Raw genomic sequence first — 70,315 nt, 5'->3', positions numbered from 1 at the left:
TACCCATTTAATGACCTTACAGAAATGTCTGCATCCCCTGGCAGCGAGGCACCTGGGCAGGTCCCTGGCAGAGCTGAGCACCACCTTTCTGCCAGCCATCGTTAGAGAAGAACCCCACCCTAGAGTCACCCCTGCCTCCTTCAGCGCCTCCACGGCTGTGGCTCTGAGTGGCAGTAGGATGATTAGGGGGCAAATCCGGGGCTGGAAGGGGGGTAAGGTCGGCCTGTAAGGAGGAACCAGGTGGGGCAGACCCAGGGGGAGGCTGTGGGCTGCTGGTTGGTTGTTGGGATCCGAGCTCTAGATCAAAGCTGCACAGTGACCTGACACCCAGGGTTACAGGGCTGACATAGTGACCCCCTTACTGGCCTCGGTGACCCCCAAACCCTTGTCACTGAGGGCATTGAGGAGTCTCTGTCCCTTAATAACTTCTGGGAGCTCCCCAGCAGGCTGCGGGCGTCAGCCGCCTCCTGCCTCACAGGTTAGACTCTTGGCGCTGTGCCAGCCGCCCCCTTGCTTGCAGGCCCAGTGTAAGAAGCAGGAGGCCCGGTGCTGGCATAGAGGGTTTTGATTAATCGACCTCTGTGTTATGGGCACAGGACGCTTCCACTCAGTAGCACAGCTGGGGGGAAGCAGGGGGAGCAGCTAAGGGCGCCGGGTTCCTCCGGTGGGGGTGTGGAGCAGCTGTTCGTTTTCCTGTTCGCACTCCTCTGCGGTGTGAAAATCGGGGAGGGGAGGCAGAAGCCCCACTTCCCTCCCGAAATGACGCCCAGTGGGGGAAGCCAGGACAACAGGGGGTGGTGGCAAGTGGTGGCAAGACTCTCCCCGTGCCACTGGCCCCCAGTGCCCTTCCACCACCAGGTCAACCCGGGCACTAGGGCAGGAACAGGGTGAGGCAGCAAGTCAAGCTGAGCAAGGCAGGCAAAAGCCAGTCTTGTCTTCATGGGCCGCTCACAATGACGTCCTTTTTGTGTGCAACTGCTGCAAAAACATCCCGGACAGAGAAGCAACAGGCCAAAACATTACCACACAGCTGCCAAAGTAGCTCAGTTGGGAGAGCGTTAGACTGAACATCTAAAGGTCCCTGGTTCAATCCCAGGCTTTGGCAGGCCCTTTCATCCCTCTTTGCACAGGGGTGGATTGTTTTCTGGGAGCACAGTGGTCCCTGCACCCAAGGTGAGTCCCTGAGCTTGGGCTCTGCAGTAGGAAAAGATGTTGTGGGCTTCTGCCCCTAATTGGCTGGCCTGACATTTAACAATGAGGGACAGGAGCTGTCTCTCCTCAGTGAGTTATTGGTGGACCCAATATGGCAGGAAGAGAGTGCTAGAGGGGGCACTGGGCAGTGACAGGCAGGTATAGGGGATGAAAACTCTTCTGTGCAGCTGAGGGAGGGCAGTACCAGGGAAGGGGCATGTGTGAAAGTGGCCATGTGGAAGGGATTTGCGGGCCCAGGAGGAGGCACTTGATGTTCAGTGTCTTGGAGCAGCTGGGCTTGGACATGGTGGGTGTTCAGGAAATGCACATTAACAACTCTAGGGTAGCTTGATGGGCAGAGGGTGATTGGAGGAAGGGCCCATCTCTCTGGTCCTCCAGGCCAGGGAAGAATGATGGGGTTGGAGTCTTGTTCTTCACATTCATGGTGCGAGTACAGAAGGTGGTGGAGCTCCGACCAGGGAGGGCATTACTGGTGGCTTTGTGCCCCATGGCACTGGTTATGGCTATATTAGTGTGTATGGTCCCCAGTTAAGGCATGAAAGGAAAGTTCTGTGAAGGAACTGGCTCCCTTCTTCTAGACCGCACGGTGTTTGGTGTCGGGGGGGATTTCAATTGTTGCACCAGCCTGAGGTCTGCTGGTCCTGTTTTCCCAACCGTCAGAGGAAACTCTTCTATGATGAGCACTACCTGGTGCAGGTCTGTAGTGAGGTTGGCTTAGAGGACGTGTTTCTGCACAGTGGAACCAGTGGAGGGTGGGTGGTAGCCTCCTATTCCTCTGACCCGAGCTCACACCAGCCGCAGAGGGGATACACCTTTCTGCGGGGACAGGCCAGGAGTCGCATTGACCGTATTTACGTGAAGGAGAGCACGTCGACAGCCCAGTGCAGGGTGGTGCCAATGGACAGTTCGGATCACACAGCTCTCACTGTGTGCTCAATGTGGGCAATTCCCTGACCCAGGGCAGAGGATATTGGAAGCTGAACATCCAGAGCTTGCAAGATAAACGAGCAGGGGGGGGGAGGCCTGGCGGTGTTGGCAGAACGGGAAAGCATCAGAGGGTTCTGTGGTTACCAGGGGGATTGGTGGGAGTCGTTGAGGGAGGAGTTGGTGGCTTTGTTCCGGCAGCTGGGGAAACATCACAACATTAAAGAAACCAACAGTGCAAAGTCCTGCAGCGTCGCCTGTGGGATTTCCACAAGAGCATCCAGGCAGGGGAGCCAGTCAGCATGTGACTGTACGATTGGATGAAGCGACAGCTGCCCAAGTTCCAGGAGATGAGGCTGCAGTTGGCTGATATGAGCGGGAGCATCGAGTGAAGGGAGGAGCAGACTCCCCTGACATTTTTGCAGCCTGCAGGGAACGGAGACAAAGCAGGGGGATGCAGGGACTCAGGGCAGGACCTGTGGATCCGGTAGTGCAGGACCACAGTCACTGGAGGAGGAGAGAGAGTCCTGCGAGAGGAAGCCGCTGGTGGGAAGCAATAAGTGCAGAGTGCAAACCAGCCAAGAGTCACACGGGTCTAGAAAATGAAATAGCAGCAGGTCCCATGGTGTAATGGGCAGCACTCAGGACTTTGAATCCTGGAATCTGAATTCAAATCTCAGTGGGACCTTGTGGTGATACGTTGCTTTGCTGCAAAGCCCTGGAGCTCAATGTGTTTGGCTACCTTCTCTCAGGGTCAACTAGAGTTTCCCTCCTGCTGGGTGACTGATGCCCACTGGAGATAGGTCTCTGGTCTGGCTGGTTCAATGGGCTGCTGGCTATAGGTTGGGGTCCCAGAACTTAACAGTCTGGCTAGAGATTCCTGTGGATTGACTGGATGGTTGTTTCTCGCTGCTTCACCTGATGTCCAAAACTTTGGTCCCTGCAGCTGTCACACTCTTCCTCTTGCCCACATGGCATTTAAAGGAAGGAGGGCCAGGGCCAGGCTTCACAGTCAGGACTAGGCAGGAGGGAGGCAGAGTCCCAGACTGGAGCCCAACACACCTCTCCTCCTCTGGGCACCTGGGGTGTTGTTCCCCCCTGTTCAGGCACCCCTGGGGCCCTGCACTTCCCACAGCTCTGCCTGATTTCAGCTGTTAGTGAGGGAGCCTCACTGCTAGCGCAGACTGGGCAGTTCCTTGCATGAGAGACACTGTCCCAAAGCAGGACTAATGCTTAGAGCTGGTTCTCAGTGATTTCAGACCTGTTGGTCTGCAGCAAGAGTCTCCATTGAGTCTTAACCAGCTCTGTTATTACACAGGGAAGAACAAAAGGGTCAAATGGTGCCTGGAACCCTTAAGAAGAATCCACCCCACCGAGTACAACACTTGTCGCTACCTGCTCTCAACCCCACTGAGAATGTTTTGGGGGTCACTCCTTGCCTGTATCAACCTAGGAGTCTCAGAGAAACCTAATTAACAGGTGCTCCAGTGGCGCAATTGGTTAGCGCACAGTACTTATAGGGCAGTGCTGAGAGGAGCTATGCTGAGGTTGTGAGTTCAAACCTCACCTAGAGCACTGGTTTTCGTTAGCCAAGTAGTGTCACCCCCTCATTTGTCCTGTGGAATGTAGAATTCAAGCCCTGGGGACCCTCAGGAGGAGGCTAATAAAAAATGCCCCCTTCACTTATTACCTCCTCTCCAGGTCAGAATCTACCATCCTTTCTCCCCCCCAGCCCCTGTGCCAGGATCCCTGAAGCAGAGCCTGGAGTCCTGCCCCTGGCGTCTGTACTATTGACACAGACTAAGTGACAGGGACAAAACACTCAAATCCTGCCTGGTGCGGGGAGCCAGGTTTGCTCTTCAAATTCTGTCATTGGTACATTTCCAGGCCTGGGAATGTCCCACAACAGCATTGAATGGGAAGCTGCCTGCAGAACAGTTACACTGCACAGAGCTCCTGTGGAGGAGGGGTAGGAATTAGTAACATTTTGAGGATCGTTTGGGAAATGAGCCTTTGCTGGCAAGGTTTGTCTCTGTTCATATTTCACCTTCAGGTGTTATGTTGAGGGATCTTTAGTGTATTTTTGTGAGGTTAATAACTATCTCCTCAACTTTATTTACTCAACTTAAAAATTGGTCACTTGATTTTTGCATCTCCCTGTGAAAATACAACTGACACGTGTGGCTTTCTACAGGGGGTCATGATGTTAAAGTTAAGGAATTCAGTCTCTGTACTTCTGGGGGGAGTGTTGCTTTTTTACAGCTGCCTCAGGGCCAGGCACACTGGGCTGTTAGCTGCACCCACTGTCCTTGCCAGGAGCCCCTGCTGCTGAACCCTGGGCGGCTGCACTGCAGTGCTGGGGTGACTCTGCAGGTAGAGAAGCTGCTGTGGAGCAATGTAGAGCAGGTGCAGGAAGGAGACGGGGTCACTATTCACATTCTGAACGGCACAATTTTCCAAATTTGGGACTAGATTCATAGATTCATAGACTTAAGGTCAGAAGGGACCATTATGATCATCTAGTCTGACCTCCTGCACAATACAGGCCACAGAATCTCACTCACCCACTCCTGTAACAAACCCCTAACCTATGTCTGAGTTATTGACGTCCTCAAATTGTGGCTTAAAGACCTCAAGGTGCAGGGAATCCTCCAGCAAGTGACCCGAGCCCCATGCCGCAGAGGAAGGCGAATGTCCAAGAACAATTCTAGGGGCAGGTGAATGCAGAGCAATGACACTGGAGATGCCCAGACCTCCAATAGGGGCAATGTGGAAATTAATAATGGGAAGATCATTTGTGAAATTAGTCGTCACTGACAAGATTTGTCTCTGTTCCTATTTCACGCTATGGTGTTAGTTAGAGGAATCAGTACAGATTTTTACTATATCAATTAAACACTTAATTTTATTTAATCAAGCCAAAAACTTAGTCTCACTTATTTTTTCTCTGTCCTAGCAAGAATGAATTGAATTTTGTGACTTTCTGGAAAGTGCAGCGAGATTAAATGTGGGAAATTCAGTCTCTGTGTTTGTGAGCTGATGTTTTCCTCTCACAGGTCAGTGCCTGCATTGAAATACCCAGAGGGATCTAAGGGCTGGTGTACGCTGGGCACTGAACTGGCAGAGCGATGTCTCCCAGGGTGTGACCCCCCCCCCAAACCCATATAGTTAAGGTGACCTAATTCCGGGTTAGATAGTGCTAAAGAAAAGGAAGAATTGTTCTGTCCATGCAGCTATTACAGGGATGGGAAAATCCCTCCAGTCACTGTCTACTCCAAAGTGCTATAGCAGTGCCACAGCAGTGTTTTAAGTGTAGACAGAGTGAAAGTAGATTTATCTCCAGTTTGCACTATGGATGCTCAGGCACTAAGACTACAATAATAACAACAACAGCACAGCACTTGCGTAGTTGGCAGGATTCGAACCTGCGCAGGGAGACCCCAATGACTTTCTAGTCCATCGCCTTAACCACTCAGCCACAACTACTTGATATATGTCCATTTTACTGCATGATGATTTTGTTCTCACTGAATTGTCACTTCAAATTGTTTGCCCAGACCAGCTTCCCCAGCACACTCACGGCTGCGCATCAGTGTAAGTGTGTCCTGGGCTGAACAGCGAGAATTCCTGCCCATTTCCCTTCCGGTTGGAGCATGATTAGAGTGTGTTTGTGTGAACGACATTGCTGTAGATTGTTGTTCATTCCCCACTCTGACAATTCAGACAGTCCCTTTCCTAGTCAAATCTCCAGCACATTGTTCCAATAGCAGGGGGCAGGATTTCTCTGGGGCACTGAAATTTTTCAGAGGGCTGGCGCGTGAACTCAGCCTTGCATTCCACCCTTGATGTTTCATGGACTAACAACAGCAGCAGAAAGAAAAAGCCGAGCCAATATCTCCCTGGCAGGGATGCAGGTGCCATGACCCCTCTGTCTGACCATTGCCATTGCAGGAGAAAAAGATTCACTGGCATCGAATGCCCTGGCTCAGACCAGAGACACAGGGAGGTTTTGCTGTTCATGGATCTTTGCAAAGGAAATTTTGTCTCTGTGTGAAATTGAGGTCAGAAATGAAACGTCCACATGGTGGCCCAATGCTCTAGGGAATATGGGTGAAGGACTCGGGCTGAGAAATGATTTAACAGGGGTTTGTTTCAATTTATTGCCCTGATTAAAATCTATGGCTAAAAGGCAGCCACTGTTGTTAGTACTTGTACCTGTGTAGGGACACCCCAGTGGGTGTCAAGTCCATTGTCTTCACCAGGGGCAGTCGATTATTTTAGCAAAGTACAAATTTCTTGGTCAAGGCCTAGGCTCCTGAGAAAACAATACACTGCTGATAAGAAGAAGTACATCAAAAGATTTTGCAGCCACCATGGGCATAACTATGATGTGTCGTGTTTCACTCTTTATACCTGGTGCCACCTCCTTTCCCTTTAGCCTTGTAGTTGACCAAGGGCAAAGCTGAACATCTCCTCAGATACCAGGGAGTGTTTGTGTCCATTCCTGCGAGCTACACAGGGGTTTGATGTTGCTGCTTTCAGTCCTCTGGCTCTGCCGGGATAAGGAACAATTCAGGCTGTCACTGAACTGAAGGAGGAAGATCAGTTTGTGACAGGGAGAGGGACGCCTCCTCTTAAAGGTGTTTGTCTGGCTGGCAGTCCTGGTCCCCAGGTCTCGCCCGTGGGGCTCCAGCAGTTTTGGGACCGGGTCACTCCCTTGGCCCCACCTGCCACCCCAGGCGCTTCCCCCCAGGGGCCCCGGCAGTGCAGCGGAGCTGAGCAGCGTCTGCCTGCTTGCTCCAGTGGCTGCTGGCCCCTCCCAGAGCCTGCACCCCCACCCCTCCTCCTGTTCCCCCCACCCTCTGCCCCAGCCCAGAGCCTGCACCCAGCACCCAAACTCCCAGAGCCAGAACAAGGAATTTCTGTGCCTGAGGCAAGGGCCGGCTCCAGGCTCTTTGGCGGCAGGTCCCTGAGTCCCTGTTGGAGGGAAGGACCTGCCGCCCAATTCCTGCCAAAGAAGCAGTTGCGGTAGAGCTGCCGCCGAAGCGCCGCTGATCGTGGTAGAGCTGCACCCCTCCACTTTGCGCGCCCGAGGCAAGTGCCTCACTCGCCTCACCCTTGTTACGGCACTGCAAACTCCATCCCAGAGCCTGCACCCCAGCACCCCTCCCCCACCCAAACTCCCTCCCAGAGACCAGCCTCTCACCCCTTCTGCACCCAAACTCCCCCCAGAGCCTGCACCCCAGAACCCCTCCCCCACCCAAACACCCTCCCAGAGACCACCCACTCACCCCATCTGCACCCAAACACCCCCCAGAGCCCGCACCCCGCCGGCACCCCCAACCCCCGCAGGGGGGCAGGGGTTTGAAATGAATTTAAACTCTCAGCATTTTCCTGTGCAAATGAATAAAGACCTAGCAGAGCTGTCCAGCAGCTGAAATCAGTTCCAGTCCTCGGCGTCTCTAAGAGGGACACTCTGAATCTGAGGCATATGGAACACCTCTGTGGTGAGGACAGGTGAAAAAATGCTGGATTCAATGAAAGCTGAGGCCATAGGAGGGGAAGGTGACCAGCAGCACCACACAGGGTCATAACACTCAGACACGGGGCTTCACTGTCACTGCCCCTGTGTTTTCCATTATTTATTTCCCCCTCCCCCACACACTGTCACACACAACCGTCTCCCCTTGAGCCCAATCCAACCCTCCCCCTCTCCCCCACACACGCCATGGGACACAGCCTCTTGGTGACTCTCCCAGATGGGGGCTTGTCTCTGCATCTCCCCAACAGGGGAGCAGAGAGCCGAAAGGGCCACAGGAGACCAATGGAGCTAGGCAGGGATAGAAAAGACTTCCCCTCCCTTCCCAAGAGTCCCGTTAATCTCACCCATGGGACGTTCCAGCACCGGGTGGGCTCAAAGCACCAACCTTCCCCTGAGCAACGGAAGGGGCAACCAGCTCTATCACATGGAAGGAGGCTCCCACCTCTGCTGCTGCCATCCTGCAGTCTTTAATATGGATTTGTTTTAACTAATGCAACCCCCCTCAACCCCTAATCCATCCATGAATCAAGGAGAAAAGACACTCACTCAGGCACCAGAGGTGCAATGGGTTAGTGCCCAGTACTTACAGCGCAGTACTGAGTGGAGTCATGCTGAGGTTGTGAGTTAAAACCTCACCTACAGCGCTAGTTTCCTTTAAGCAAATGGCTTCTGCCAATCATTTTGTCCTGCAGAAAATACAATTGCAGCTCAGAAGACACCGGGGTCCCCTTGCTTTACAGAGAGCAGGGCAGAGCAGAGTCCACAGATCTACCAGGCTCTGCTCTCCACCAGCCGCCTGTGTCAGGAGGGGTCGAGCACAACCCAGAGCACTGCCCCCGACTCCCCCTCAGTCTTTGCTCCCCAAACCACCTGTGTGCTCACCCTCTTCGCTGTGAGACTCAAACCCTGCCTGGCTTTCTCTATGTTGGGGGGGGTTTCATCTGCCGTGTTGATGTGCATGTGGGTCCTGTGCGATTTTGGTGGATGCCTGGCATAGTTTTGTGTGCGTGGGTGTGTGTATGATTTTTGCATGCAGATTGTTTTTTGCTTAGTATTCTTTTGGTATGTGGGGTTTGTGTTTCCTGTTGTGGGCTTTTGCTGTATTTTTGGTGTGGATTTGTTCTTTCTATGTTTTGTGTGGCTTTCCCTTATGGGTATATGCCTCTGTGTGCTGTGTGGGTTCGGTTTTTGTTTATGTCTGTGTGGGTCTGTGCAGTCTGTGATTTTCTCATTCTCTCTGTGTGTGTTTGTCTCTCTGTTTGTATCTTCATGTGTAAATTCACTGGAACTTTTCAAAATCTGCACAACTTTGCCAATTTTCACCAGGGATTTTTCTCCATTAACAAATTTTCACTTGTTCCCTACCAGTTGGTGACCATTGCCCCAGGGGCCTGTCAGTCTCTGGGTCCTGATTTCCCATTGACCCTTCCCCCTTCTATTGGGATTGGGAACTAGCCAACCAAAAAAACCCCACTCAGTTTTAGTAAAGGGCCAACAGTCCCTTACACAAGCCAGTCTTGTGAGCGTCACCAATGTCCAGAGATGGCAGCACAAGCTGCTCCCATGGTGTAATACACAGGACTCTGAATCCTGTAATCTGAGTTCAAATGTCAGTAGGACCTTGTGTTAGTGGGTGGTAAAGATCTGGTGCTCAAAGTGCTTTCCTAGCTCCACCTATATAAGAGTGAATCATTTCCCTCCTGCTGGGTGACTCCTTCCCCACTGGAGCCAGGTCTTTGGTTGGGGTCCAGAAGTGGCTGTGGCTGTCTGGTGGGTGGGATTCTCACTGCTTCACCTGATGCCCCCAAGTTTGGTGCTTGTGGCCACACCTTTCCTCTTGCCCACATGGCACTTGAAGAAAGCAGTGCCAGGGCCAGGCTTGATAGGGAGGCAGAGTCCCAGGCTGGAGCCCAGCACCTCTCCTCCTCTGGGCACCTGGAGCAGAGGCGGCTGGTGCTGACTGCTCCAAGGGAAGGCTTAAAAGCCACAGAGCAACTGAGGGCGGGGCTAGATGAGGGCAGGCCCATGCCTATGTGTGGCCAGCAGACAGGCAACAAGACTCCCGGCCAGCCTGCTCCCTGCCATGCCAAACCCCCACTGAAGGCCACCCGCAGACCACCATGCGGGGCGGCTGCTGATGCTCTGTGGCCAACAACAGAAGACAGTAGGAAAGCAGGGCCAGCCCCCATGGTGGAGCCTCTGACTGTTCCCACTCATGGTCCTCACTTTTGCAGTGGGGCAGGAGATTTTTACCCCAAGAGGCTTTTCCCCAGCTGGCGAGAAGCAGAGAAACACCCAGGCTCCCAAGGCGCTATGTAGCAAGTACCCTCCAGCACAGGGACAGGCGCACACTTGGAAGAGGGAAACTGCTCCACACGCTAGCCCGGGCAGCCGCCCAGTTTCTTTGGCAAGTCAGGAAGGGCAAAGGCGAGACTGGAAGCACCTGGGGCTCATGCCCCAGCCTTTGTGACACCCAACCCCCAACTCCTTCCCGGGGCTCTAGCTGAAGCCAGAGCATTGGCCTGAGCGGCCAAGAAGAGGTTCCAGCCCTGAAGGGAGCAGGACTTTCAGCACAATGGTAAAACTGCAGCAATACAACCGTAAAGTGACTTGAACTTTCAATCACTTGAGCCAAAGTCAGATATCTTAGTCATTAGACCACGTAGACACAGGAGCAAAGCTACTTCACACACTTCTTTGGAAAAGGTGGACACTGAGTTTCTTGGGTCATCTACTGAGGGGGGGGGGGAGACTCTCTGGGCACAAGAAGTCGAGTTCCCAGCAAGACGTGAGATGTAATTCTATGGAGCCAGGTGAAGGACTTTGGTAGGGAGGCTCAGGCATGGGGAATTGGGGTGCAGCAGACGGACTTGCTGTCTAGGTGCTTAGATTTAGTCTCCCTGAGGAGGAGGAGGAATCCTGCTGACAGGCAGTGGCTGAACAGAAAGAGGAGGGGTTCCTGGGACTTTTTTTGCCTCTCTTTTGCCTGCCTGCTCACTCTTGTGCTGAACGGTGAAAATGTTCCCCAGGTAGCTCAGTTGGTAGAGCATCAGGCTCTTAATCTGAGGGTCCAGGGTTCAAGCCCCTGTCTGGGCACTCAGCTTTTAAGTAGCCTTGTGTGCCATGACCCAAATTCTGTTCACAGCCACAGCTGGATTCCCAGAAGCTGTGGCCATTTCCTGGAAAGGTTCCTTTCCTTATCAATCAGGAGAGAGGCCACATCCACAGGAGCAGGCCTAGAACATGCAGTCTCTGGCTACCAGGAAGCACTGTGGGGCCAGGTGCTGAGAAAGCCCAGAGGTGGAGCAGCAGAGATGGGGGGAAGGGAGAGAGAGAAGCAATGAGGACAGACCGTAAGTGTAAGGAGAGTCTGTTCTGGCTATTGTTGGGAACTTCCCTGGCTTTTACAAGACCCCGGTGGAATTGGCTGGCGGAAGGATCTGAGTCCCCACCCCCTTACCCAGAGGCTGCCTGACCCCAAGGAGGCTCTTTCTACTCTGGTGTGTGGCAGAGACCTCGTAACCCCAACAAGGCTGGGCCCAGGAATCCTGGGGGGCTTGACCCCCCCAATCTTGTCATGATCACTTGAACAGGGCTACAGTGTCTCCACTCTGGGCACTTCCCTGACCCACTCCTCATTGCATGTGCTTCAAGCAAACACCATTTATTACCCAGCAATCAATGTAAAACATAAGGAAAGATGGGAAAGGAAAACACGTCACCCTGTTCTGTGGTGCAGGGAGATCACAACCAGCGTCTCTGGAGGGTCAGGGCAGGTCACAGTCGCTCCCTCACATGTCCCAGGCCTCCTCCCCAGGCCCTGGCTGTGCTGCAGGGACACCACGGGCTGGACACTTGCTCTGGCAGTGGCCACATGCTCTAGGGACAGGCCCCTTGCTTCCAATGTCTACCACACTGTAACAGGCGGGTCCCATGGCTACTTCAGAGCAGAGCTTGTGGGCAGAGCCAGGACCTCTCAATCTGGCCTTTCTGGGGGGTTCAGGGTGCTTGGATCCCAGCCTAGGATTCTCTGAACTCCCCTCCCCCAGCCCCAAATCGAAACTGACTCTCCCTCTCCAGTCGGCTCTCTCCTTTGTCTAGGTCCCCTGGCAGAGATGTTGACCTCCCCTCCCCCCTGCCTAGCTCATGTTACAGGCTGAATACCTGTCCCTCACCTAATGTCCTCCCCGGCTCCCCCAACCCCCACACAGACAGCCCCTACTCCAGCACATCTCTCCCCCTTTCGAGACTGAACTGAGCAGGGTCACTCTGCCCAGTGACCCGGGGAAGTTCAGGGCCCCCTCTCCGGGACAGCGCGTCTGCTATCAGGTTGGCACTTCCCTTCACGTGGACCACCTCCATGTCATAGTCCTGCAGGATCAGGCTCCACCTCAGGAGCTTGGCGTTGGCTCCTTTCATCTGGTGCAGCCAGGTCAGGGGAGAGTGGTCGGTGTACACGGTGAAGTGGTGCCCAAAGAGATATGGCTCCAGTTTCTTAAGGGCCCCACACCATGGCCAGGCATTCCTTCTCGATGGCCGCGTAGTTCTGCTCCCGGGGTAGCAACTTCTTGATCAGGTACACGATGGGGTGTCTCTCCCCTTTTTCATCCTCCTACATCAACACCACCCCCAGCCCCGTGTCTGAGGCGTCAGTGAACACCATAAAGGGCTTGTCAAAGTCTGAATTTGCCAGAACTGGGCCACTGAGCAGAGCCTCCTTCAGCGCCTGGAGAGCCTGCTGGCACTCCTCGGTCCAGACCACCTTGTCTGGCTTCCCTTCTTGCACAGCTCAGTGATGGGGCGGCTATGGCGCTAAAGTGGGGCACGAAACTCGATAGTACCCCGCCATCCCAATAAAGGCCTGGACCTGCTTCTTGGTTTGGGAGCAGGCTAGTCTCTGATCACCTCCACCTTGGCTGGTTCCGGCTTTAGGCAGCCGCTCCCACCCGATGGCCCAGGTAAGATACTTCAGCCATCCCCACCTTGCACTTCTCAGCCTTTGCGGTTAGCCCAGCCTCTCGGAGTTGGTTCAGCACTTGTTTAACCTGGGACACGTGGTCCTCCCAGGTCTGGCTGAAGATGCAGATGTCGTCAATATATGCCACGGCAAAACTCTCCATCCCCCTCAGTTGCTCATCCACCAGACTCTGGAAGGTGGCCGGCGCTCCCTTGAGGCCGAAGGGCAGGGTCAGAAACTCATAGAGCCCCAGAGAGGTGATAAAGGCCAATTTCAGCCTGGCATCTGCGTCCAGCGGCACTTGCCAGTAGCCCTTTGTAAGATCCATGGTGGTGAGGTACCGAGCGCCTCCCAGCTTGTCTAGGAGCTCGTCAGGCCTGGGCATGGGGTTGGCATCAGATACAGTGATGGCATTGAGCTTTCGATAGTCCACACAGAACCGGATCGACCTATCCCTTTTGGGGACCAGGACCAGCGGCGAGGCCCAAGGGCTGGAAGATGGCTGGATCACCCCCAAAGCCAGCATGTCCCTGACCTCTCTTTCTAGGTCCTGGGCAGTTTTCCTGTGACCCGAAAAGGGGAGCATCGTATGGGGGGGTGACCCTTTCTCCACCCAGTGGACAGTCAAATTAGTGCGCCCGGGCTGGTTGGAAAACAGCTGTCGGTACAGATGCAGCACCCCTCTGATCTCAGCCTGCTGGGCCAGGGTCAGCTGATCAGAGAGGGGAATCGCCTCCAGGGGGGAGCCAGCCTTTGTCCCCGGGAATAGATCCACTAAAGGGTCATCTCCCGGCTCCTCCCAATGTCCACACACGGCCAACACCACATTCCCCCTGTCATAGTATGGCTTCATCATGGTACACCCGGCGGTGATGAGCCCGGTTCGACAGCTCCACCACATAGTTTACCTCATTTAGTTGCTTGATAACCTTGAAGGGCCCTTCTCAGGCAGCCTGGAGTTTGTTCTTTCTCATGGGGATGAGAACCATCACTTGACCCCCAGTGGCGAAGGCGCGGGCCTGCGCCCGTCTTGGTCGTACCAGACCTTCTGCTTCCTCTGGGCTCGGGCCAGATTCTCCCTGGCCAGGCCCATGAGCTCGGCAAGTCTTTCCCGGAAAGTCAGGACATACTCCACCACTGACTTGCCATCGGGCAGCCTTCCCCTCCCATTCGTCTCTCATCAGGTCCAGGGGCCCCCTTACCCGCCTCCCATATAACAGTTCAAAAGGCGAGAACCCGGTAGATTCCTGGGGTACCTCCCTGTATGCGAACAGCAGGTGAGGTAAGAACTTGTCCCAGTCCTGTGGGTGCTGGTTCCTAAATGTTTTTAGCATCATCTTTAGCGTCCCGTTGAACCTTTCCACCAGCCCGTTGGTCTGGGGGTGATACGCTGAGGCCCAGTTGTGCCGGACCCCACATTTCTCCCACAGGGACTGGAGCAGGGTTGACATGAAGTTGGACCCCTGGTCCGTTAAGACTTCCTTGGGGAACCCTACCCAGCTGAAAATGGTCAGCAGCGCATCTGCCACGGTGTCTGCTTCGATAGAGGACAAGGCCACCGCCTCAGGGTAGCGAGTGGCGAAATCTACCACCACCAGGATGTATTTCTTCCCTGACCGGGTCGCCTTGCTGAGAGGTCCCACTATGTCCATGGCCACCTTCTGGAAAGGTTCTTCTGTGATGGGCAAAGGCCTCAAAGCTGCTTTCCCCTTGTCCTGGGCCTTCCCCACCCGCTGGCAGGGGTCACAGGATTGGCAATACTGTCGAACATGGGTAAAGACCCCAGGCCAGTAAAAGTTCTGTAGCAGCCTCTGCCTGGTGCGCCGGATTCCCTGGTGCCCTGCGAGGGGAATGTCATGGGCCAGGTACAGGAGCTTGTGGCGAAACTTCTGGGGAACCACCAGCTGCCTCCTGATCCCCCATGACTCTACTTCCCCGGGGGGAGCCCATTCTCGGTACAGGAATCCCTTCTCCCACAGGAACCTCTCCTTGCAACCTCTCCTCATGGTCTGTACCGCACTGAGGTTATCCCGGTCCCTGAGCTTCCGCAAGGAGGGATCCTTCTGCAACTCGGCCTGGAACTCGGCAGCTGGGACAGGGATGGGGACCTGCTCTCTCTCACCAGCTAGGTCTGAGGTAGCAGCCTCTCTGGGTCGTGTCCCTGGGCGTTCCCTCCCCACCAGGTTAGGGTCCGGCACCTCGGGCAGAGTACCTTCCCCGTTGTCAGGGCGCAGTGCCCTGCGCCGACTCTGACTACGGGTCACGACCAGGGCACCCCGGGCGTTGCTTGGCCAGTCCTCAAGGTCCCCCCATTAACACTTCCGTGGGCAAATGTGGGTGTACCCCCACGTCCTTGGGGCCCTCCTTGGCCCCCCACTTCAGGTGCACCCTCACCATGGGCACCTTCAATGGGGTCCCGCTCACACCCCTCACGGTCAGGTAGGTGTCGGGCACCATCCGATCTGGGGTCACCACCTCGGGCCGGGCCAGCGTCACCTCTGCGCCCGTGTCCCAGTACCCAGTGACCTTCCTCCCATCCACCTCCAGGGGAACATGGCACTCTTTCCGGAGGGGCAGCCCCATGCCCACCCTGTAAACCAAAAACCCGGAGTCTGGAGCATCCAGCCCCCCAGAGGAGCAGACCTGGGGCCCTCCTCCCTCCTTCGCAGGTGGTACGCGGCCAGCCCCCCTTTCCTGGGAATGTTGCCCCTCATCTGATTGGGTCTGTACCCAGTCAACCCTCTGCGGGTTGGGTCTGCTCGATCTGTCCCTGAGCTTGGGGCACTGGGCCCGTATGTGGCCTTGTTGGCCACAGAGAAAGCAGCCCATGTCTCGTGGGTCCCCTCGAGTGGGTCGGATGGACCTGACGCTGGATGTTCCCCTTTGGTGGGGGTTCTCCATAGGCCCCCGCTGGGAGGTCCCATGGTGACTTTCTCTCTGTGTTGAGGCAGGCCTGCTCCTTCGAAACTCCTCTCTGCCATCCCCTGTCCGACTGTCCATGTATTGGTCAGCCAGCCGGCCTGCGTGCTGCGGGTTCTCCGGCTTCTGGTCCATCAACCACAGACGCAGGTCAGAGGGGCTCCAGTACAAATAAGTCAAGCAGGTCCTCTCTAGTTTGGGCCCCAGCTGTCCACTTGCGGGAGTATCCCTGCGCCCGGTTGACCAGTTGTAGGTATGTGACCTCCCGGATCTTATGTTGACTCCGGAACCTCTTCCGGTACATCTCCGGGGTCAGCCCAAACTCGCGGAGCAGGGCCTCTTTGAACAGGTTGTAGTCCCCTGCCTCCGCCCCTTTCATTCGGCTGTACACCTCCATGGCGGTGGAGTCCAGTAAGGGGGTGAGAAACTGGATCCTGTCTGCAGGGTCCACCTGGTGCAGCTCGCAGGCATTCTCAAAGGCCATCAGGAAGGTGTCTATGTCCTCCCGCTCCTTACGCCGGGCCAGGAAGCTCTTATCAAAGCTCTTTGTAGGCTTGGGTCCCCCCTCACTCACCGTAGCCGGGGCCTTACTGTTGTTCAGCTGGGCCAGTTCCAGCTCATGTTTACGTTGCTTCTCCTTCTCCCTCTCCTCGTGTTCGCGTTGCTTCTCCTCCTCCCTCTCTTCGTGTTTACGCTGGTTCTCCTTCTCCTCCAGCTCACGCTGGCTTTGTCTCTCCTCATGTTCCCTCTGTTCCTTACGCTCCTCCAGCTCTCTCAGTTTTATCTCTCTCTCCAAGTCCAGCCGCATGCGCTCCACGGAGGCCGAGCATCACCGGGACGATCCCCTGCTGGGGGGTGAGCTTCGCCGGGCCGACCCCCTGCTGGCCAGAGGGGTCACGGTGCCCTCAGTAGCTGGGCTCCTCCTCCTCCTCCCCCTAGGCCTAGGGGTGGGAGGTCTCGGGAAGCCCTCAGCGGCCGGCTGACCCCTCCCAGCAGGGACACACACTGGTGCCTGCGCTGCATCTGCCTGGCTGCTTCCCTCAGAGACAGGGATTGGTTCATTCACACGATCTGCGTCCTCCAGCTGGGCAATCAGCTGGGCCTTGGTGAGCTTCCCACAGTGCAGCCCTCTCCGCTGGCACAGCCCCACCAGGTCGCACTTGCGCTGCTGGGCATACATCTTCCTGCTGGCCGCTCGCAGGCCGGGGTGCTCGCCGCTCCCCACGGGTTCCAGGGGGACCCCTAGTGTGCCAGTCCTTGAGGTCACCCCCTCTCTGCCAGGGTCGAGCTGCAGACTCCTCCGCCCCTGGGATCGCTTGCTGTGATCGCCCGGGGGACCCTGTTACTGCAAAGTCCTTCTCTCTGGTCACACTCTCCTGGGGGTTAATCGCCCCTTCGTTTTACTGCGCCCCAGTCACTTACTGCAGGAAGCGCTGTCCACGGGGTGCAGTCGATCCCACCACTGCAACCAGTTGTCACGGAGTCTGGGGGAGTCCGGCCCTGCACCCCTCTTCCTGGGACCCACAGTGACTCTCAGCCAGCCAGTAAAACAGAAGGTTTATTGGACAACAGGAACACCGGATACAGCAGAGCTCGTGTTCAGAGCCAGGACCCCTCACTCTGGCTTCTTTGGGGGTTCAGGGTGTCTGGATTCCAGCACAGGTTCCCCTGCAAACCCACCACCCTGGTCCCAAAACCGAAGACTGACCCCACCCTCTCCACTCAGCTACTTTTCTTTTGTCCAGCTCCTAGGCCGAGGTGTCACCTCCCCTCCCCCAGGCCTAGCTCATGTTACAGTCTGCAGACCTGCGTCTCACCTAAAATCCTCCCTGCTCTCCCATCCTCCCTGCTCTCCCATCCCCACAGAGAGAATCCCTACTCCACCACAGTGGGTTTCCGGTACAGGGTTGTGTTTATGTGACCATCTCTTATCAGCACAGTACTGTCAAGGAACTGAACCACTTGAGTGAACTGATGTAGGCCGAGGTAGATGGAGGGATGGAAATTGTTAAAATTATGGTGGAATTCCTCAAGGGCTTCTTTTCCATGAGTCCAGATGATGAAGATGTCTTCAGTGTAGTGCAAGTACAGTAGGGGCATTAGGAGATGAGAGCTAAGGAAGTGTTATTTTAAGTCAGCCATAAAAATGTTGGCATACTGTGGGGCCATGTGGGTACCCATAGCAGTGCCGCTGACTTGAAGATATATATTGTCCTCAAATGTGAAATAGTTGTGGGTGAGGACAAAGTCGTGAAGTTCAGCCACCAGGTTTGGCATGTAACTAGTTCACAAAACTGCAGGGGGTTGTTGGAAAATCACTGCTCATGCCCCTGGCCAGCCTATTTCCCTTTGCCGCTCTGAAACGTGCCCCCACGTGCAGGCCCTGAAACTGGGCCCGGGGGCGGAAGGCCAGGGAGAGGCTTTGGCTAGGGCGAGCATGTCCTTGCGAGGTAATTGTCTCTCTGGAGGTGAAAGTCATCAGTTCGGGGTGCGAAGGGAAGTGGCCGTCGAAGGAGAATGCAAGGCATGTGGCGGGCAGGCCAGGGATTTCTTTGTCCCCCCTTGAAAAGGGGTCACCCTCCCCGCTGGGGAATCAAACCCCGGTCTCCCGCGTGACAAGCGGGGATACTCACCACTATACTAACAAGGAAAGGGGCACAGGGAGGGGCCCCAGCTCCCACAGACCAGCTACGGTCAGCGTACACCTACACCGTCGCATGGGCCCCAGCAGGCAACAGCACCCCTGGCCCTCTTCTGCTTCCCAAAGGCTTTGGCCGCAGCAACAGCCCTGGGAAAAGCCCTGGCCCTCCTCACCAGCCCTTGCCCAGCAGGACGCCTTTTCAGGCCTACACAGCTCCTCACACAACACCCGCCTGGGACCTTGCCCTCCCCTACCAGCTCAGCAGCACCTTTTTTCCTCTCAAAACCTCCTCCTGACACCCTCCCCCTTCCACACTTCACACTCACCTCATCACAAACTCACCCACGGCCCCTTTGGCTTCTCAAGCACCTCTGGAGGGACGCAGCTTCCCAGGCACGCAGATCCTTCCCTTCAACGCGCACTGGACGGACATTCGAAACACAGCCCTTTCCAGGAGGGAATGCGCTGCTTTTGGACCCTGGCGCCCAGCAAGAAGTCCTGGTACTCTTTTTCTGATGGATAGACCCCACTGACTTGCCTTTACCAAGCAGAAACTAAGGACCGGCTGATGGCTCTCTTTGCAAACAGACGCCATCAGACTGAGCCACGAGGCGTGCTGCAGGATAGCCCCTCCCCACCAAAAATTAATGCCGTGACCCGGATTCGAACCGAGGTTGCTGCGGCCACGGCGCAGAGTACTAACCACTATACGATCACGGCCAGGCACTGGGCGAGTAGGCAGCAGCCTAGCGCAAAATGCTCAGGTCTGCGCTCTCGGGGCGGCCACCTACGTCGCCGGCGGCCACGGGTATTTCTCAAGTCTGCCCATTACAGTCACAGGTAAAATGCTGAGCAAAGGAAAAAATAGAGGAAGCCAATCCCATGCCTGTCCCTTTTTCTGTCTTCCTCCACCCCTGGACCAAGTCCCTCCCCGTTTGTCTGGGCCATTGTCCTCATGCCCCTGGCCAGCCTATTTCCCTTTGCCGCTCTGAAACGTGCCCCCACGTGCAGGCCCCGAAGCTGGGCCCGGGGAGAGGCTTTGGCTAGGGCCAGCGTGTCCTTGCGAGGTAATTGTCTCTCTGGAGGAGAAAGTCATCAGTTCGGGGTGCCAAGGGAAGTGGCTGTAGAAGGAGAATGGAAGGCATGTGGTGGGCAGGCCAGGGATTTCTTTGTTCCCCCCTTGAAAATGGAATCACCCTCCCCATCAGGGAATCGAACCCCGGTCGCCCACGTGACAGGCAGGGATACTCACCACTATACTAATGAGGAAAGGGGCACAGGGAGGGGCCCCAGCTCCCACAGACCAGCTATGGTCAGCGTACACCTACACCGTCACATGGGCCCCAGCAGGCAACAGCACCCCTGGCCCTCTTCTGCTTCCGAAAGGCTTTGGCCACAGCAACAGCCCTGGGAAAAGCCCTGGCCCTCCTCACCTGCCCTTGCCCAGCACGACGCCTGTCCGGGCCTACACAGCTCCTCACACAACACCCGCCTGGGACCTTGTCCTCACCTACCAGCTCAGCAGCACCTTTTTTCCTCTCAAAACCTCCTCTTGCCACCCTCCCCCTTCCACACTTCACACTCACCTCATCACAAACTCACCCACGGCCCCTTTGGCTTCTCAAGCGCCTCTGGAGGGACGCAGCTTCCCAGGCACGCAGATCCTTCCCTTCAACGCGCACTGGACGGACATTCGAAACACAGCCCTTTCCAGGAGGGAATGTGCTGCTTTTGGACCCTGGCGCCCAGCAAGAAGTCCTGGTACTCTTTTTCTGATGGATGGACCCCACTGACTTGCCTTTACCAAGCAGAAACTAAGGACCGGCTGATGGCTCTCTCGCTGGCACCGCTGCTGCGGTCTCTGTTCCTCCGCCAGGCAGCGGGACCCGGCCCCGCGGGGCCTCGCGCCGCTTCGTGGGCGGGCGCTGAGCTCTGAGTGCACAAGGCCCTGGCGGCTCCGCCCCGCATCGCTGTCAGACAACGTCACCAATGGGAGCTGAGCCTGTCAGAAACGTCAATTGGGGAGGGCCCAATGGGAGACCAGGTTTCAGAGACCCACCCTGCCTGAAGGCCAATGGGAGTTCAGCTGTCAGAAAACACTAGACAGGCCAGCACCAGCCAACCAGGAACCGCCCCTCTTCTCAAGCACACAGACAGCACCGCCCCCATCTTACCCCATCCAGCAGCAGCCCGCCCCAGATGGCTCAGGTCAAGCCCCCCAGCAACCCGCAAAACACAAGTCTCAAATCCCTTTGTCCCCCCACTGCTATTTTCTATTTACACAATGAGAACTCCACCCAGACACCAAAAATGGGGGAATCCTTTCCGGTTTTCCACAGCTACCCTTACCCCTAACCCAGCCCCTTCCCCATATCTGGCAACACGCTCCCAGCTCAGGGTGACCACACACCCTGTCGGGGCAGGCTCTGCTCAGCCCGGCTCCCCACAGCCTGCACTAAACATGTGGGGCCCAACCCCAAAACTTACTCATATTTTACCCCAATGGCCCCAAACTGCTGCTTTTAATATATGCAAATAAGGTGCTGCCACACTCAGGCCACGCCCCAGCTCTCCAGTGGAGCCACCCGGCAGAGAACAAGGTGATATTTAAATTAGCCAGGACGTCACTCAGTCATTGCCCTCTGCTCCCAGCAGGTGGCGCCGGAGAGCTCCGAGCTCACTCACTTCCCTTTCTCGCGTCGGCTTCAGCCCCCGGGTTACAAACGCACCAACCGGGGAGCAGGAGTGCGGGGCTGCTCCAGGGTGACCAGATGTCCCGTTTTTAAAGGTTTGGCTGGACTTTTTCTTATATAGGAGCCTATTACCCCCCACGCCCTGTCCCATTTTCCAGTTTCTTTAAGGTCACCCTATGGGGCAGCTCTGCGGGGACGGACTTGCACACTTGGGATGTTAGTGCAAAAAACTCCCCCTGGGCTGAGTAAAGGGCAGAGACCTGCCCTTAGCCTGCCCTGAGTGGGGGTCACCCAAACCGACCCTCACTCGCCAGGCTGGTGTCACCTTTCAGCCTGGGGAAAAGGCAACACGCCCCCACTCCCCAGCTCTGCGTGGGTGGAGAGCCAATGAGAACTTCTATTAAAAGAGAAAGAGAATCAAGCCTGAGTTTGGGAAAACCCCACAACCACATTCAAATCTACGCTCATCAGCAACCCCCCACCCCAGAGTACGCTGGGCAGTGCTGTGCCTCAGTTTCTCACCTTGCGGTGTGACAGTCCAATCCAATGTTCCTTTAAGAGACCCCTCCGCTCTCCTTCCCCCAACCCCCATTCCTCTTGGGCAGCAAAGCCCCAGGGGTGGGGGAGGGAGGGGAAGGCATCAAAAGACACCTCCGCTTCTGCTGCCGACACTTCCTCAACTGGCTCTCGGTTTGCCCTGTTCACTCTGCGTTGCTGCCGCTCCACGGCATTGTCCTTCACCCTGCTGCTGAGAGCTCCTGTGTTGCCACTTCCCCTGCTGCCACCTGCCTGTCTCCTGCAGCCTCTGCGCCACCACCTAGTGGGGGAACCTCGCTACAAGTGCAGCCTGGGCAGCCTCTGTCATTGCAACACCATGGGCAGGGCGAGAACCGCCAGCTGGGGGAGACTAACGCCCTGCCCCGCCCCTTCCACCTGAGGCCCCGCCCCTTCTGCAAACACCCCTGTGCCCAGCGTACACCAGCCCTTAGATCCCTCTGGGTATTTCAATGCAGGCACTGACCTGTGAGAGGAAAACATCAGCTCACAACCACAGAGACTGAATTCCCCACATTTAATCTCGCTGCACTTTCCAGAAAGTCACAAAATTCAATTCATTCTTGCTAGGAGAGAGAAAAAATAAGTGACATTAAGTTTTTGGCTTGGTTAAATAAAATTAAGTGTTTAATTAAAATAGTAAAATATGTCCTGATTCCGCTAAATAACACCATAACATGAAATAAGAAGAGACAAATTTTGTCAGTGACAACTAATTTTGCAAATGACCTTCCCTTTATTAATTTCCACACCGCCCCCATTGGAGGTCTGGGCACCTCCAGTGTCACTGCTCTGCATTCACCTTCCCCTTAGAATTGTTCTTGGCCATTCCCAAATTTGGAAAATTGTGCAGTTCACAGTGTGAATAGTGACCCCGGCTCCTTCCTGCACCTGCTCTACATTGCTCCACAGCAGTTTCTCCCCCTGCAGAGTCACCCCCGCACTGCAGTGCAGCTGCTCAGGGTTTTGCAAAAATTAATAATACAGAGTTTGGAGGAAAGTAAACATTTGTGAGTTGTGGAAATAGCAAAAGGCAACAGTTGTGGTGTTACAAGAAGGGCAGTTTTTGGTTTAATAATAAAACCCAGTTATATAAATGTAACTGTATGTGCAGCTCTGTGCACTCACGTTGGATGGAAGCTTAGTAATTAAATGATACAAGAGTGTCAGGTAAAGTGGCTACTACCACCACTATGTTTTGTCCCAAGAAGCCTTTACAGACATTCTGAGGGGAAATGGGCCCTTTGCCCACAGAAATGGTCTATAGGGGACGGCTGCAGGAAGCAGGTGGAGAGATAATCTCATCAAAACTATTTGACTCCTGGGTAATGTAAGCAACATCACTAAAGGAATGTCCGGGGTTTCTATTGGCACTTAACTGGCCTGCCCCTGGCTGGCTCTGGTTGTACAAGATGGACGTGTAATCGGGGTACAGTTGTGTAAAAAAAATTATTGCAGTGCAAGGGCTGTTAGACAAAACAAAATGTTGTGTGTAATTGTGTAAGGTTTTAAAAACCTAAAGTGAGACTTATTGTTTGTAACATAATGTTATGAAGGTTAAACTATGGAAGGAATGTGCATTTTCCCAGGACGTGTGCAGTGTATATTGGAGAAGGGGTAAAAGAAATGCAAACAAAACATGGTACTTAATTCAAACCCTATTAGGGCTCCAAAGGGAGCCACAATAGGTTGTGGGTTTTTTTTCAGATCTGTGTGCTTTGAAGCAGAAGATGAAAGTGGAAAGTAATCAGAACTCGGGTGGAAGTTGATTGTGTCTCTGAGCTGCTGATGGCTTTGGATCCAAAAGCCAAGCCCGAAAGCCGGTGTGAATGCAAATGACCTAGCTGATGGGGGAAGGAGACAACTGCCCATCAGTGGCAGCACAAAGGAGTTGCAAATAATAAATACATCTGGTCAGCAAACAAGCTACTGGAAGACTCAGACTGTGGCCCTCCAGGAAAGGGAGGTGAAAAAACAAGTCAAGCCTGAAAATAAGGGGGACAGGTTAACCCTAAGGAGTGTGTGTGTGTATGTACAGTGCTAAAGCTAAATCTAAAGCTGTCTCTCAGCTATTACCTGAGGATAAACTTAAAGCTTGGTACAGCAAAGAAACTATTGCAAACTGGGTCTGTTGTACAAGAGGGGAAACTGAGGCACACCTCTTCATGAATTTCATAAATGACCAGCGAGTGGGGTAATTCACTATCTGACTATAGAACCAAACAAGGACAGCCTGGAGGTAATTCTTCCATTTTTCCTGCAATTAGCAAGGAAATTTGTAAAAGGAAGTGGTATTATTATTATTAAGCACTAATCTGTCCCCATCGGGGTGTGTGTAGAAATTGTTTCTTTTGTTTTTCAGACACTCTACAAGCAAGCTGGTGCCAGCAAAAGACTAACCCATAATACCATGGATCTATGTTTTGTGTTGTTTGTCTGTGGTGTTTGTCTTGTTGTTAGCATTGTTGTGTTTCAATGAACAGAAAACCTCATGACATGGGTGAGGATGGCTTCAAAGGGCTGACCTGGGGGAAGATGTGTACAGAAATTCAAAATGCTCGACTAGGAGGCCAGCACCTGTGTAATAGCTACCGTGGTATCTGGAAGTGAATCAGCAGCTAAGGTGGGCCCCACAAGCCCTATGGGAATAATGAGAAGGGGATTTGCTTGCTGGGAATCAATGGAGGGGTGTGTAAAATGGTGTAAATCCAGGGAAGATGTTTGAATGTGCCCCTCCCTGATGGCCATGGAGGAGCACACCCAATGGCCCGTGGCAAGGGGTGGACAATTGGGTGTACTGTGTATGAGGTGTTTTGCTGGAAATGTACATATTACTGGGGGCACAATTACACCAGCCCCTAACCAAATTCCACACTACACACTGCTCTCTGGGCTTTGGGGCACAGATAGACCTGAGAATCTTACTGCTGTGAATAATCGAACCAGCACATACAGCCTGATTCCACACCATGTGGTTAAGTTGGTTTGGACAATAACCCATTTCTCTGTGGACATTCAATGCACTTATGATATGGACAAAAGCACGAAAACCTGCAGCGGCAGCGTATTGCAACTGGACATGTTAAGAGCTTGACCCCGTCGAAGGAGGAGAGGAGGTGTTTCGGTGGTGGCCAGGATGTTGGACCATGCGGCAGTGCTCAGGTCTCTCGGTGTAGCTGTGGATTGTTACAGCGGCTGGTGTATTGCTAAGTATACTTGTGTTACGTTGCCTATGGAAATAACCTAGAAGTAATGGAGTAAGCCCCTCCCCCCTGTACTAGACAACCTGGACGCAACCTTCCCGGGCCCACTATAGTGGGAAGTCTGGAACGCTAATTGGAACAGGTGTGGCAGGCCCGTATGAGAGAAGGAGCAGGGCACTGTACTACGCACAGGGCAGTGGGACAAATGGAATATCAACACCTTCCACCTTGATGCCTGGCCCGATCAGGAAATGTGTCACCATATGTCCTATGTTTTGCTAAGGGGGAGAATGGGAACAGGGACACAGGCAAGGCTCTGTGGCGTCAGGGCTGGGATGGGGACACCGAGGAAGGAAACTGGAATCATTGCTTGCTGGAAATTCAATCCAATAAACATCTCATTGTTTGCACCTTCGGACTTTGGGTATTGCTGCTCTGTGTGTATGCAAGGACTCAGTAATGGGATAAACCCTCTAACACTAACATCTAACACACATTTGAACCTCTTCTTTTCACACTGTTGCTCATTCTCAGGGGCTGCTTTGTCTCCAGACAGATCCATTCTCTTTCAGAACAGGCTTTCTCTTTCCCTCTGTTTCACTCACTGAGGTGTTGGAGTAAACACTCCCCTTCCCTCTAGTCTCAGACAAACACTGGTATTAACTGTTTGCTACTGAGGGGTTTAGAAAGCATTTGTCAAGATGCCATTTCTGGGGGATTTTTCCCAAGATCCAGTATTTTGTGTTCAAACATCTCCCAGCTTCTTTGGTGAAAATAAGGCAAAGATTTCCTTGCAATATGGCAGGAATTTTTCACCCCAGATGGGATTCGAACCCACAACCTCTGACTTAGAAAGCCATTGCCTTGTCCATTAGGCCACTGGGGCCCTGTGAAACTAGGGAAATTCAATCTCCTAAATGCATATTTCTCATATTAATTTGGAAGCCAAATACCCTCTTTCTGCACCTTACAGAAATGTCTGCGTCCCCTGGCAGCGAGGCTACTGGGCAGGTCACTTACAGAGCTGAGCACCACCTTTCTGCCAGCCATCTTTAGAGAAGAAGGCTCTTTCCCCTGACAGCCACACACACAGCGCTGCCTAGCATCCCGAGAGCCTCCCTCGTGTTCTCCCACAGCAGCCGCCTGCCGGTGTGGGTGGGAAAAAGGGACCAGGAAGCAGTGCAGCCTCATTACGGGACAGGAGGCCCTCACCACACCCAGGCCTGCCTCTTGCCTTCAGCCCAGGCAGCCAGAGGTGCCAGGGAGCTCTCTGGCAGGCCGCCGCCTCAGCCAGGAAATAAGGAAAAGGCGATGAATGAAGAAGTCAGGAAATAACAAGGAAATGAAGAGGTTTGTCGAATGGGTTTCTGCCCAATTTACCATCTTCTCAGCTACCGCTCAAAGTTAAAGACCTAAAGTCAACCTATTGGCATAAGTATAGATGGTTGGATCGGAATTAAAAGGAGCTGCTGTCACAAGTGTTAGGTGCCTGCAAGCAGCATGCAGACTGTTTAAAACCGCCGCAATTAGAGGCTCAGATGAAACGTTTGCCCTAAATCAGAAACGACAATAGGAGGACCAGCAGAACGCCACTCTAGGTTCATGGCAGAGTAATGGAGGCTGTTAGAGGCAAAAAGTCATTCCTCAAAATTTGGAAATCAGATCCTAGTGAGGATAATAGGAAGGTGCACAAACTCTGGCCTGTTAAGTGTCAAAGTGTAACAAGTCAGGCCAAGAAAGAATCTGAGAAGCAACATGCTAAAGACACAAAAGCTAAGCATAAATCCGGTCAGTGCGAGTCCTGGTCTGTCCCCTGTTGCCTGATTTGGGGAGGGTTAGTAGGGACAGTGGAATTTATCCACTTAATTTAGTTTTATTTATTAATTAATTTTCTAATTAATTAAGAATGTTAGTAATAATTAATAGATATTAATAATATGGGTATGGCTCGCCAATATGTGTGATCAGAAGATAAAAGTTCGTCTTGAATCAGGCTTCACAGAATTTAATACAAGGAGATTGGGGTCTAACAGGAATTACACTGAGACAATGTTTAGTCAAACAAGACCTTGTGTGGCTCTCCCTGATACAATAGAGCTGTTGGTAACAAGGATGGTGTCCTAATAGGTTTGACTGCAATATCTTTCCCTTGCAGTAATAATACCCAGTGAGCAAGGCGAGCATTTGAAACTTGCCCATCTTTTACCCTGTTGGATAGTAAAAACTTAATAGTCTTTTCTATGTATGGATTTGCTTGTTCTGGGTAAGGATACTGTTTTGGGGCTGAAATTTCTCCTCCTTCCACAACAATAGTGACAGCCATGCATCCACAGTCATGTTTGTGTTTAGCAAAGGCATCTGCATGTTTGTACAGTAATGCCTGTAACTTAGGTTGGTCTGCATGTTTAGCCACTATTTTGTCCAAATCATACCCTTCAGGTTCAGAGTTCTCCACTGGAGATACCATGCCACACTCAGGTATGACTACGGGAGAGTCATCCTTTTCCTGTTCTACTGAAAGACACAATAATTGGTTACACAAATCAAGAACACATCCCTGTTTGTATAAGAAATCAGTTCCCAATAAGGAATTATTTGGGTCTGCTAACTTCATTAATGCAAAAGTATGATTCTTTCTTAGGTGACCTATCTGTACTTCAAGGGGTGTAGAAAGTGTGGTAGTAACCTGATTACTTGCAAAGGTTGCAAGTGTCTTGGTACATCCTGATGATAGAGGAGAGGATCTAGGATCCTCGACATGGAGAATACTGATTGCTGCTCCAGTATCTATAATGAGATTCCTGTCTAGTCCCTCTATCACTGCAGATATTGTGGGTCTTCCACTTGTATCTCTGTCTAAAGGGGTTATGACTACACTCGGGGTTGTTTGTAGTCATGCAGCATATGCTGTCAGATAATCTAGGGGTTCCTCCTCTATCTCCTCAGAGGCAGCCAATTCTGGAGGAGTGGCTGTCCACTGGGAAAATGGGCTGGATCAACGGAGGCCTCTGGATGGTTCAAGGTTGCTGAGCCTTGGCCTTCCATCATCATCAGCTCATTCACACGGGCATGAAGTTCTCGGATAGCCCGTCGTTGAGCCTCAAGCGTCTGTTGCACTGTTTTAAACATTTTCACAACTGAGTCCTCAGTTTTGTGCAAAGGCGGTGATTTAGGTCTCTGCAGACGTGAACTGTTCTGTGCAGCATCTGAAAAGAAAGGAACACGATCCCGGGCTCCTGCATAGGATCCAAACGCATAACCCTGTCGAGGGCCTGGCCACTCGAAGGTCCAGGGTTATTACGTGGGTTAGGGTCATTTGCCAACGTTGATACTTAGGGAATTTAGGAACTCCTCGTCCTAATCCTGGCTGAGGTTGAGGTCCCTCAATCCTCACCGTAGGATTAGTTTGTGGTTCCTGAAGTACTGCAACCGGGGCTCCACGCCGACCTAATTTAGAGCCTCCCTGTGCATGTGCTTTAGCCAGTAAGGCTAATGTTCTCTTTAAAGAAATATCATCAGTGATATGCATATTAACCATTTCTCTTAACTGAGGAAGAGAATTATTAACTAGCAAACTGATGTATGGCAGTTCATCTGTTTCTTCTTTGATATGACTCCGCCAAGCTGCACTCAACCGCAAATGAAACTGATGTGGAGTTTCATTAGGTTTTTGCTTTAAGTTAGACAGAATTGCTACTCCAGCTTGCCCTTGGTGCTGGTTATGTTCCAATAGGGCTACTGTCTCTTGAAAACTTTTCTCTACCCTAAACTTAAGTGGCAAAGTACTCCACAATGCTCGATTCACTGTGAGTTGTAAGATTTTAACCCAATCTTCCCTTGGTAAGCCAAACACTTTTGCTGTCTCCTGCACACGTTGTGCATGCATAGCAACTGAAGAATCCTCCATCATTCCTACTTGCTTAGCTACCAGGTCTAAGGTTTTAATATCTGTAACAACTGCTACAGGACAATCAGAATTGGAACCTGCAGTTCCTTCTTCTGGATCTGAATCTGAGCTTTCATCTGAGCTTTCATCTGAGCTTAAATCTACAATTTCTATTCCTTGCCTCCTTCTACCTGGATTCACATTTTCCTCATCTGAACCATCAAAACTTTCCACTGGAGATAATCCTGGGTATCTAGGATAATTTTCCATGAAATGTCTATGGGTTACATTCAAAGTGTCTCCACACTGACGCAGGACATCCCTTAGTCCACTAAAGTCTGGCGTGGTAGGGCGTTCTACTGATACACTAGGTGATACCAGCATATACCACGGGGGTGTAGAGGACCCACGAAATTCCTGGGGTCTAGGCAATGTTGATTGCCCAAATGCCAATAAATGTCCACCCAAAGGGACTGGATTTTCTACTCTATATGGTGCTAATGTAACATTGGGTGGAGGAGCAGGAATTCTATTCCCTGCTTGTTGTTGTAGCTCTCTTTGTAACTTAGAGATCACTACATCACATGCATTAGCTACCTGTGTTACCTGTGATACGGCCTCTTCTAACCCTTGAACAATGACCGATTGTAAAGGTATCGCTTCTTCACTCACAGAAGCTGTCTCTACAGAAGTAGAGATCTTTTCCTCTTTCTCTGCTTCTCTGTTTGTGTCACTAACTGCTTCACTGACTGTGACACTTGTCTCCGCCTCCTGAACTGTCACTTCAGAACTTCCGTCTCTTATCGGCAGACTGTCAGTTTTCTCTGCACTGCCAATTTCCTCTTCTGACTCTACAGATTCAACTTGCAAATTCGCTTCTGAAGGTACTGTGTTTGCTCGAGCTAATTCTCTTGTTTTACTTCTAGTCACTGGTCCAATAAGATTTTCTACCTCTGTCGGGTCCACCATACCAATAGGAATGGGAATCAATTCTTCAACTTCCTCTGCTCTATCTTCTCCCTTTTCTAGTTCTTTAATCTTTTCCAACAGCCGACCACGGTCTACTCTATAGGCTACCAGCATCTGCTGAACTTCCCTGAGTAACTCCATCTTTTTATCCAATTTCTTTCCCAATGAACTACAAGCTACAAGCAAGCATTCAACAGCTATTCCCTTCACCACCTTAGCTCTTTTCTTTTTCTGCTCTGTTTCATCCTCAAATACATTACTCACAAAACCCCATGGGTTTCTCTGCTCAGAAATCATTCCACTATTTCTCAGCTGCTCCAAACCTCCACCATGTTCCTGAATATATTTCCTAGCAAAGTTTTCCAAAGCTAAACTGCTAGAAATTCCATCACACTCCACTCCTGTTATATCTTCATTTTTCATACTCTTAATATGAAATAGAGAATTCATCTCTTTCTTCTTCTAGTATATTCACTAGAATCTAGTATTGTCTAGTATATTCACTAGAATCAATCTTCTGTTGATTTACTCTGATATAGAAGGCGTCCCTTCACAGAAACAACAGGATAATACCCCTTGTACACCGGTTTAAACACTGTATCATAAAAGTCCCAAGTAAATAGAGGGAGTGGGGATACTCTCTTCTCTCTTCTCTCGATGGCTTATAGCAGATCGAGAGGTCTTTCCCCTCTGTCGGGACCTGCCAAATATCGGGGAATACTGAGGCAGACGGATCAGAGGTGCAGTCCGGAAGAGTTAATGGGACTAAGATAAGGTATCTTTGAACTATTCAAGTTCTGACTGATTGCGGCCTTTCTGGCGGCTATGAATACCTTGTTTTATTAACTCCCCGCCACCACTAGTGTGGGTCACCGGATCCAGGTGCGGCTGCTATTATTTTATTCGGTACCATTCATTAACTTCTTCAACATATAAAAACCCCTTTCTGTGCACATATATCACTTTTAAACTTTATTACTTTAATATTCAGTTATCAATACAGTTAAAATCCTTTAGGCAAAAGTGAAAGTAAAACCCGTAGGCTGTTTAACCACAATACAAAACGGAAATACTGGGCGTGCTGCCAGCAGCAATAACCAGTTGTCTCTGGTATAAGAGTTAGATTTCAGAGTTTTACTGAAATTTTAACCATTTACTTACGGTTCAAAGAAAAAGTCTGAAATTCCCTGAAATTCCTGTCACACACTCCTTAAATCTCCTCCTGGCGGCTCGCCAGTCTGTTGCCTGATTTGGGGAGGGTTAGTAGGGACAGTGGAATTTATCCACTTAATTTAGTTTTATTTATTAATTAATTTTCTAATTAATTAAGAATGTTAGTAATAATTAATAGATATTAATAATATGGGTATGGCTCGCCAATATGTGTGATCAGAAGATAAAAGTTCGTCTTGAATCAGGCTTCACAGAATTTAATACAAGGAGATTGGGGTCTAACAGGAATTACACTGAGACAATGTTTAGTCAAACAAGACCTTTTATTTAAAATCAATGAAACAAGAAGTAAATGTAAAATGTTAAAAGCAGTATGAGATTACAAAGTTACAAAATATCACAGTTCTTTAAGAGATATGATATGATATTATACAGTTCTAAATGCACTCTGCAGCAAAGAGTACTAAAGTGAATTTCACACCTCTGCTAGAGGAAGTATAGTTATAAAGAAACTGGTTGTAAATTAAACCCTTCTTAGCATAGATGCTTAGAGGTGAAGTAGAAATTAAGAATTATTTCATACTCACAACTTTGAAAAGAATTAATACTACGACTAGCATTGACAGCTTTCGTAGGAGAAGGAGGCTTCGAAGCAGGTTGAGACGACCAGGAAACAGAGAGATGTATCGCCTGCCCTAATGGTGGATTATCACACCTTTATAGGGAGAAATCTTTCCTCCTATGCCCAAATTTGTCTTTCCCCCATGGAAAGGTGAGGGTACCTGTTTTCATAGGCTGACCTTTGTGTACGTACTAATGACAACTATCTACGTATTTTGTGGTAGACTTGTTATATTTTGTGGGCAGAAATACCCTACTTTTGCACCTAACTAGGTGAAAGGTTAGCAGATATTCAGAAAGTCCCTAGACAATTTGCGTAGGTTTGTTTCCTATTATCACTTTTCTGAGTAAGGGTCTTAAAGGTTGCTTTCAGCATCACAGAGGAAATAGGCCAGGATGTCTGGTTTAGAAGCTTCTAGGTATCTTGCATTTATAGCTATTGCAAATTCTATTAATCTATGCAGCCTACACACGTTTATCAAAAAGACATTTTATACAGACCAACAGATTAATCCTCAGGGCTACACCCCGCAGAAAGGTGAACCCCCTCTGTGGCTGGAGTGAGCTCCTCTAAGCCGACCTCACTACAGACCTGCGCCAGGTAGTGCTCATTGTAAAAATGTTTCCTCTGAAGGTTGGGAAAACGGGACCAGCAGGCCTCAGGCCGGCTGACACAATTAAAATCCCCCCCCAACACCAAACATCATGCAGTCCAGAGGAAGGAGCCTTTGATCTTCCCTCTCATGCCTTAACTGGGGACCATACACACTAATATAGCAGTAACCAGTGCCACAGAGCACAAAGCCCACCAGTAATGCCCTCCCTGGTTGGAGCTCCAGCCCCTTCTGTACTCTCACCGCCAACGTGAAGAACAAGACTCCAGCCCCATCATTCTTCCCTGGCCAGGAGGCCCTTCCTCCAATCACCCTCTGCCCATCAAGCTACCCTAGAGTTGTTAATGTGCATTTCCTGAACACCCACCATGGCCAAGTCCAGCTGCTCCAAGGCAATGAACATCAAGTGCCACCTCCTGGGCCCCCAAATCCCTTCCACATGGCCACTTTCACACATGCCCCTTCCCTGGTACTGTCCTCATTCAGCTGCACAGAGGAGCTTCCATCCCCAATCCCTGCCTGTCACTGCCCAGCACCCCCTGTGGCACCATTCCTGATGGTCCCCCGCCTCACTCTCTCCCTGCCATGTTGGGAAAGGCAGCTCCCATCTCTCCTTGTTAAAGGTCAGGTGGGCCAACTAGGGGCAGAAGCCCATTCTATGTTTTCCTACTGCAGAGCCCAAGCTCAGGGACTCACCTTCAGTGCCACCCAGAGGGGAGGCAAGTTGGGCAATTTGTCCCAGGCCCCACAGGGGCCCCATGCGAATACAGCATTGCAACTTTTTTTTAATGGAAGGGGCCCACCAAAATTGTTTTGTTCCAGATTCCCTGGATCCTCTAGGGCAGCCCTGCTCATCTGGGGTGTAGACACCACTGTGCTCCCAGAGAACAAGCTGCCCCTGCACAAAGAGGGATGAAAGGACCTGCCAAAGCCTGGGATTGAACCAGGGACTGTTAGATCTTCAATCTAACGCTCTCCCAACTGAGCTACTTTGGCAGCTGAATGGGAGCATTTTGGCCTGTTACTTCTGTCCTGGATGTTTTTGCAGCAGTTGCACACAAAAAGGACGTCATTGTGACTGGCCCATGAAGACAAGACTCGCTTTTGCCTGCCTTGCTCAGCTTGACTTGCTGCCTCACCCTGTTCCTGCCCTAGTGCCCGGGTTGACCTGGTGGTGGAAGGGGACTGGGGGCCAGTGGTGCGGGAAGGAAGTTGAGCTGGACCCTGAGCTAGACTAGATCCTGGCGGTGAGAGTCTGGCCACCACTTGCCGCCCCACCCTGTTGTCCTGGCTTCCCCCACTGGGCGTCATTTCGGGAGGGAAGTGGGGCTTCTGCCTCCCCTCCCCGATTTTCACACCGCAGAGGAGTGCGAACAGGAAAACGAACGGCTGCTCCACACCCCCACCGGAGGAACCCGGCGCCCTTAGCTGTGGGGAGTAAGAAGTGGCTGTTGGCTGACAGGGCCTGGCCCCGAGGAGCTGGAACAGCAGCTGCCGCCTCCCCCTTGGCTCCAGGCTGTGGGAAATGCTCATTGCCTGGCTGCATGGGCGGCTGCTGCTCCGTGCTCTGGAGAGCGTCTGTATTGCTCTGTCAACCCCCCGTCTTCACTGAGCCAGTCTGGTAAGGTCCCAAGTGCCCCCTCCGGCCTGGCAGCTGAGAGTCTGTGCAAACATCAGCCCCCCTGCCAGCCCCCCTGCCAGCCGCAGCGCCAGCCCCCCAGCACCACAGGGGCACTCGATGCACTTCCTGTGGGGAAATGGCTCCTTGGCGTCCAGCTGCTAGAGTGAGAGCCAGGAGAGAGCAGTGTCTGGCTCACCGTGGGGGAGAGAAGAGACCTGGTGAGGGTGGATCTCCCTCAGCCTCCCCCGCAATGCTGGTCAGTTGTATTGTCACTGTGATAGTCGGTGCTTCCCTTCAGGGCCGGCCCTAGAGGGGTCTGGGACAAATCCCCCCTTTTCCTCCCCCGGCCCTGCCCCACTCCACCCCTTCCCCAAACCCCACCCCTGTCCCACCTCTTCCTGCCCTGCACCTTCCTGCCCCATTCCTCTCCTTCCCCACCTCTTCCTGTCCCTGCTCCTCCCCTCCTGCCCAGTGCCTCCTGCACCCCACTGAACAGCTGATCTCTGGCAGGTGGGAGGCGCTGAAGGAAGAGGAGGAGCTTGTCAGCAAGGCCTGTAGTGTGTGTGGGGGGGGGGAGCTGGCTGCCAGTGGGTGCTGAGCACCTATTTTTGCTCTGTTGGTTCTGCAGCCCCGTAGCTCCCATGGAGTCGCTGACTCAGCTCCTTTCACACCCTAGAGAGAGGAGCAGAACCAGGGCAATGGCTGATCTATGGGGCACCAGGTGAGTGGCAGAGGCTTCAGGTGCTGAGAGTTTGCCTGACCCCTCAGGGACACAGTGTGAGGTGGTGTCCCCGGGATCTCTATGAAAGGAGCAGAACAGGATTTACTTGGGGTTGGGAGAGAATTGAGAGTGTCTCAGGGGGTTGTACAGAGGTATTGCCCAGGTGAGAGACTGGCTAAAACACAGGCCTCGCTGTGAGCAGGATTTGAACCTGCGCAGGGGAACCCTATTGGATTTCGACTCCAACGCCTTAACCACTCGGCCATCACAGCTGTGAGCACAAAACTGCCCCAATGCCAGAGAAACTGGTAAAGAATCCCAATGCCCAGGCGTGAAATCATCTGAACTACAGAATTCCCACCGCAAACCTGGCTCCCAAAGCACAGGGGGGATTGGGGGTTTGTTCTCTTTGCTTAGCCATGTGCAGTCACACAGAGAGCGCGTTTAAAAGTCTCCCCTTCCACAGAGCGGGAATGGGAAATGATTCTCAACTTGAAGCTTGATGTGAATGAGGATGTCTGGACCACAGGGCCAGGGACTGGCCTTTGCTAGAAAAACCAGTGACACACGGTGCCAGGCTAAGGAAAATGTTTCCTGGAGTCAGTAACTGGAATAGCAGCAGTATTGTGCAGAGAAATGTCTCACAAGAGGAGTCAGTGCATTGGTGGTTCGGTAGCAGAAGTCACCGCTACAGCGGCGGAGGTCTAGCTTTGGTTTTCTGGCCAACAGAGGAATGAGTTTTATTGTCTCCAAACTTCAGTAGAAAAATTCAGCCCCAAACTGGGTGTGGTGGGGGTTTCTCTGGTTTGGTTTGTTTGTCTCATTTGAAATGTCCTTGATCATTTGTCTGGGGAAACTGTTTGGACAAGGCCAAGGAAGAGTTAGAACAATTACAAATCTCCATGGGAGTGAGGGGGTCTCTCAGCGCCAGGGGAGGGGTGGAGATTTTCATGGAGGGGAGTTGAGGAGATAAATGAGAGGCTTTTGCTCCAGCAGAGGGAGCGGCTTGGCAGGTTCATTTTTACCAAGTGAACCCCCCACACACACACACGTTGCTCCCCTGCTGCTGCTGCCCCAGCTCAAACCCCATTGTCACCCCCAGCATGTGACCTGCAGCTTCCCGCTGACAAAGCCCTTATCTATCAGAGACAAAATCCCCTCGTCTGCCCCTTCTCCCAGCTGAGCCCTCCCCCCACAGAGCCCAGGACAACCCCGACCTAGCCATGCCGGGGGGTCGGGCTTAATCTTCAAGGCCGAGCGCAAAACCTTCAGCCGGGCACGTTTCGCTCCCTTCCCACCTCGGCCCAAGCAGCAAGGGAGAAACGGAGGAGACACGCCGGCTGGAAGACGCCTCCCTCCCACTTCTCTATAGCCTTCTGTGACGTTATTAATATGAACTGGGACTGTAGAGATCATTGTTGCTACCACTGTTATGTATGTGCAGCAAATATTGTGCAAAGGTTGGCGTGTGAGGTGTCTAGGACAAGGTTATGATTTGCTGGTGATAATGACGCTGGCTGTATGTGGGCACCATTTTTGTATTTGAAGTTATGAATATGGGCTCTGTACTTGTATCTCAAATGTATTTGATTCCAAGTAGCCTCAGTGTCGTCAGCCCCCAACTCCTTCAGGAGTCCACAGCAAAGAGACCCCCCCCCACCGGCCCGGGACTCCCGGGGAGGTGCCTCCCACCCCCCAACCCAAAGGGGCACCAAGGCTTAAAGTGGCAGCAGCTAGTGTCAGTGGGGTTCAGTGGCTCAGGCCCGACCCCAGAGCTGGGGACCTGCCCCATAGCACTGCTCGAGGGCCTGGGCCTGGGGTGTTCACAGCCCCCTCCTCACCCCTTCCTGAGCCCAGCCTGGCTCCTCACCCGGAACAAAGCAGAAGCGTCCGTCGGCCTCGCTGCTGTCCGAGTCCCAGGCGCTGCTGCTGTCCCATGGGGAGCAGGCCGAGCTGCTGGGGCTGGGAGAGGGATCCTCCACCTCCTCCCTGGGAAGGCTGGAAGGTCCCCACTGCCTGGGCAGGGCGATGCCTCCTGCTGGAAATGGGGTCTGGGCTCCTGGGGCCGCTGCTGCCCACACAACAAGCCCCGGAGCCACCCTGCCTGGTTGTGCTCCTGGGCTGGGTTCTGCCTGCCCAGCCGCATCCTGGCCCAGCTCCATTTTGGCCTGGCCGGTGCCTCTCCCACCTCAGCACCTGCGCCAGGAGCAGGTTTCCTCTTCCAGAAGGCTGGGCACTTCCACCTCCTGGCCCGGCCGGGAGCTCCTTCCCCGCCAGTGAGGATGGAGGGGCCGCTCCACTCCTGGGGAAGATGGCAGCTGCTCCCCTCAGGCTCTGGGGCCACTGGCAGAGCCTTCTTCCTGAACATCCTCAGGAGCCTGCATCCTGGAACCGAGCGGGGAGCAGGCGTGAGTCCGGGGTCAGGGCAGCCTCTCACTAACCAGCCTGTTTGGTCCCTCCCCATCCCTGCCCCAGCCAGAGCAGCTCCTCCTCCCCCCACGGGGGTGCAGGGAGCGCAGGCTACACACACTGGCAGGAGTTCATTGCATGATCTGCTCCACCTCAACGTTCCCCCTCCTCATCCCTGGGGCTGCAAGAACCGGGGAGTCTCGTCCTTTTCGAGCACTGGGGTCAGTCACAAAGACCATCGGTCACTTCGGACAAGCAGCTCCCTCCTGCCAGCCCAGGACACACTCCCCCCCCACCCCCCCCCAGGCTAGAGAAGGAACAGAACCCAGGAGTCCGGACGTCTCCTGGGAAACCATTCCCCACTTCAAAGTCCTTCGGCATAGCAAGGCCAGGGCCCCCTCGTTTCCCATTGATTTCCATGCTCAGCAGCTCCCCGGGTCTGGCCCAGCTCAGAGACTCTCGGCCTGGGGAACAGTCTCCCACAAGGGAAGGGCTGGGAGCCCCATTGCTGGGACCTTGCCAAACACACGGGAGATGGCTCTGGAGAAGCACCTCCCCGGTCTGAGAGTGAGGGGCTCCTGGGGGCTGTTTGCAAATCCAATCTCCTTTGGGAGAGATTCTCTCCCCCTCTTTCTGCCTCTCCCCAGACAGACAGGGGACGCCACCGAGGAACCCTAATGCCACTCACTTGCTCTGGTGACGGAGCGGTGGATGGAGGATGTTCAGGGTCGTCCCTCGCCCTTCTCCTCACTCTCCAAGCCCAAGGCAGGCTGGAGGGGGGGGTGACCTGAGGAGTTACCCTGCCCAGCCAGCAGGCAGGGTGATGACACCGGGCGATCGGCTGGCTGGGAAAACAAGAGTCTGTCTTATTGCCAGGAAAAGAGAAACTTGGCCAGCAGCAGGGGTGCAGAACATCACTCTAGTGCGGGGCTGACAGCACTTATTTCCTTGGTCTTAAAAGAGAACAACAAGGACCTGAGTCTCCTCCCTGTCAATAACCCCCTGCTCAGCCAATCAGGGTAGAGACTGAGGGCGGGAGGCTGAGGTTCTCACCAGAGAGCCCAAAGGATGGCCTAGGTCACCGGTGGGGAATCACTGCCCGAGCACTATTTCAGCCCCACATTTTTGGGTGGACCACCCACAGTGGGAGCTGCCGAGCTCTCCCTGCAAACACACACACACCCACCCACCCCTTCTGGTGTTGGGAGGGAACAGGTGAAAGGACAAACTAAGCACGAGACAAAGAGAAAGGAGGGAGGGATGAAGGAAAAGATTAAACAAAAAGGACAAACCCTAATGTCCCCAGTGATTCTAAGGGACAAAATCCCAGGTGCAGAATAAAATTCGGCCTCCTTAAGCTCGTGTTTTCCATGCGTAGAATTCAACTATCACCAGATGGATCAGACTGAACAGGTTTCAAACCTCGAGGAGGCTCTTACCTTCTAAACAGGGATGGTTGTTTTCTAGTAAACTCATTAAAAGGGAAGGAGAAAACTCGAAAGAGGTTCCTCCTGGCGCTCAGGTACCTGAACCCGAATACTCTCTCAGTCCTCAAAGAGAGACCTGGAGAAGGAGACTTGCTGAAGCAAAGCCACAGGGGTCTCTGAGGTTTCCCTGGCCCCTCGCCCCTGTCCTGGCTGGCTGATGTCAGCATCTCTCTGTGAGGTCACCACCTCCCCACCACCTTTGACCAATAGTCTGAGGTCCTGCAAAGGCCTTTGTGATGTCACTGCCACCCCTCCCTTGCTGTGCTAATGTCCTGCCCCTGCCCAGGCACTGTGGAGGTTTGAGCTACTCCCTGTGGATCACCCCACTCAAGGAGCGTTCGTTCTAGGCAGCAAGCCGGCTAGACAGGGAAACATCAGACGCTGCTCCCAATGCTACACTCAGTTTTTCAGAAATTAGTCGACTTTATGGCCAGAAGAGACCATTAGAGCATCTAATCTGACCCCATGCATATCACAGGCCTCCTGTATGACACAAGAGCTACTTTTGGGGCAAACATTCCAGAAAGGCATCTAGTGTTCAGGCTTGGCTACACTTGAGAGTTGCAGCACTGGTGTTGGCTTTACAGCGCTGTAACTCACTCACCATCCACACTTCCAAGGCGCATTCAGCGCTGTATCTCCCTGGCTACAGCACTGGCTGTACTCCACTTCTACAAGAGGAATAAAGACTATAGCGCTGCTGATGCAGTGCTGCCCGCCACTGTGGCCACCAAAAGCGCTGTTATTGGCCTTCAGAAGTATTCAGCACTATCCCAGAGTGCCTGTTCTAGCTACTCTGCTCATCAGTTCAAACTCTACTGCCCTGGCCTCAGGTGACCAGCTGTCAGACCCGCCCTTTAATGCCCCGGAAATTTAAAAAAATCCCCTTCCTGTTTGCTCAGCCAGGTGTGGAGTGCAATCAGTGAATCTTTCCAGGTGACCATGCCTCCACGTGGCAAATGAGCCCCAGCATGGAGAATGGCGAGTTGCTGGACCTCATCAGTGTTTGTGGGGAGGAAGCTGTGCAGTCCCAGCTGTGCTCCAGCCGTAGGAATTACGATACCTTTGGGCAGATATCAAGGGCCATGATGGAAAGGGGCCATGACCGGGATGCGCTGCAGTGCAGGGTTAAAGTGAAGGAGCTGCGGAGTGCCTACTGCAAAGCCCGCAATGGAAACCGCCACTCCAGCGCTGCCCCCACGACCTGCCGATTTTACAAGGAGCTGGACACAATACTTGGGGGTGACCCCACCGCCAATCCGACAACCACGATGGACACTTCAGAGCAGGGGGAGGAGGGGGAAAGCGAAAGTGAGGGTACTGGGGTGGGGGGAGACACCCCGGAGTCCCTGGAGGCATGCAGCCAGGAGTTCTTCTCAAGCCAAGAGGAAGGTAGCCAGTCGCAGCACCCGGTACTTGGTGGAGGACAAACAGAGGAGCAGGTTCCCAGTAAGCGGCTTTTATTTTCTGGATGGAAATTTTTCGGGAGAGGCGGGAGGGTTACGGCTGCATGCATGCATGCCTAGATGCAGAATAGCGCACTGATGTGGTCTATCACGTCACGGTAATCGGCCTCGGTAATCTCATCAAAAGTCTCATCCAGAGCATGGGCAATGCGCTTGTGCACGTTTATTGGGAAAGCTACTATGGTCCTTGTCCCAGTCAGGCTAACACATCCACGAGGGGTGGGGGGACCATTGCTGCACACAGGCAAGCTGCATAGGGGCCAGGGCGGAATCCACATTGCAGTAGAAGATCCTCCCGCTCTTTCCAGGTGACCCGCAGCAGCGAGATATCTTCCAGGATACACTCCTGTGGAAAATGTTGGGATAGTGTTCAGTGTAGGTGCCCCCTGCAGTTGTTGGCTCTCCCCAAGGCACAGAAACCAAGAGGACAGTACAGCCCTGAAACAATTAGTCCCCCTTACTCACCCTTTCGGGGCTCCCGTGGGTTATGTGCACTCTCTTTGGGATGGGAAAATTACGCTATTGTGAAGACTGTATGTGCCCTCCTTAAGTGCGGGGAAATTACTCTGTCTGGTATAAACAATGCTGCCTCTGTTAAGTGTTGCATTTTGCCTTTACAGATGCAACCTTGAGATCTCGGCTGTCCGTGTTATCACTGGCTGAGAGACTGCAAAACCTCTGTCAGACAGCGAAAAAGCAAAGACGACATGCTGCACGAAGTGATGCACCAACCTCTCACAGAGAATCAAAAAGCGCAGGAGTGGAGGGAGAGGGAAAGCAGGATCCGCAAGGAAAATGCAGCGCACAGGAAGCAAAGCATGGAGCGGCTGATAAACATCCTGGAGCACCAAGCGGACTCTATCCAGGCGCTCATAGCCATGCAAGCAGAACACTACCGCCCCCGGTTCCCCCCTGCATCCCTTGTCCCAAAGCTCTTTCCCTTGTGCCCCCATATTAGCTCCAACCTCCCTTCCCCAACATCCAGGTTCTCATCACCACCAGCTGCCCCGAAAACACCTGTACGTTCACCCACCAGCCCTGAGAACTATGACCCTTACCCTCTGCACTCAACCCCCATCACCATGCAGCAGTGGTTTCCCCAGGAATTGAAATTAGGGGGGGTGTTCGAATTTACAGGGTGGGTGTCAGGACCAATGAGATATATAAAAGAGAGATGAATAAAGTAAATGTTTTGTTAGGATTATGCAAATTTAACGTAAGAATAATGCAAGTTACACCAAAACACATAACAGGTCTAGATTTCTAAAAAAATATACATTTTAAAAAAAGTATTTAATTTAAATTGACCTTTGAAAAGTAAGCCATCATGGGGTAAGAGGAAAGTCCTCTCATGGATCAGTAACTGGTTAAAAGATGGGAAACAAAGGGTAGGAATAAATTATCATTTTTCAGAATGTAGAGAGATAAATAGTGGTATCCTTGAGGGGTCAGTACTGGGACTAGTCCTATTCAACATATTCATCTGGAAAAATGGGTAAACAGTGAGGTGGCAAAATTTGCAGATGATACAAAACTATTCAAGATAGTTAAGTCCCAGGCAGACTGCAAAGAGCTAGAAAGGGATCTCACAAAACTGGGTGACTGGGCAACAAAATGGCAAATTAAATTCAATGTTGATAAATGCAAAGTAATGCACATTGAAAAGCAATCTCAACTATACATACAAAACGATGGCATCTGAATTAGCTGTTAACACTCAAAGAAGAGATCTTGGAGTCATTGTGGATAGATCTCTGAAAACATCCACTCCATGTGCAGCATCAGTCACAAAAGCAAACAATGTTGGGAATCATTAAGAAAGGGATAGATAATAAGACAGAAAATATCATATTGCCTCTATATAAATCCATGGTATGTGCACACCTTGAATAGTGTGTGTAGATCTGGTCACCCATCCTAAAAATATATATATTGGAATTGGAAAAGGTACAGAGATGGGCAACTAAAATGATGAGGGGTATGAAACAGGAGGAGAGATTAAAGTAACTGGGAATTTTCAGCTTGGAAAAGAGATGACTAATGGGGATATGATAGAGGTCTACAAAATCTTGACTGGTGCGAAGAAAGTGAATAAGGAAATTTTATTTAATGCTTCACACAACACAAGAACTAGCAGTCACCCAATGAAATTAATAGGCAGCAGATTTTAAAAAACAAAAGGAAGTATTTCTTCACACAATATAAAGTCAACCCAGGAACTCTTTGCCAGGGGATGCTGTGAAACTGAAGACCAAAACTATAACAGGATTTTAAAAAGAACCAGATACATTCCTGGAGAATAGGTCCATCTGTGGCTATTAGCCAGGATGAGAGGGATGCAACACCATGCTCTGAGTGTCCATAGCCTGTTTGCCAGAAGCTGGGAATGGGCAACAGGGGATGGATCACTTGATGATGACCTGTGCTATTCATTCCCTCTGAAGCACCTGGCCTTGACCACTTTTGTAAGACAGGGTACTGGGCTATATGGACCATTGGTCTGACCCAGTATGACCATTCTTATGTAAAAATTAATTATAATAAAAATGTTTAGTACAGAAACTCCCCAACATAATGACCTCCCAAGATAGCAACAATGTGAGATAACAATCTTGGCAAATACTGCATTTTAAAAATCTTCATAGAATCTCAGGGTTGGAAGGGACCTCAGGAGGTCATCTAGTCCAACCCCCTGCTCAAAGCAGGACCAAACCCCAACTAAATCATCCCAGCCAGGGCTTTGTCAAGCCTGACCTTAAAAACCTCTAAGGAAGGAGATTCCACCACCTCCTAGGTAACCAATTCCAGTTCTTCACCACCTACTAGTGAAAAAGTTTTTCCTAATGTCCAACCTAAACCTCCCTCTCTGCAACTTGAGACCATTACTCCTTGTTCTGTCATCTTCTACCACTGAGAACAGTCTAGATCCATCCTCTTTGGAACCCCCTTTCAGATAGTTGAAAGCAGCAATCAAATCCCCCCTCATTCTTCTCTTCTGCAGGCTAAACAATCTCAGTTCCCTCAGCCTCTCCTCATAAGTCATGTGCTCCAGCCCCCTAATCATTTTTGTTGCCCTCCGCTGGACTCTCTCCAATTTATCCTCATCCTTCTTGTAGTGTGGGGCCCAAAACTGGACACAGTGCTCCAAATGAGGCCTCACCAGTGCTGAATAGAGGGGAATGATCACATCCCTCAATCTGCTGGAAATGCCCCTACTTATACAACCCAAAATGTCATTAGCCTTCTTGGCAACAAGGGCACACTGTTGACTCATATTCAGCTTTTCGTCCACCGTAACCCCTAAGTCCTTTTCTGCAGAACTGATGCCCAGCCATTCAGTCCCTAGTCTGTAGCAGTGCATGGGATTCTTCCGTCCTAAGTGCAGGACTCTGCACTTGTCCTTGTTGAACCTCATCATATTTCTTTTGGCCCAATCCTCTAATTTGTCTAGGTCCCTCTGTATCCTATCCCTACCCTCCAGCATATCAACCACTCCTCCCAGTTTAGTGTCATCTGCAAATTTGCTAAGGGTGCAGTCCACACCATCCTCCAGATCGTTAATGAAGATATTGAACAAAACCGGCCCCAGCACCGACCCTTGAGGCACTCCACTTGATACCGGCTGCCAACTAGACATGGAACCATTGATCACTACCCGTTGAGCCCGACCATCTAGCCAGTTTTCTATCCACCTTATCGTCCATTCATCCAGCCCATACTTCTTTAACTTGCTGGCAAGTATACTGTGGGAGACTGTATCAAAAGCTTTGCTAAAGTCCAGAAATAGCACATCCACTGCTTTCCCCTCATCCACAGAGCCGGTTATCTCATCATAAAAGGCAATTAGGTTAGTCAGGCATGACTTGCCCTTGGTGAAACCATGCTGACTGTTCCTGATCACTTTCCCCTCCTTTAAGTGGTTCAGAGCTGGTCCACACTAAGAAGGGGGGTCGAACTAGGGTACGCAAATTCAGCTCCGTGAATAGCGTAGCTGAATTCGAAGTACCCTAGTTCGAACTACTCACCCGTCCAGACGCCGCGGAATCGAAGTCTGCGGCTCCAAGGTCGACTCCGCCACAGCCGTTTGCAGTGGTGGAGTACCGGAGTCGACCGGAGCACACGGGGAGTTCGAACTATCACGTCCAGATTAGACGCGATAGTTCGAACTCCGAGAAGTCAAACTCACCGCGTCGACCCAGCAGGTAAGTGTAGACTAGCCCTCAGAATTGATTCCTTGAGGACCTGTTCCATGATTTTTCCAGGGACTGAGGTGAGACTGACTGGCCTGTAGTTCCCTGGATCTTCCTTCTTCCCTTTTTTAAAGATGGGCACTACATTAGCTTTTTTCCAGTCATCCAGGACCTCCCCCGATCACCATGATTTTTCAAAGATAATGGCCAATGGGAAACATATTTATATAAGTTTCCATTCCCAGTCACAAATCCAGCATTCTGGAGCAAAGTGACTAAAATATAGTCCAACAAACAAATGGTTATTTAACGTGCCCCTCACTTTTCCCTCCACCGCACTCCACTCACCGGTGTTGTCCTTGGTCAGTGGAGACTCAGACTTCACTTTCACGTGAGTACACCTCCCAGGTGGGGGACAAAAAGGCACAGTTCGCTCTGGCCATGGCTGTTCGTTGTGCCACCGTTCACTCCACCGCTCTGTTGCCAATGGCCCTGCACAGTCACCTTCTGCTGTCACCTACCACTGTGATCTCTGCGAGTTGGTTTCTTGAGGTTCCACCAGCTCTCAGTGATTTCAGCTGAGCTCTCAGTGCGGGAACCTCGCTGCTAGTGCAGTCTGGGCTGTCTCTTACACAAAAACACTGTCCCCACAGGAACACTGTCCCCACAACAGGACTAAGCACTTAGACCTGATTGTCAGTGATTTCAGCTGCAGTGGTCACTTAACAGAACAAAAGACTATCTATGGAGCCTAATCAGCTCTGTCTTTAAACAGTGGAGAGGGACAGGTCCCCACCCTCTCTCTTGATGCCTTCAAATCATCACAGACTAAGTACAGTTCTACTGCCCTTTACTCATACAATAAGAACAACATTTCATTCCCCCTTCCCCCACATTCAAGTGGTTTGTAACCCAACCCCAGCCAAAATCTATCACTTGGACAACACAGCTCTGTTTGCTGGATACCTAGGTAGATTAGGTGTGAATGTAAATATAATCTGGCCCTGAAGCCTTAGCCCCCAGCTCATCACTAGCTGTCAGGGAGAACTAATTTAGACTTGGCTTACAAATCATCATTTGAAATTATTAGGTTGGCCAACATCACCGAAATAAATGCACTGACATCATAAAAAACAGCTGTATAAGGAAGCAAGGAAGCTAGTCTATGTTCATACTTTTCAAATCTATTATACTTTTTCAGATACACATATTTTATCATACACTGTATAAGCTTTTAAAGTGTGTATTAATGTTTCAGTTTAAATTCAGATTTCCAAACAGTCACTAAATGGGTATGTAACTAGCTCACAAAACTGGGGGGGGGTGTTGGGAAAATTCAGGGGGGGGGTGTAGGGAAATCACTGCCATGCAGTATAGCCACCCTGTAGTGCAGCAGTCATTGCACAGCACTCCAGCCAGGACATATTCAAACCTGTGACTGTACAGTTCCCCACCCCACCCCCCCTGCCCTTTCAGATTCCCCAAAAGTTGTGTGTCTTTCCATAAAGTAATTTTCTTTCAATAAATGAATTCTTGGCTTTGAAAACAGTCTTTATTATTGCATAAGGTCAAAGATACCTTAGCCCAGGAAAGACACAGGCACTACAAATCAGCTTAGCAAACACAGATTCCCACTAACATTGTAACCACTACACTTCACTCCTGTGCAAGGCACCAAACATTACTGTTGGTTTTCAGCCTCAAATTCCTCCCTCAAGGCATCCCTAATCCTTGCAGCCCTGTGTTGGGCCTCTCTAATAGCCCTGCTCTCTAGCTGTGCAAATTCAGCCTCCAGGACTTGAACCTCGGAGGTCCATGCCTGACTGAATCTTTCACCCTTCCCTTCCTAAATATTATGAAGGGTACAGCACATGGATATAACCATAGGGATGCTGCTTCCCCCAAGTCCAGATTCCCATACAGAGATCACCAGCGCCCCTTTAAATGGCCAAAAGCACACTCTACAGTCATTCGGCACTGGCTCAGCTTGTAGTTGAACTGTTCCTTGCTACTGTCAAGGCTCCCTGTGTACGGTTTCATGAGCCACGGCATTAACGGGTAAGCGGGGTCTCCAAGGATCACAATGGGCATTTTGACGTCCCCTACTGTGATCCTCCGGTCTGGGAAAAAGTCCCCAGCCTGCAGCTTCCTGAACAGGCCAGTATTCCAAAAGATGCGTGCATCATGCACCTTCTGGGCCAGCCTGCGTTAATGTCAAAGAAATGCCCACGGTGATCCACAAGCGCCTGGAGAACCATGAAATACCCCTTCCGATTAACGTACCCAGATGCTAGGTGGGGTGGTGCCAGAATAGGAATATGGGTCCCATCTATCACCCCTCCACAGTTAGGGAAGCCCATTTGTGCAAAGCCATCCACAATGTCCTGCACATTTCCCCAGAGTCACAGTTCTTCTTAGCAGGATGCGATTAATGGCCCTGCAAACTTGCATCAACACAATTCCAACGGTCGACTTTCCCACTTCAAACTGGTTTGCGATGGATCGGTAGCTGTCTGGAGTTGCCAGCTTCCAGATTGCAATAGCCACCCGCTTCTCCACCGGCAGGGCAGATCTCAATCTTGTGTCCTTGTGCCGCAGGGTGGGGGCGAGCTCCTCACAGTCCCATGAAAGTGGCTTTTCTCATCCAAAAGTTCTGCAGCCACTGGTCATCATCCCAGACTTCCATGACGATGTGATCCCACCACTCAGTGCTTGTTTCCTGAGCCCAAAAGCGGCATTCCACGGTGCTGAGCATGTCTGTGAATGTTACAAGCAATTTTGTGTCGTACACGTTATGCAACTCGCTATCATTGTGGACTCCTCACTGTCACTTTGGATTTTAAGGAATAGCTCAACTGCCAAACGTGATGTGCTGGCGAGACTTGTCAGCAAACTCCTCAGCAGTTCAGGCTCCACTTCCCGCAGACCGAAACGGAACACAGAATCGCGCTGCACAGAAAACGTTGAAAGATGCAAGATGGTGCCAAACATGGATGGAAAAACAGGGATTGCTGGGATGTGAAGCTATGCATCACAGGGCATTGGGAGAGGAACCAGAATGATCCACACCCTCCGCACCCTTCCCACAACCCACGGCACCAGAATGGGAAGAGGTGCTCTGTGGGATAGCTGCCCATAATGCACCACTCCCAACACCACTGCAAATGCTGCAAATGTGGCCACACTGCAGCGCTTTCCCTACACAGCTGTACGAAGACAGCTTTAACTCCCAGCACTGTACACCTGCAAGTGCAGCCAAACCCCCAGTCTCACTGATGCCGTGTCACCTCCTGTGATGTTACTGACATAATCTGTAATGGTACAGATCACCGTTGCGGCCACTGTTCTCTATTTGCAGCCAATATTGTAGAAAGGTTGTTGTGTAAGGGGTCTATGTGGAGGTTCTGATTGACTGATTATAATTATGCTATCTCTAGATGTCTATCATTTTTTGTAGTTGACGTTATGAATATTGGCTCTATGCTGCTCATATTTCAAACTTGTGCTCTGCTTCCGGGAAACACCCCAGACAAGTTGGTGTCAGTTCTGCCTCGCCTCCTTGATGGCCCACTAAGGACCATCTACATTCGACCCACTGAGAGAAGGCAGATACACCCTGTGACTCAGCATGGTCTGCAGGGACCTGCCTATGGACAGAACTCGAAGGTTTTTCTGTGCCACGTGCTGGATAGAGTGTCCTTGCGACAAAGAAAGCAAAGATCACATGGCAAGAGACTATAAAAGGCTGATGCCTCATCTCCAGTCCTGCTTCTACCTCTGGAGGACTTTGCTACAAACTGAAGCTCTATACAAAGGACTGAATGACCCATCCCAGCTGTGGATGGACTCCAGAGACTTGATTTGAACCTGCAGTTTATTCCATCACTGCTACAAGCCTGAACCAAGAACTTTGCCATTACTGGATGTAACTGATTCCTTTAACAATTTTAGCTCTCATCCATATTTCTTACTTTTTATGAATAAACCTTTAGATTTTACATGCTGAAGGATTTGCAAGAGCGTGATTTGTGGGTAAGATCTGACTCATCTATTCACCTGCATTTGGGGCTTGGTCCTTTGAGAGAACCCATTTTCTTTTACTGGGGTATCGGTTTTCATAACCATTCATCCCCATAAGGAGCGGGGCTGGTGGTGATAGAAGGGAACTGGAATAGCTGAGGGAATTGGTTCTATGACGTCCGGATTGGCCAGTGGGGTAAAACCAAAGTTCTCCCGGCATGGCTGCTGTGACGTGCTTTAATAGTAAAGGGCACCCAGCCTCGGGCTGTGACTGCCCTGCTCCAAGCAATTTGCCCTGAATTGATACTCAGCAGTGTCCCGCCAGACGCCGCATTGTTACAGTGGTTGTCCAGGATTACAGCTGGGAACTCTCCGAAGCTCCGGATGCGCTTCCTCAGCTAGGGGAAGTATGTAACCCACACACCTCCAGGATCTAGGTTTTAAAACAGTTACCACATTTGCAGCTGGAGAAATGTCAGGCAGTTGAGTGGAAGGCCATTGCAGGCTCAGCTAATTAGGCAACGTGGCTTATGCCCCATCTAACAAGCTCCTTAAACAATAGCTCCCAATTTTCATTTACATTCTTCTGTTTAGTGTTTTTCTCCAAAACACTTTCACTAATCATTTGGGTCAGCTTTGGAAAGTTAGCCCTTTCAGTGCACCAAATATAAATATTGCTGTTGGGGACTGCCCTCTATTGGTCATAAGAACAGCCAGACTGGATCAGACCAATGGTCCAGCCAGCCCAGAATCCTGTCCTCCCACAGTGGCCAATGCCAGGTGCCCGCGAGGGAATCAACAGAACAGGGAATCATCAAGCGATCCATCCCGTCGCCCAGTCCCAGCTTCCGGCAAACAGAGGCTGGGGACACTTCAAGAGCATGGTTTTGTATCCCTGCCCATCCTGGCTAATAGCCAATGATGGACCCATCCTCCATCAACTTATCTAGTTCTTTGGTAGACCCTGTTATAGTCTTGGCCCTCACAGCATCCTCTAGCAATGTTTCCCCAGGTTGACTGTGTGTTGGGTGAAGAAATACTTCCTTTGGTTTATTTTAAACCTGCTCTCTATTCATTTCATCGGGTGACCCCAGTTCTTGTGTAATGAGGAGTAAATAGCACTTCCCTACAGAGCCAGACTAACATGGCTACCCCTCTGATACTTCCTTATTTACTTTCGCCAAACCCGTCATCATTTTATAGACCTCTATCCTAGCCCCCCCTTGTTCATCTCTTTTCCAAGCTGAAAACTCCCCTCAGTCTTATTAATCTCACCTCACATGGAAGCTGTTCCATACCCCAATCATGTTGGTTGCCCTTTTCTGTGCCTTTCCCAATTCCAATATAGCTTTTTGAGATGGGGGACCAGCTCCAGTATTCAAGATGTGGGCCTACCACAGATTTATAGACAGGCAATATTATATTTCTGTCTTGCTAGCCATCCCTTTCCTAATGACTTCCCAACATTTTGTTCGCTTTTTTGACAGCCAATGCACATTGAGTAGATGTTTTCAGAGAAGTATCCACAGTGACTCCAACATCTCTTTCTTAAGTTGTAAGAGCTAATTTAGACCCCATCAGTTTAGATGTAGAATTGAGATCATGTTTTCCCATGTGCATTACTTTGCATTGATCCACATTGAATTTCATCTGCCTTTTTGCTGCCCAGTCATTCAGTTTGGTGAGATCCCTTTGTCACACTTCGCACTCTCTTTTGGACGTAACTAACTTGAGTTGGTTTGTATCATCTGCAAATGTTTCCACCTCACTGTTTACCCCTTTTTCCAGATCACTCAGGAGTATGTTGAACAGTGCTGGTCCCAGTACAGACCCGAGGGGGACACCACTATTTACCTCTCTCCATTCTGAAAATCAGACCCTTTCGTTCTTGCCTTTGAACCAGTTACCTATCCCAGAGAGGACCTTCCATCTTATCCCATTTTGCTTCAGAGCCTTTGGGGAGAGACCTTGTCAAAGGTTTTCTGAAAATGTAAGTATTCTATATCCACGGGATCACCTTTATTCACATGCTTGTTGACTCCCTCAAATAATTATAGTAGATTCGTGAGGCATGATTTTCCTTTACAAAAACCATTCTCCATTATGTTCAGGAGCTCCACCATACGAGGATGCTTGAAATGAATGTAAACACTCAACATTTTGCTGTCCAAATGCATAAAAACCTAGCAAACCTGTCCATCAGCTGAAATCAGTTCCAATCCTCTAAGTGTCTAGTTTATGTTTTCATCAATTAAACAAAGGGATCATATGAATGTACATTTGCAGATCCCTCTTCTCCAGGGCTGTGCTGTGCAGAAGAACAAGAACCACACCCAGTTGGGGTTCAGGAGTCTGATGAGCAAAGGCAACTTGCTGCAGGCTAAAGTCACCAGCACTTTGGCTCCTTCACATTCAGCCAACGGCTGGGCCCTCAGGACAAGGCAAGAGAAGAAGACAGTGGCTGTGAGCAGGAAAATAGCCACCAAGAAGCTGGCCAAAGCTGTCAAGATCCTCAGGAAGGTCACCATGCCCATGTCTAGAATGTACTGACTGCAGCGGGGACCAAAAAGGCAGAGAAAAGCCCTCAAAGTTCTAAGCTGCCAAGCCCCAGAGGGTGATCACAATCCTACCTAAAATCAAGACAGGATAAGGCTAATGTCATCTCCAAAGCCAGGGCTAAGAAGGTAACACTGAGAAAGAAGTGGAGAGATTTCCATTGGGATGACTCCTGCTCCCCTAATGGCTCTGTTATGAATCACCATGGACCACCCGGAGAGATCAAAGTCCTGCAGGACAAACAGCCCCATGGACAGTATAATGAAGTGGTGGCGGTGGGGGGAAGTGCTGTGTTTTGTGTAACACCTGCCAGGTGAGTGATGCACTGACAGGGCAGCTGCCCATGAGCTCATTCTCTTCGATCTGCTTCTGCTGTTACTTCAGAGCCAGCACTACTGGGAGTGTGTCCCTGTCACTTCACCAGCTCTAGAACAGGCTCTGTCTGCAGCCCAGCTCTGATTAATCCCACTTTTAATGTATTCCTACTGCGATACTTTCCCAGTTCTCTGCCTCATCCTAACATTCCCGTCAGAGACTGAATATGGGGAGGGATGGACTAATTTGTGTGACATTCGGTAAGTTGCCATCGTATGTGATTGAAACCTCTGCTGGAGGTGGGCAGGAGCCTGTTACACACATAAAATAGCTAAGCTTGACCAAACTACCTGCTACACATTCAAACCTTCCTGTACACACACAATAGAAATTGGGGCTCTGAGAAATGGCAACTTTCATTTAACACAGATCATTGTTTTCTGTACTTCCAGAGGCACTGAAGTAGCAGCTATTTTAAAGTAATGTGCTTCTATTTCATGATCAGCAGCAGAGCCTCTGTCAATTTGCCACCCATAGAGCTGATTGTTTCTAACTGCAGGGTTAGCCAGACCATTCAGTAACATTATCGCTCTGTTTACAAAGCCTTTGGGTTAGTGACAAATCATGAGACTTAACTCTTCCTGCTGTAATTCAACTGACTCCAGTGTCTCTTTCCCCATTTCTGGTTCCAAGAAAATAAATTAAAACAACCTTCAGAACTAACATGCCGTGGGAAAGTGGAAATGTTGATAGCTCAAATAATTCAGTTTCTTCTGTATCTTGTGTGTGTCTATCTGCTTTCTGTGTGTGACCAGTGGGGCTTTTTGTTTGCTCCTGGCAGGTGCAACCCTGTCAGATTTGTCTGTGGGGAGGGCCAGAGAAGACAGACACCCTGGCCTTCCAGGTTGGGGTTAGGCAAAGGAATAACAACCCTGTCCCACAAAAAACAAAATATGTTACAGAAACAGTGGTAGGAACAGTGCTAGAGAAACTGGTAAATAATCACAGTGCCCTGGCTTGAAGTAATCGGAAACACAGAATTCAAAAGCAAAGCTCAGGGCTATTTCGGGTTTATTCTCTGAGCTTAGCCATGTGCTATAGCACAGGGAGCACTTTGGGAAGTCTCCCATCCCACAACGGGGAAAGGAAAAGGATTCTTAGGCTCTAGCACGGATTGAGCGAGGATGGTGATGGGGAATAAGGGAATCCTCTGACTTACCTAACTACGTCTGTTGTTACAATGGGTGAAATGACATTTTCCCTATCCCTGCCCTGTTCCTGCTCTTTGTTATAGTTCAATATATTTTAAGTGTGGAAAATAATAAAAATATCTGCTCCCCAGCACAACCTAAAGCAACATCAGAGCAACTGGGAATGAAACAATTGGTTCCCCAAGGGAGAACTCGATGACTAACAATTGCTGTGAAATGGGGGAACAGTATAACCGTGATGCTCAGGGTTTGTTTAGACTAGGAAAAGTGATGGAGTTTAGGTCAGGTCAAGGGGAAAGCTAATGCCAACCCCTGCACCTGGGCTACATCTGCTCTACAACTATAATTGTCTTGTTACACCAAGATCACTAACTTAAGCAGCCGCCATGTACAGCCCTAGTGGCTGTCAGGCACAGGTACTTTTTGCCTCAGTGTAGCTTGTTGGGATCAAACCCTCTCCCACCTGGAGTTGATGAACATTCCTGGCAGGAGGGACACACACTCCTACGACTCAAAGGAAAGGAGTTGATAGAAAAGATCACAGGACTGACCCCAAAGAAGGGTGAGCTGCAAAAGGCAGAAGCAGGCAACTGATCTGGTGGAGCTGAGAGACCTTGGTGAAGATGGTGCAAAAATCACTATGTGGGAATTAGCAAATGTAATTAAAAAAACCAAACTTTGGCCAGCCCTAGTCAAGGGATTTATAACAGTTCTCTCTCATGTGGATTTTCTGATGTCTAATAAGGCTTGTGTGCTGATTGAAGCTTTTCCCGCACTCAGAGCACGTGTAGGGCGTCACCCCTGTGTGGATTCTCTCATGTCTGATAAGGTGAGAGCGCCGATTGAAGCTTTTCCCGCACTCAGAGCAAGTGTAGGCGTCACCCTGTGTGGATTCTCTCATGTCTGATAAGGTGAGAGCGCCGATTGAAGCTTTTCCCGCACTCAGAGCACGTGTAGGGCGTCACCCCTGTGTGGATTCTCTCATGTCTGATAAGGTGAGAGCGCCAATTGAAGCTTTTCCCGCACTCAGAGCACGTGTAGGGCGTCACCCCTGTGTGGATTCTCTCATGTCTGATAAGGTGAGAGCGCCGATTGAAGCTTTTCCCGCACTCAGAGCACGTGTAGGGCGTCTCCCCTGTGTGGATTCTCTGATGTGTGATAAGGTCAGAGCTCCGCCCGAAGCTTTTCCCGCACTCAGAGCATGTGTAGGGCGTCTCCCCTGTGTGGATTCTCTGATGTGTAATAAGGTTTGAGCACTGATTGAAGCTTTTCCCGCACTCAGAGCACGTATAGGGCATCTCCCCAGTGTGGATTCTCTCATGTCTGATAAGGACAGAGCTCTGATTGAAGCTTTTCCCGCACTCAGAGCACGTGTAGGGCGTCTCCCCTGTGTGGATTCTCTGATGTGTGATAAGGTGAGAGCTCCGCCCGAAGCTTTTCCCGCACTCATGGCACATGTAGCGTCTCTCTTCCAAGTTGATTCTGTTGCGTGGAATAAGGGCTGAGTGGCTACTGTAGTTTTCGTCTGGCCTCTGCTGAGTCTCACAGGCTTTTGTGCTTTCTGGGAGTGCACAACTCCTGGAAACATTCCCTTTGGATCTTCCTGATAACAGCCAATGTGGATCTACTTGCACAGTGTCTTCCTGCTGGGGTTTCTCCTCCTCGTTCTCACTCACCAGCCCATCGCCGGATGGGAGACAGAGAGAATCCAGACATAGGTCACTCCCTGTGCCTGAGAAAAAGGAAATGTCAGAGAGAGGAATGGAAAAAGGGATGAACAAACCAAAATATATGTGGGAGAGATCAAACCTATCAGGTGCTGATTTTCCCCAAGCCCTTCCACAGAGAAGGGAGGAAGGCATCAGTTCTGGGTCCTCATTGCACCATAACTCTCAGGGGAAGTGAGATCGGGGAGGGACCTGCTGCCAGTTGTCAGTCAGAATAGGAGGGAAGCCATGAGTGACATCTGCCATAATGATTCCACATCTGCAGGGAACAATCCTGAACTTGAAGAGCTCACAGGGTCTTTGTAGGGCATCCCAAATGTTTCCTGCATTTCTAAGCAGTTGTTGAGTTGTTTAACCAAGTCCTCACCTGTGAAGGCAGCTCGGGATCACTTCTTTCTCAAGGCCCTGGAGGTCCGGGATCCACGGTTCTTCCCCTCGTTCCAGCTGCGAGATCACATCAGGTTTGGAAATTGGAAACCCTACTGCAGGCAAAGAAAACAAGGGAGGTCAGTGGAATTTGTGGGATACTTGTCACAAAGAATATTCCATAGTTTTAACCCCATCTCATTTTTAGGCAGTAACATCTGTAGCCCTCAGGATTCATCTGCTTGCCTGCATCAATATCTCTTTTTTTATAAGTACAGTATTGTGATAGGTTTATTAATTCATATTAAAAATATGTTTGGCTGTAATGCAAGAAACCTACAGGCCAGAAACCTGCATTTTAAGCTAAAGCAAAGTTAGCATAGCTACATCCTGTGCCCTTTTACCCAGAAAAAGAACTGTTTTTCCTACACCCAAATAAAGTGCCTACGCTTAGGTCTAAGACCCTTTACCTAGACCAACAGACAATGAAGAATAGCAAAGGGGATTTTTCAAAGTTGTACTCACAGACTTAACAAGTACCCCACAAGTGCGCAGATACCTGCCATCCATACGCACACACATACTAGCCTATGGAGTAAGCGTATCCTAACATTTCTATGGGGGAAGACTGAAATTTGGGCATAAGAGGAAGGATTTCCGGCATTTATTTCCATAAAAAGAGGTAACCTACCTCACTATAAAAGAAGTAACCTACCTTTTTACCCGCACCTCAACCTCCTCCTCCTTCTCCACACTTCACCATCTTCAACTACGTATTCATGCTATCCATCTCGACAGCTATTAACCAGTAATAGGCGCACTTATTTTCTTTTCAAACTTTAAGTTCAAAAGGGACTCGGCTAAGCTTGGTCTCTCTAAACTTTATTTTAATTTGTGTATTAGATTATTTAGTTGAGCTAAAAAGTAAATTCCAAAGTAGCTTTGACAGCTCTTTACATTAGTTTCCCTTGCAAGAGCTGTGAAACCAGAACCGCCAGAGGTGAGGCCAACGCCAGTTTATCAAAACAGGGTGTGAATATTAACCAAAGTTTGCAGCACATAATATTGTATCATCATATATATCTCCTGAATAACAGTAATACAATTGTAACTCTGTAATTCTACCTGTTTTACAATTTACTTACTATTTCATTGAATTTAATAAAAAGTCTTTATGACTATATCTGTCTCCCTGTGAGCTTCCTGTCATACCCTCAAAGGTCCCTTTATCAATTCTGTGGAACCTGATTCGAAACACAAACTTTTATCTTCTGATCAAACAAATTGTGAGCCTAAACTCATATTAATTAATATAAATGATTAAGTATTATTATTAATTAATTAAAATAAGTACAATACACATTAAATTAAGTTGATAAATCAAATCAACATTACTCACACACCCCAAATAAGGCTACGCATCCCAAGGCCATCTTCCTTGGCTCAAAGTGGCAGGACAGTTACGAATATAACAAATCACATTCACGACCTTAGTGCCTCAAGCCCAACTAACAGCGGGTCCCCATGGTGCTAGGCAAAGTACAAACAGAGAATAGTAGATGGCCCATGCCCTGACGAATTTACAATCTAAATCAGTGGTAGGAAACCTGCGGCGAGCTGATTTTCAGTGGCACTCACACTGCCTGGGTCCTGGCCCCTGGTCCGAGGGGCCTCTGCATTTTAATTTAATTTTAAATTAAGCTTCTTAGACATTTTTAAAACCTTATTTATTTTACATACAACAATAGTTTAGTTCTATATTATAGACTTATAGAAAGAGACCTTCTAAAAACGTTAAAATGTGTTACTGGCACACGGAACCTTAAATTAGAGTGAATAAATGAAGACTCGGCACAGCACTTCTGAAAGGTTGCCGACCCCTGATCTAAATACACAAGACAGACACAGAATGGGGGAAGGGCTAGAACCCACTGTTAGAATAGACATATTCAGGCCTGCCTGTAAAGCCTATAGTTTAAGAATTTAGGGGTATTTTTATCACTTTGTCTTTATACCCCTGTAACTAGCTAAGAATCAAAATCTCAGTCTGCCTGTGTCTGGGCCTTCTCTCACTGTGACAGTCTGAGGCCTTGTTCTTAGGCTAAGGCCTCTGGCTAAGCAGCAGGGGCAGCCATAAGCTGGGAAGCGAAGGGTCACATCCTCACATCCCAAACCAGTCACACTGAAATAAGGTGCTTTTGGGCTGTTAGGAAGATGATCCTGTCCTGATAGTGCCCATCACCACCAGATAAAGAAACAGATCTTAAGATGGTTAATGAAGCATCCTGTCTGGCAAGAAATCTCTTATCAATGGTTGTGGTTCTGAAACCCTCATTTCAGTATTGTTTTATCTTTATGGCCACCACTTTTACCTTGTTAATCAGTCTGGTTCTCTAATTGTTTCTGTTTGCTGCATAATTAATTTTGCTAGGTGTAAGTTCATTAGGGCACTGGAATATGCAGTGGAATATGCTTGCTTGGAAATAACCCCAATAAACATCGCATTATCTGTGCTTCAGACTTCTGGTCTTTTGCTGCTTGCTGTCTGCGTGACAAGAACCAGGGAAGTGGGAGGGTGAAGGGAAAACCCTCTAACAAATGGACATGACCTGATAACCAAGAGGTGAGCCTTAGAGGAAGGTTTTAATACACTTTGGAACGGACCAGGGATTCCCCTGAAGACTGAGAGGGAGCGATGGTAAACACGCATTTAGATCCTTTTCTTGTTTTATATCTTTTCCCCATAAGGCTGAACCTCTGGCACTGTCATGGATCCATAGGATCTCTGCAATGCCCTGGCTTTTAAACAGTCCTTGGGAGGTGCCTCTTGAGTGCACTAGACCCCCAAGGGGTCCCACTCTTCCACAAGGACAGGCCACTTAGCTTCAACACCTGAGACTGAGCCACTTCCTCGGTGCCCTTCCTCCACACTCCTCTCCACTTCTTCCCATTACTCTCAGCCAGCACCACCTGCCGGCACCTTGGGAGATTCTTGTGTTCCCTCTTCACCTCTCACTACCTCATCCCTCCCTGCTGCTTCTTAGCTCTAACCCTGCACACACCCTCCCCATGTCCTGGCACCCCAGAATTATCTACTCCCCCCTTCTCCTCCCCTCCCATAGCTCTGTTCTCCCTTCACCCATGTGGTCCTGAATGGCAACATTATACGCTCTCGTATCGAAAGAGGAGCTCATCTGACTGTCACACAAGCCAGGCATGAGTAATACACCTATTTACTCAATTTAGAATTCTACAGGAGGTATATTTTCCTCTTAAAATGAGGAAAAGGCATGAAAGCTACAGTTATTAATGTATCCAATAAGGATACATTAAATTCAATTTTAAAATGACTGATGGCACTAAAAAGGCACATGTCCAAAATGATACTAGTGGGTGGGAGATAAGGCAAAAAAGGGGGGGCAAGGAAACTTGTCAAAACTTGTATGACAAATAAAGGTATAAAGTTATCACTACTCGGGTTCTTTAGAGACCCCACAGCTTCTAATAACCCAGGGACAGGACTCCTTACCCAGCGAGGTCACCGTCTCATAGTTCTCCTGCATGACACCCCTGTAGAGGGCTCTCTGAGCGGGGTCCAGCAGAGCCCATTCCTCTCTGGTGAAATACACAGCCACCTCCTCGAAGGTCAGCGGCCCCTGAAAGAGAAAGAGTCCAACACTCAGTACCTGCTGCCCCACTCACAACCCCACTACTCACGGAACAGCAGCACCAGGGAAATGGAAGCTCCAGGAGGCACATGTTAACAGAGTCCCACCCCACCTTGTCTAGAGCAGCCAGGAGGCATCAGAGGGTGGAAAGAGAGAACCTCTGTGTCTCCCAGCTGACAGACGGAGGCAGGGTCTTCACGTTTATCACATACCTACTAGCCAGAGCTTAATATAGGAGATGAGGCTGTCTCTGGACCCTGCTGGTGGCTCCCTGGTAGGAATCCCAACACTCTCCAAATAAAATATATGGAAGAAAGGGGAAGTCAATAGTAAAGAATAGAAGGTCAGAATTGTAGAAAGTTAGCAAGGGAAGCTATCAGAAATAAATGACCAATTAATGAAACAAGAAGGAAGTTTTTAAAAAGTATATTAAGTACAAAATTAATCCTAACAATGGAAGTGGCAAATTACTACATGGAAATGTAGAAGAGGTAAAAGTGTTAAATAAATATTTCTCTCCTGGATTTGGAGAAAAACGGATGATGTAAGTCATATAAGACGTTGACGACGACAGTCTTTCCATTCCTACAATAACTCACGAGGATGTTGAACAGCAGCTATTACAGTTAGACATGTTTAAATAAGCAGGTCCAGATAACTTGTATCCACGAGTTTTGAAAGACCTGGTGGAGGAGTGTGGTGGACTGTTAATGGTGATTATAATTAGGACTTGGAACACTGGGGAAATTCCAGAAGACTGGACTAAAGCTAATGCTGTGCCAATATTTTAAAAGTGTAAAAGAGATGACCCAGCTAATTACAAGAGTGTTAGTCTGATACTGGGCAAGATAATGGAGCAGCGAATATGGATTTAATTAATAAAGAATGAAAGGAGGGTAATATAATTAGTACCAATTAACAAAGTTTCAGAGACAACAGATCCAACCAAACTAACTGGATATCCTTATTGGATGAGATCAAAAGTTTGGTTGCAACTAATAGTATTGATGTAATATATGCCTTACAGAAGTTTAGGTATGACTTGGTTCAGCACAACATTTTGACTAGAAAACTAGAAAGATACAAAATAAACACGGCATACATTAAATAGATTAAAAACTATGATTGTAAATGGGGAACCATGGTCGAGTGGATTTCTTTCTAGGGGATTCCCACAAGGATTGGTTCTTGGCCCTGTGCTATTTAACATTCTTATCAATGACCTGGAAGAGAATATAAAATCATCACCGATAACGTTTGCAGTTGCCACAAAGATCGGGGTTGGTGGTAACTAATGAAGTGTCAGTAGGTTCAGGCTCCGGCACTGGGAGTCTGGGAAGTTTTCCCAGCCCTGGCTAGAGGGTTATTTCCTGTTCCACAAAAAGGGGAAGTTCCATTCACAACACCTGTGCCTTGAAATTAGGCCCTGACACTACACCCCACATTCAGCAGAGTGGTATGATTATCAAATGATTAGGACATAATTATGATGCATTTTGTGCAAGATCGTCATGTTCAGTGTCATTGAAAAAGTTATGATTTGCTGAATATGATTGTCCTATTTGTGTGCATGTATCATATTCGTATCTGAAGTTATGGATATTGACTCTGTATCTGTATTTCAAATGTGCTTACTCTGGGTAACAGCCACAACGAGCCTTTCAGGTACAACAAAGAAGCCAGACAGTGTTCATGGCTCATCAACAAAGACAATGGACCATGGAAGAGCTTAGCCTTCCTGTGAATGTTTCAGCCAGCCCATGAGTCATGGCTACTATGACTCAGCAGGCCATGGTAGGGCCTGTGACCAGACCACATGACACTAAACTCCATTTTGGTACCTGTATTTTTCCACAAACTGGACTGGGAATTGAGTTTGGAACAAATGGTTCCTGCCATGTGGAAAAGCTACATAAGGTGGGGTGTGACGTCATCTCTTGGCCTCATTCCCCACACAAGAAAACTCCTGGAAACACCTGAGGAACAAAGACTGAACTGGGGGAAAGTGTTGGTCCCAGGGTAAAGGGATTTCCAGCTTGTGTATGGAAACTTGGTGGACTGCTTCTATCATCAGTCAGGGTGAGAAATTGCTAATTCAAATTCTATCCAGATAGTTTGTTAGGCTTAGTTTGAGTTTTGGTTATTTAAGTAATCTGCTTTGATCTGTTTGCTACCACTTACGGCTGGGAAATTGGCTTTTGTCTTCTATCTGTCCTTGAGCGACTTAGGTAAAACACTCAGGTAGCTCAGTTGGCTGCATGGCGCCCCCTGCTGTCGTGTTGGGTGATAACAGGGCCTGGAGAGGCTGGCTGAATCTCCAGCAAAGCAGTGTGAGAAGGGCCAGCCCAGCTTGAGGTTAGAGGCGCAGCGGTTCCCAGAAGCCCCCAGACTGCACCCCGGGGTGACAACCCATCACACCCTAGAGTACACAAGTCTCAGCAGGTTTGTCACATCCTGTCCCCTCCCATTCCACACCCTAGATAGTTCCTGCCTCCCACCCTCCTGTACATTTACTGCTCCTCTCCCTCCAAGCAGAACCCACCACCAGCTGTCTGATAATCCCTTACCTGAGCCAGCTCCATTGCAGCCATTTCCTTCCCCCTGGGAGGAGGGGATGATTTGGGGCGAAACGTGGATGTTATTCTGTAGCCTGCCAGGGCGAGAAGGGCAATGTGAGAGAATTCAGACAGGGTTTCTGTCCTTTCCACATGTTGATTCCCCCCAGGATTTTCCCCTGCTAATGGACATTCTAGGTTCTGCCACACTGTGAAGCACAGAGTGACCTTAACCCAGTACAGGCCTAGCCCTCTCCCACCAGGGTGTAACCCTCCGAGACAGGGTGACACCCTCCCAGCAGCAGAGTCTCTCTGTTAAACTTATCAAGTTTGTGGGCGATACCAAGCTGGGATGGGTTGCAAGTGCTTTGGAGGATAGAATTAAAATTCAAAATCATCTGGACAAACTGGAGAAATGGTCTGAAGTAAATAGGATGAAATTCAATAAGGACAAATCCAAAGTACTCCACTTAGGAAGGATCAATCAGCTCCACACATACAAGACAGGAAATGACTGCCCAGGAAGGAGCACTGCAGAAACGGATCTGGGAGTCGCAGTGGATCACAAGTTAAATATGAGTCAACAGTGTTACACTGTTGCAAAAAAAGCAAGTATAATTCTGAGATGTATTAGCAGGAGTATTGTAAGCAAGACACAAGTAGTAATTCTTCCACTCTACTCCGCACTGATTAGGCCTCAACTGGAATAGTGTGTCCAGTTCTGGGTGCCACATTTCAGGAAAGATGTGGACAAATTGGAGAAAGTCCAGAGAAGAGCAACAAAAATGCTTAAAGGTCTAGAGAACATGACCTATGAGGGAAAACTGAAAAAATTGTGTTTGTTTAGTCTGGAGCAGATATGATCAGCTTTCAAGTACGTAAAAGTTCGTTTCAAGGAGGAAGGAGAAACATTGTTCTTCTTAACCTCTGAGGACAGGACAAAAAGCAATGGGCTTAAATTGTAGCAAGGCAGGTTTAGGTTGGACATTAGGAAAAACTCCCTAACTGGCCGGGCGGTTAAGCACTGGAATAAATTGCCTAGAGAGGTTGTGGAATCTCCATCGTTGGGGATTTTTAAGAGCAGGCTGGACAAACACCTCTCAGGGATGGTCTAGATCAGGGCTGGCCAACATGTGGCTCTTTAGAATTTAATATGCGGCTCCTTGTATAGGCACCAACTCCGGGGTTGGAGCTACAGGCACCAACTTTCCAGTGTGCTGGGTGTGCTCACTACTCAGCTACAGGTCCTGCCCCCAGTCCACCCCTTCCCTCAGCCTGCAGTGCCCTTGCTCCATTCCCCCCCCCCCCCCCCGAGTGTCTTGCATAGCGTGAACAGCTGATCGGGAGGTGCAAGGAGGGAGGGGGAGGTGCTGATTAGTGTGGCTTCCCATGGGTGGGAGGCGCTGGGAGCAGGGGGTGGGAGCTGATGGGGGGCTGCTGATGTATTACTGTGATTCTTTGGCAATCTACATTGGTAAACTCTGGCTCCTTCTCAGGCTCAGGTTGGTCACTCCTGGTCTAGATAATACTTTGTCCTCCCTTGAGGGCAGGGGACTGGACTGGTGACCTCTCGAGGTCCCTTCCAGTTCTGTGATTCCATAAACCAAAGGCCAGAGACGAGCAGAATCAAAGGAGTCACTCTGGGGATTCTCCCTGTCACTGTTCCCAAGGCAGCTCTCTCAGGTTAACTAAGTTGTTGGATGCTCCAGCCTTTATACAGTCTCTCCTGGCAGTGCCCCTTTCATGGGCTGGGCCTAGTTTTAGCTTTTGGCAAGTGTGACCCCGGGGGCGCTGAGACTTGGCTTTCTTGCCGCAGCACATCTTGTTCCTTTCTGTTGCTCCCCAGCGAGTCCAAATGAGTAGATACTCCTCATACAGTCTGTGAACATTAGAATGTGTTTAGTGTTTAGACTTTATTGAATGCTTGTGAGTTGCTGCCTGGGTTAACATCTGTCTTGTTGCATTGGGAGCCTCTGTGGCTCTGTAAATCATCAGACAGGAGAGAGACTTTACCTGTGCAAAGTGCTGATTGGCAATAGAATGCATTACACCCTGCCTGGCAGGAAAGGCCCATCAACATCAGAGAGACTATTATGGGCCGTTAACGAAGACACAAAAAACTGTTGTTGTGCTCTTGATTTCCCATTAGCTGAGTTTCCAGGACAGAGCACATGGTAGGAAGGGGATATAAAACCCCATGCAGAAGGAACTGATGATCTGTATGCTGCTTGGACTCTGGGGGGCAAAGTTTCTAGGCATAAGCAAGAGATCCCCAGCTGCTTAGCCAGGTTAGTCCTAAAGAATATGTAGAGCTTGCTTATTATAGAAGCTTCTATTACCTTTGATATTTAAGACAACTCGTCTGCATCTATAGGATTACCTGCTTTAACTTTGTAAACAACTCTCCTTTCCTTTTAAACAAGTCTTAATACAGGTTATGACAGGACTGGCTACAAGTGTTGTCTTTGTTGGAAGATCTAAGATTCAATTGACCTAAGGAAGTGACTGGTCCTTCGGGACTGGCAGTAACTTGAACATTGCTGTGATTCGGGGGGTAAGGCAGGGGTTCTCAACCAGGGTCTGGGGCCCCTGGGTGCCGTGAGCAGCTTTCAGGGGGCTGCCATTAGGCTGGCATTAGACTCGCTGAGGCTCAGGGCAGAAAGCTGAAGTCCCAGCGCATGGGGCTGAAGTCCAGGGCCCTGAGCCCCATCACTAGGGCTGAAGCCAAAGCCTAAGCAATGTAGCTTTGTGGGGGCCCCTGTGGCGTGGGGCCGCAGGCAGTTGCCCTGCTTGCTGCCCCTAATGCCAGCCCTGGCTTTTATATGCAGAAAACCAGTTATTGTGGCCCTCATGGGCAGTGGAGTTTTTATAGCATGTGTGTATGGGGTGGGGGGAGCTCAGAAAGATATATGGGATCACCCAAAGGGGACTGACTGTGTGATTCCATGTTAATGCTGTTACAGAGCCTGAGGTGTTTACACTGGATTCTAGGTTGGTGAAATCTCCATACAGACCTCACACCCAATTTGGGGTTTGTTCCCTGCTTCTTACCAGTCTGCCCGAAGCTGGTGCTCGTGCTCTCGAGTCACTGGAGACAGCGTTACAGAGAGAGGGGCTGTGACTTCCCCACGGTCACTGAACAGGTCTGTGACAGAGCCAGGAACAGACCCTGTTAGCTCCAGAGCCCCGTCACCCGCAGCTTGGGAAGGTCCCCCGAGCACACTGGATTAGGCTGCAGGAAGAGGTGTGCAGGAACTGCAGCTGAGCTGCCCTGCCAAGACAGCCTGTGCATCCCTGGACAAACCACCTCGCTGGGGGGGTGTCCCCTGGGTCAGGAGAAGTCAGTGTCCAGCCCTGTGGGGCTGTGCTCCTGGCTCATATCTCCAGCGCTCACTGCTGCCCCTCCCTTCCCAGCTGCACTGTTCAGCCAGCCCCAGGCCTCTGTGAGGTCACTTCCCTCCACCCCCACCTCAAACCTTCAAACTGGGGCATGGTGCACCAGTACCAATCAGAGTGCACTAGTGTAAATTCTGTCTGTACTAAGGGTTTGCACCAGTGCCTAAAACACCAGGGTGGCAGAGACCTTCAGTGCCCAAAACAGCAGTACGGTGGCACTAGAACTGGGATCTATTTCTAGCTCGGTCACGGACAGCCTGGGTGACCTCGGACACGTCAATGTTTCTCCTCCCAACTTCAGTCTCTTTACCCAGCTGTCCACTCACTGGGGTCTCCTCTCTCTGCAGAGCTGCTCACCACTCAAATCTGTGTGGGTGTCCCCAGAGCTAAGGCAGGGCAGCTCTGGAATAGTCTTACAAGGGGGGCTGGGAGTCTCTTTCCTGGAAGTTTTTAAGAACAAGTAGGACAAAGCTCTGTCAGAGATAATCTACAGATACTTGGTCCTGCCTCGGCAGAGAGAGCTGGACTTGATGACATCTTGAGGTCTTATCTAGCCCTACATTTCTAGGATGCGATACAATATATACATATAAAAACCCAACATACAGAATAAAACCCACCACAACATAATGTCAGGCAATTCAGGGGGGAAAAAACACAACCTGCACTCCACAGCATAGAATGACAATACAAAGGAGAAGAAAGCAACACGATGCAAACGATGACATCCTAGGACAAAAGTACACAATGCAAAAGAGCTCAGCTCAAACTAACACAACACAGGCACCAAACAAGCTGAGGCAAAACAATGAATCATAAAACTGCTACACAACATGGTGCGTCACAGTTCCTAATGGCACCATGCAAAACAGCTCAGCGTAGAACAGGACACAGCACAAAGAGAATTATTTCAGTGTAGGCCTGGAAGGGATCTTGAGAGGGCGTCTACTCCAGCCCCCTGTGCTGAGGCAGGACCAAGTATCCCTAGACATTCCCAGACTGGTGTATCTCTAACCTGGTCTTAGAAACCTCCAATGAAGGAAATTCCACAGCCTCCCTTGGAAGCCAATGCAAGGCAAACACAGCCCAAAACAAGCTGTACACACACACTCTGGGCTTGGGGTTAAGGGAGAGGCAAGAATTCAAACAATCTGGGTTCAGTTCCCAGTTTTGCCCCAAATTCTCCATGCAAACTTGTTAGACACCGACGGCTGGCCCATGCCCGCTGACTTGGGCTCACACGGCTCAGGCTGTGGGGCTGTTTAATGGTGGTGTCCATGTTCCAGCTGGGGCTGCAGCCCAAGGTCTGGCACCCTCCCACCTCGCAGGGTCCGACAGCCTGGCCCCAGCCCGAGCCCAGACATTTACACTGCAATTAACCAGCCCCTTCGCCTGAGCCCTGTGAGCCTGAGGCAGCTGCCATGGGCCAGCTGGGGGGGGTTTATGGCAGGGTAGAGATACCCTGGGTGTCTGTTCAGCACCTGTCACAATGGGGACCCTGACCTTGGTCAGTGTCTGTGCAGAGCCCTGACCAACAGGGGGCCTGATCTCAGTCGGGGACTCTGCAACTCCCGGCATTACAGGATCCCGGATTTTGTTTAGTGCCCCTGCAGCAACTGGCAAAATGTGGGGGCAGGATCTCTGTCAGGGTCAGTGCAGTGCCCAGTACAATGGTGGGGCGTGATCTTCATTAGGGTCCGTGCAATGTCAGACCCACGGGACACAGATCTCAGTCGAGGTCTCTGAAGTGCCCAGCACAATGGAGGCAGCGGTTTGGGTGCATGATCGTTCGCTGCCGGGCGCAAGGGGGGGGCCGTGATCTCGGTCCAGGTCTCAGTTTTACCTGGCACAACAGTGGGGTCTGATCTCACCTGTTGTCTCTGCAGCGCCTGGCAGAACAGGGCCCAGACCTCAGTTGGGGTCTCTGCAGCAGCTGTCAGAACAGGGCCACGCTCAGTGCGATAAGAGCCCTGATCTCAGTCACACACCTGGAGAGAAAAGTGGGAAGATTTTCGAGAATTTGATATCAGTATTTCAGAACGGAGGAGAAAAATGGGGCACAAACAATATATTTGCCAATATAAGGGACAAGCATCATGTGGGAGATTTTATGTCACCATTCAACCACTCAAGAGAAAAGAGGGGAAAGTTGAGGGGATTATACAGCGATATTAAAACAACAACAGAATGGGATGGATTCTTCTTACCTCACATTCCCATGGCCGGCTGGGAGCCCTGGGTGATGTGGCTTTCACAGGGGAAAGGAGGGGGCTGGAGTCAGGTCACTGGCTGGGGGGAGGGGCTGGCAATGGGATCTGGGAATGTGACTAGCAGGTGATGGAGAAGGCACGGGGGGGGGGGCGGGGGGGGCTGGTGGGTTGGGCAGGGTGGGGAGGGGAGTAGCTGGACTAGGAAACCTGGGGCTGGGCCGTCTCCATGGGGACACTTGCTCCTCCCCTTCCTGGCCCTTCCCAGGCCCCGTTGCCAGCAGAGAGGCCCCCAGCCCAGCCCAGAGGTGTCCCTGTCTCAGGGCCCCCCCAGCCTCTGCCCAGCTCAGGAATCACTCGGGGGAACCATTTCCCACCCGCACAAGGACAAATCCCTGCAGGGGAAATGGGGGAAACCCCCAAACCCGAGCTCTGAACTGGCCACTGGCGAAGGAGAGAAAATGGGGCACAATCGGGGGCCGGGAACTTCTCAGGGGTTGGGGAGGGGGGGTCACCCTGGGGGCTGCTCGGGGCTCGAGGGAGAAGGGGGCAGGGCGGGGCGGGGGTCCCCACGGGGGCAACAGTAAATCCGAGGGGTCTCAGCCCCCTTTCTCTCCCCGCTGCTCGGGGTCACTGGCTCCCCGGCCATGTCCGGGCTGCACTGACACTTCCCCCGCCCCTTTCCCAGCCCCCGGGACCCTCCCGGCAGCCCACGCCGGGACCCCAGTGGGGCTGGACCCCCCGCGGGGCCCCCGGGCGGAGCCGGGACGGGCCGGGCCGGGCCCCCGGGGGGGGGGGGCACTGAGCTCGCGCCGGGACCCGGAGGCTGCAGCTCCGCAGCGGGGCGGGGCCCAGCCCGGGCACGGGGTTAATGAAGGTCTCTCCGCCGCGATCTGCGCATGCCCAGAGCACAACGGCACAAACCTTCTCCGGCCCGGGAGAGGCTCCAACGGCCCCGCACGAGCCAGGCAGAACCGCAGCTCCCCGCGCGCGTTCGCGCTCCGGCTCCGCCTCCCTGGCCGACGTCACTTCCGGTCCAGGGAGAGTCCGGAACTACATTTCCCAGCCTGCCCCGGGGGCGCGTCCGCCCTCTCCAGCCCGGGTAAGGGAGGGGTCAGCAGCTGGAACTGCGCATGCTCCGTGCGAGCCCCGCTGGGGGCGGGAGAATAAAGCTGCTGCTGCCGCCTCCGTGTGAGCCGGTGGTGAGAGACCCCGGGGGCGGGCACGTGACTCTGCCCCGGGAACCTGGGAGAAGCCTCGGAGCCGCCTCGGGAGGGAGGCGGGGAGTGAATTGGCTCCTGTCCCTGTTGGCGCCTCTCGCCCCCGGCACAGAGTCTCTCCGGTTCTGCCCCGTTTCTCTCTCGGGGTCTCGCTCGGGCTGTAACATCCGGGGAGATTCGCCCCCCCCCGATCCGCTCTCTCGGCTCCCCTGTCCCCCCCCCTCCCGGTCTCTCCATGAGTCTCCAATGTCCATTTAAAATCTCTCCCCTGGGGGGTCCCCCCCCCCGTGTTACCTGCAGCGATTTGTCCTTGTCCGGGTGGGAAATTGTTGCCCCGGGTCAGTCCCCAGCACGTGGCTGCCCCTGGCGTGGGGTGAGATGCCGGTTCTCTGCCAGGGCGGGGGCGGCACGTGTCCCCCGTGGGGGCTGCCCGGACCCCGGTTTCCCAGTTACTGCCCCCAACTACCACCACAGCCACCAGCCCATCCCCCACTGCTGCCCCCTTCCCTCATCCAGGGACCTGCCCCCTCCCCCACCCCCCTTTGCCCTCTTAAAGCAGCTCCTCACAGGGCTCCCTGCTGCCTGTGGGGGGGGGGGAACCATCACTTTGTGTATATGTATTGGATAGTAATATACAATCCAGTCCAACAGTTCCCCTTTTCCCTCTAGTTATTTAACAGCAACATAAAATCCCCTCAGATCTTGGTGGTGTTCATGGAATATCAGGGTTGGAAGGGACCTCAGGAGGAATCTAGTGCAACCCCCTGCTCAAAGCAGGACCAATTCCTAATTTTTTAACCCCAGTTCCCTAAATGCAGCCCTCAAGGATTGAACTCACAACCCGGGGTTTATCTGGGCAATGCTCAAACCACTGAGCTATCCCTTCCTTCCCTCTCTTAGTGTTATCAATTGTATAGTTTCTGATATGTATTCTCTGCAAATCTAAAAAATATCCTAAGCCCCACTTTTTCTCTAATTGTCTATTTCTAAATGACTATGGCCTGAGATTTTTCCCTGTCTCTCTAAATATAAAATACTAAGAAAATCTCAAATTTACACCTTTTCTCAGATTCCTGAACATGGATATAAAATGTTGGCAAATGTTGCCCATTTTCTCTCTATTCAGTTATCAGATATTGATGTGAAACACTCAGATTTTACCTCGTATCAACAACTGATATAAAATCCCTCTGATTTTCCACTTTCCTCTCTAAACGGATTTAATACCCATCAAATCCAGAGGCCTCCCCCTGTTTGGGGGATCAGTGGTTCCCAGCTGGTAATAGGAGAGTAGGCTGGACCCTTTTCTTTTCTCCAGCTGGCACTGGGTGAGGAGGTCACTCTGAGTGCAGCGTGGGTCCAGAAGTATCCCAAAGCCCATGACAAATGGTCTCTGGGAGGGGCTGCTTCCCGCAGTGCGAAGATGTAGCTAGTGACAGGGCATGGACCTTTCTTGCCCTCCAGGCCTTCCATTCTCCTGTTAAAGCAGCACCCCCCAGGGATCCCTGTGCCCCGGTGACTGGCCAGCAGGGGGCAGTGATACCTCACTGTGTCTGTTAAGTGGATAGAAAGTTAATACTGTTGCTGGGGTAGGGGATGGGGTGTCTGTGTGGGGAGATTGTAGCTGGAGCTGAAGGGGCATTGTGGGAGGGTACCTAATCAAATTGGTGGGTTCTGGAGGTTTCGGGGGAGGGTTCTGATGTGCCCAGCCCTGAGGCTGTGGGTCCTGGAGGTGGGTATCGCTGGGGACTTGTTGGTGCAGAACAGTGAGGGTGGGCGTCTCTTGGGGAGGCAGGGCAGGGGGCTGGAGGGAGCCTGGTGCTGTGCCAGGGGCTCAGTGGTGCCCAATGCACAGAACTGGGTGGGGGAGTGCCAGGCGCTAGGTCGGGATGCCAGGCAAGCAGAGGGAGGGGTCCCATTGTAAAGCATCAGGGGGTCCCAGGCAAACGGCCTGGCAGGTCCTGCTGGAGGGCAGGTGGGGTCCTAGGCAGGCAGGCGGGGAATCCTGGGCAGGCAGTGAGGGACTGAATTCCCAGTGAGGGGTCCTCTGGGGGGGTGGTCCCTGGCTGTTGGGGGCTCTTGGTGGGGGGAACCTTTAGGATTCCCAGCCTGCCAGTGATGGTCTGGTGGGGGTTCTCTGGCCAGTGGGGTGCTGAGGGGTATCTGGAGTTCCTGTTCAGGGATTTGGGGGGATGGGTCCCAGGGAACATCTGGTGGGACCCTGGCTGCGGGATCTGGGGGTATCTGGGGTCCCCTGGATGGAGGCTCTAGGGGCTGCTACTAACCATGCTCCTTCTAGCTCATCAGCTTGTGCCAGAATCCTGGCTCCAAGCACTGCCCAGCATTCCCCAGCCAGGCCCAGTCACCATGATAACTTTCTATCCACTTATCAAACATCTTGAAAACTCCAGGACCTTCCAGTTCCATTGGGAAAATTTGTGCCCCGAGTCCTTATACTAGATCTGATGGGTGAGGCAGGTGGGAAGGGGGCTAGAAATGCCACACAATGGTCTCTTCCACAGCATTCTGGACTCCTCCTTTCTGAAATCTGGTTTCATTGAGACCATTGTTAATCCAGAGTCACTGCATGGAAAGACAAGGAGTGACTCCGAATGGACAGTGGGGCGACTGAGATCAGCAGTTCTCCCTGTGAGGAGGGGCTCTCATTAGCTGCTCTCCCCAGAGAGCTAATGGAGGGAAGCTGCTCAAACGCTCTGTCCCTCTCTGCTCAGGACATTGGGGTTCAGCTTCCTGGGTCAGACACTGCAGCCTCCATTGTGATCTGGGAGACCAGGCTTAGCAGCTGCTGCTCCCCCAGCTGGATTCTGTCCTGGGATGTGACCTTAATTAAAGCTTTTTTCTCTGTCCAGCCCAGGTAATGACTTTCTGCAGCTGGTACTAGCCCCCTAGGGCAGCCCTGGGCCCTGTTAATGCAAATTCTGAGCCACAGACTCCAGGTTACTGAAAGAGCTCAGGAAAGTGCTGGGGACTGGCACAAACAGCCCCTCCCCGCCAATTTCTCCTCCCATTAGTAGTTGCCAGAAGAAAATCCAGCCCTGGGAGAGCAAAGAACCAGGAATGGCACTGTCCCAGCCCGAGGGGCAGGGAGAGAGGACAGGGAAGGAGAGACTGAAAGAGGCAGTGGGAGAAATGAGTCGGGGGAGAGATTTCCAGCTCTCTAGTCCACCCAGACACATGTATTGCAGCATCCCTGGGCAGAACCACTTTCCAGTGAACAAGAAAAGACTCAGACAGAGGAAAAGCCAGTTCC

The 70,315-nt window shown here is 51.0% G+C and overlaps 1 protein-coding gene and 6 non-coding genes across 7 annotated transcripts; 3 read left to right on the top strand and 4 right to left on the bottom strand.

The window, feature by feature from the left end:
* Positions 1 to 1,032: 1,032 nt before the first annotated feature.
* On the top strand, positions 1,033 to 1,105 carry TRNAF-GAA. Its single transcript has one exon. It is a non-coding gene; the product is annotated as a tRNA-Phe (tRNA).
* Positions 1,106 to 3,617: 2,512 nt separating this feature from the next.
* Positions 3,618 to 3,711, top strand: TRNAI-UAU. The gene is made up of 2 exons: positions 3,618 to 3,655; positions 3,676 to 3,711. It is a non-coding gene; the product is annotated as a tRNA-Ile (tRNA).
* Positions 3,712 to 10,701: 6,990 nt separating this feature from the next.
* Positions 10,702 to 10,774, top strand: TRNAK-CUU. The gene has a single exon. It is a non-coding gene; the product is annotated as a tRNA-Lys (tRNA).
* A 14,685-nt stretch (positions 10,775 to 25,459) lies between these two features.
* Positions 25,460 to 25,532, bottom strand: TRNAR-UCU. The gene has a single exon. It is a non-coding gene; the product is annotated as a tRNA-Arg (tRNA).
* Positions 25,533 to 32,832: 7,300 nt separating this feature from the next.
* Positions 32,833 to 32,905, bottom strand: TRNAF-GAA. The gene has a single exon. It is a non-coding gene; the product is annotated as a tRNA-Phe (tRNA).
* Positions 32,906 to 34,441: 1,536 nt separating this feature from the next.
* Positions 34,442 to 34,523, bottom strand: TRNAS-CGA. Its single transcript has one exon. It is a non-coding gene; the product is annotated as a tRNA-Ser (tRNA).
* Positions 34,524 to 39,699: 5,176 nt separating this feature from the next.
* LOC120375430 (zinc finger protein 2-like) lies at positions 39,700 to 57,573 on the bottom strand. The gene is made up of 3 exons (XM_039496064.1): positions 57,528 to 57,573; positions 54,000 to 54,114; positions 39,700 to 39,959 (listed from the first exon to the last, which is right to left on the bottom strand). The coding sequence occupies exons 1-3, from the start codon at positions 57,559 to 57,561 to the stop codon at positions 39,815 to 39,817; spliced, it is 294 nt and encodes a 97-aa protein (XP_039351998.1). The 5' UTR covers positions 57,562 to 57,573; the 3' UTR covers positions 39,700 to 39,814.
* Positions 57,574 to 70,315: the final 12,742 nt, after the last annotated feature.

Source organism: Mauremys reevesii, linkage group 12 (genome assembly GCF_016161935.1).
Source record: "Mauremys reevesii isolate NIE-2019 linkage group 12, ASM1616193v1, whole genome shotgun sequence".
Taxonomy (NCBI): domain Eukaryota; kingdom Metazoa; phylum Chordata; order Testudines; family Geoemydidae; genus Mauremys; species Mauremys reevesii.
The sequence above is the reverse complement of the archived record's forward strand: the minus strand, read 5'-3'. Positions and strand labels throughout refer to the sequence as shown.

Coding starts and splice junctions, on each gene's coding strand:
- LOC120375430 (XM_039496064.1), bottom strand. CDS start 57,561: ATGCAGGAGAACTATGAGACGGTGACCTCGCTGG. Junction 54,115..57,527: donor TGAGACGGTGACCTCGCTGG/GTAAGGAGTCCT, acceptor CTTTGCCTGCAG/TAGGGTTTCCAATTTCCAAA. Junction 39,960..53,999: donor ATCCCGAGCTGCCTTCACAG/GTGAGGACTTGG, acceptor CATTTTCCACAG/GAGTGTATCCTGGAAGATAT.